Source organism: Oryzias latipes, chromosome 17, assembly GCF_053564925.1.
Source record: "Oryzias latipes strain Hd-rR chromosome 17, Olatipes_Hd-rR_3.1".
In the NCBI taxonomy this organism is placed as follows: domain Eukaryota; kingdom Metazoa; phylum Chordata; class Actinopteri; order Beloniformes; family Adrianichthyidae; genus Oryzias; species Oryzias latipes.
The window spans coordinates 24,767,790-24,839,878 of record NC_136253.1 but is presented as its reverse complement, the minus strand read 5'-3'; the positions used below and the strand labels follow the sequence as shown (position 1 = coordinate 24,839,878).

Below are 72,089 nucleotides of genomic sequence, written 5' to 3'. Positions count from 1 at the left end.
TTTTTCAATTCGTTTTTAAACTAAAAAAGCACTTTGAGAGTCTTTAACTCTCAAAGTTCTGGAATTTTTTTGCATGGTTTCTGTAGCTCAACCGGGCAGAAAGCATGCAGTGCTTTGCAGGACACAGATGTGGAAAAGAGAGTTTAGGGTAGAACTGGGATTTGGGGCGAAGCTGCACAGGGGGTGTCTGGGTTTATGGGCATGGAAAGGAAAATGGTGGCCAAACAGAGATTATGAGGCTGGAAACAAGAGGGATGAAGCAGGCCAAAGATGGATGATAGTCTGGGTTAAAGAGGAGTAATGCGCACAGTTGGCAATGCCTGTTTTATTTGTACAGCAGATGAACTTGAGCGTCAATCCTGTGTTCCTGAGCTGCTCACAGCAGCATCTGATTATGGATAAAAACCTAAACAGTTGCTCTGCTTTTAAAAAGCACACAATAGGTATAAGTACAACAGGTCTGACAATAATCTAGTAGCCTACAATAAGATATTACTAAAAATTTTAGTGATTAAAACTAAATTTTTGTCAAATCTGAGTTAGCAATAAATATGTATCAGTGAATGAACAATTTTGGCTGTAAATTCTCAATATTCTACATTGCATGTTTTTTGCTTTTACGAATGTTTGGTATCTTTCTGGATGTTCATCCATTTTATAATGAATCTTTTCCAGTTTAATTCCATAGAGACCCTGGATCTCTAACATGAGATTTTGTTTTGCGTTTACTATTAAGTACTTGATTGTTTTTATGTTTTTATACATGCATTTGATTGTTTAACATATTTTATTATATAACCTTTGAATTATACAGTGCTTTGCTCTACTTAGTTTGTGGTAATTCAGTTTTTAAATAAAGGTGATTGATTGATTGATTGATTGATTGATTGATTGATTGATTGATTGATTGATTGATTGATTGATTGATACATTTAGGTTTTTCTGGCAAAACATTTCTGTGAAGATATTTGAGTTGCATTGATGTTACTTGTATTTTAAACTTACTCAGACTAATAAAAGCTTGTTTAAAATTTTAAAAATGACATAAATTCACCTCCCCCAACCTTAAATCCTTTCCTCAGTCAGTTAAATTTATACATCTAGTTAACTTTAGCAAAACAAGGGGACTTTAGATTTTATCTATCTATCCGTCCATCTGCCGTTTCTATTTTCCATATCCCCAATTTATACAACTAATAATGACCTAACCATTTAAACCTTTTTTAGTAAGAGTTTAATAAAATGCTTGTTTTTGATGATTTTTTTCTTGCTCTTTCCAGTTTCTTCTTCTTTAATAATAATTAAAAAAAAAAAAAAAAGAAAAAAAAACCGGAAGAATCTGGAGCCAAGGCTTGGAAAAGGACAGGCGTACCACGCCATCCTGTGGACAAAAAAGGACTTGCAACTTTCAATCTATTGTTTTTTTTGTATTTAGAGCTGTTTTTTTGTTCCATCCTAATTTGACATTTTTGAACTTTCATAAGACACATCAGAACATTTTTTTGATTTTCACAAAAAGCTAAGATTAAAAACCTAAATTAAGTCCAAATAAATCTAATCTTCTTTCTCTTTCGGCTTTTCCCATCAGGGGTCGCCACAGCGAATCATCCTTTTCCACCTCACTCTATCATGATAAATTATTAATAAATTATTTTACACATCAAACCTTGTTATTTTCAGATATCTGTTTTCCATAAATGTGTTTACTTTGCCAGTATTTTCTATATTTAGTCCTTTTACCCAGATTTCTAACAGAGGAAACAGATGTTTATTTGATATTCAGTTGTTTGATTTGAGGAAAATAAAATTAATGAAAAAGTTGTTATATGTTCACCAACGTTTGATTCAATTCTTGGTGCCTGAATGTTCATGTTAAAGAATAATAAAAAAACATAATCAAAACTCCTAATGTCTTGTATTGCCTTCAGTAGTTTCTGAATCTGCTTCCCCAAACCACTCAGAACTCCCCCCACATCCCCTTCTGTGCGCTGTTTCTTTCATCAATCCATTCATTCTAGTTTCCTCCTTTGCTGTGTGTTTGCATGAGCCCGTCTCTGAGCAATGAGGACTTCATTGTTGAAGAAGTTGCAGTCCTCTGCTTTTCAGCACCTCTCCACTCTCTGATTTACTTTCTGTCAGATAAAAAACGACGACAATGTAAAGTTTCCTTCCAGAACGGGACCAGGAGAAGAAAAAAAAGCCAGGGCAGTCTGCCATTGTCTGAACTGACTTTGAGCGGAACAAGAGTCTTTTTCACTTTACTAGGGGAAAAAAAATTATGGAGTCTGAATCCAAGAGTCTGTCTGACTTTGTTTAAAAACATGCCCAGAAAATGGATTTCTTTGGTTTGCATGTGACTGTTAATAAAGAACAACTTGTCACACAAAGTGACAAAACCAAATCGAAATGAACGATCTAGATCTGAGAAGCATCTTTAAAAGAAATTGTTTGTCTTTATTTGTGTTACTAAGATTTTGAGTTGTGAATTGATTGTAGCTTGAGAACAATTGTCGATCATTTTTTATGTACGACACAAAATTACTTTTTTTATTTGTGCTGTTTTTTTATGCTTTGGATCTGTTGTATTTACAAAGCAAGCAAACATAAAATGACTTTTAACATCCTGAATTGATTGTTTCTTTTTAAATGAAAGTGTTAGCACAAACTGCAGTTGTTAGCGTGTTATGGATAAAGATCTTGTCAAAAATATAAGTAGTATTTTACAGTGGCATTCTCTGGTAACAAAATATTTGCAGTTTGCAGAATAACTATACACTCACAGGAGGTCATATTAATAACATAATTAAATATATATATACTGTTACTTTTAAGTAAAATGTTTAACCTTTTATTTTAAAACAATTGAAACAGGACGTATAACTACTATTAGAATGTAAGCTACAGGAAAATTGATTAAAATTTAGAGATTAAAATAACGTATTTGTGAAACAATACTTATAATTTCACAAAACAAAAAAAATACCAAACCAAACATTTAGCAAAGTAATGCCCTGTCCTGAGGGGGCATTACTGGCTCCTCTCTCTCTGTGTGGGGTAGGGCCTGGGGGGGTCGGCGCTTCGGGGGATGGGACCCCTGGGCTGAGGGGACCTGGGCCCTATGCTGGGGGGCTGGGGGGGGCTGTTTGATCATCAGGGGAAAGTCTACCAGCTGTCCCCGACTTACCCTCTTCCTCATAATTTCTTATTGTGGTAATGGGGGGGGGGGGGGGGTTCAGCCTGCGATGCACCTTGGGGGGAGGAGCTACTTGGCAGTGGTCCCCCTCCCATGGTTGCCGTATGGAATAGCAAACTTGAGCACAGGTGTTAGGTCACCTAGTTTGCGTGAATGAATGAAATATTTCACACTAGTTGGTTTGAAGGCATAAGTATGCGTGTGTGAACAATATTTATGTTTTGTACATGTTGACATGTGAACATTTTTGGAGCCAACAGGTGTTCTTATAACATTTAAGTGTGTGTGTGTGTGTGTGTGTGTGGACAGGCCCAGCCTTTATAGATTTGCATTACATCTGAACCTCACTGTAATGATTATAACCATCCAGAAACTTGTTGCTTTATGCTGCGTCATGGTTTTAACCCCCCCCCCCCCCCTTCTATAATCACACTACTGTCCCCCCCTCTCTAACATCCCTCTCTCTTCTTCCCTCCTTTGCTTTTCCGTCCGGTCCAACACAAAAGATTTTCAAATATGATTCAAATGAATAAAGTTTGGCCTCGATTACAAAAGGGGTTTATTCAGACATACCTCTGGTTTGTCAGAAGATTCATAACCCCTGTTGTTAAAGTAAAATATGTCCAACACAAGAGGCCTTCAGCTCTCATCTGTTTGCCCAGCTATTGGACAGAAAAAAAAGCAATGTCAAGTTTGATTTCACATCTTCATGGTTTTATGTTAAGTACTTTTCTTACAAACATAATTTATGTTCAGTAAGTACTGACGTGGAAGAGATTAGTACTAGTGTTGTGTGTGTTTTTTATTTACATATGATTATGTCAGTCTTAGGAAGGGTTTTATGAAGGTAATAATGTTCCAAAATGGACAACACAGATGCAGATTCTCACATTTGATTTTACAAGTTCTTACATCAAATCTACAAGTTAGTCCATTTTGGAACATTATCACCTTCATAGGTTTTTAGCAAATGAAATTTATGAAACATTGCATTTCCTATTGTCCAACTGTGTTAACACAGGTTTACTGCATTTTTAACCATTGAAGACAACTAATTTATGTAAAAAAAAAATTCTGAAAGTTTTTTTCCCCATGTATTTATTGTACTGCAACAACAGTTATATCAATAGAGCACTCCAACCACGACAATAGTTTAAAAAAATTGCAAGGTAAAAAATAAAGAAATAAAGAAATAACCTAAAAATACTCAGGTCCACATCTCATATCATGGGTCAGTGAGCAGGTCTGTTTAGAGGCACATGTAGAAAACAGATGCAAAGTCATCAGCAAAACAGCTGATTTCACAGTATTATAGTTATTACAGAAAAGGCTTTGTTCCTTCTGAGTGTTTATATGTGTTATTTTAGTAAAAACCTCAATATCAATGGGTATCCAAACTTTATTTTTTTTAATTACAATCATTTAAGTATAAGACCTTCTTGTGAAAAGTAAAAAGTGAAAAGAAATTGTCTACAGGTAAATGGGAAATGTCGCCATCTGGTGAACACTTAAAAACATTTACATTTGTAAATGATGTTCATTTGGTGAAGCAAAAACTTCTTAAAAATGAATATAAAGAATAATGAGGGCACAATGTATTGAAAATGTTTTGAAGTAAGTTCAACCTTTATCTTACAACAACACTCAGACTTGTATCAGAAATGAAAAAAAGAAAAGAAAATCAAACAAAGCAGTATTTTGTTGCACCTATAAGAAAAAAAAATAAGTGATAAACAATTTATAAAAATCACATTACAGTAAACTGATTTTTTGGATATAATCTGTTTTAATTTTAAATGAATACATTAAATAAACTAAGAGGATTAAAACCTGGAATGTGACAGAGCTGGACTAGAGGTGTGCCTCCCTCTCCTCAAGCTGCATCATCATTCTGTTGCTGCATATTTGTTCTACTGATAAAGTACTTGATGTCTGAAACGTTTGTGTGTTCAATCTGCAAAACTACAAAACCGCTTTTCCTGTCATTTCCATGTGACTCACTGAGACGTTACAATAAAAGAGGCTTAACAATGAGATGAAAGAAGCACATCAAAGATTTAGAGGTTTTCCTGCAGGCCAGTTTTGAAGAAAGTGGTGAGATACATCGATATCCTCCATGCGTCACCAGGAGATGATGGAGTTACTTCTTTTAACATATCCTGAGATAAAGATCTATCACAGATGGTATTTTTAAGTTGCTTCTTCCAGAAACTTAAACATCTACCTTCAAAAGTTCAGATTACTAAAATCTAAAGGAGGTCCTGTGCTGCTAAAATAAAACGCTGTTTAAACTCAAACAACAAGAAAAATACTCTTTAGTCTTTTAACCAACTTTACTGTTTTGCTTGATAAAAATAATTCAAAAGGTTAAAAAAACAACAACAAGGGCTAAATTTTATTCAAGTCCAACTCTGATCCTCTTTTGATGCATTTTAAAAGAGTTCCCGGTGCTCTTTTAAATATAATTGTGCTGTTTTCTAGCCAAAAAAACAAAATCAAAATATGATTGTATGAGTCTTGGGCAGGACCACTGGCCCAGAGCAGCCCCATCCCCTGTTCCCATCACCTATAACTGAGCTATTATTTAATATGCTTATTAAATGCGCTCTCCTGTTTGCTAAAACCCCCAAATAGCCCCAAACACACCGACAACCATACCAACCTCTAACTCTGACACATCAAACCAGAAACGTATAAATACTGAATGGTAAATATTGAATATTAAATACTGAATTGTATAATATTCTTTATGCAAGACTAAAGTCATGTTTGTGCAAAGTTCTGGTGTAGTACTTTCTGTGTATGGTATTGTTTGTGTAAGAATTTCTATGCTGTCTTGCAAGGCCTCATATGGAATCAAGTTACTGGCACATTTAAAATAAAACTGAATTTGACATCATTTATATTCAAATTTGCTCCTAATTTTTGTGGTTTTTATGTCATAAATGTGCTTATGATCACTGTTTGAAGGGTTTATTATAATTTGTGAGGGGCAGGGAGTGAAGCACCCCATGCTAAAATGAGCTGGTTGAGATGGCTGTGTAATCTGGTCAGCGTAGCCTCAGCTGACCTTGTAGTGAGCAGCAGTTTAGACTTGTCTCTGTGGGAAGAGACCTCAGGTTTGACCCAGTGCTTACTGGAGAGATTAAATCTCTTGGAGAGCCTGGAAACATCCCAGAGAAGCTGGAGAAGGTGTAACTTACCCCACTGGCTTAAAAAAAAAGACACGAAGAGTAAAATCCAAGCTTCATATTGACTGACTTAATAAATAAAGCAAATAGGAAGAAAAAAAAATTGTTCTCCTCTAACTCCCAATTTGGAATTTTTAAGCCTAAACATGGCTTAACCCATCAACGCCTTATTGCCTAAAAAACAGCTGTAATCACCAAAAAGACGAAAGGCACACACAGACAATAAAATAATTTATCAGAAAATTATTTATCTGGCTTCTCGCGAAATTCAGCGCCCAGACAGCAACCACTTCAGCTGACTGACTGATCCAACAAAGAGGTTTAACCTTTACCATGATCACTCATCACATGCACACACACAAAAGCACAACACACACACAAAAGTAATGATTTCATCATGTAGCAGGATATCCCACCACCACTATATAAACACTTCAAGGTCTCGGGTCTCCTTTTACTTCCTTGCTCCCTCTCTACCCTCAAGCTGCCTGCATCTCCTCCTCTTCCTCCACTCAAACTGGGGACATGAGATGATGTTTAAATGTGACAGAAACAGCCAACAGCGACGGCAAATTATGTTTGTGACCGTCAACCCCTCAACAAATCCAATATTCAGAGGTTCTTATTTTGACATGAAAAACTTCACTTCAATTGTGTTTATTAACCGCTTGACATCTTTTGATACAAATATGCATCAAACTACTGCAGTTTCAAATTACATTAATATAGCATCTACATGAAAACAAAAACAAACATCTTTATTTTACATTGCTGAAAAGAAATTCAAGCATCAAGTGGTTTAACAATTACGCCCTCGTTGTTTAAGGTAAATATTCTTTTTGTCGAATATTTAGTTTAAATTTCAAAACTATCATAATTATTACATGTATTGTATAATCTGTCTAAGTACAGGGTCACAATATCACTGAATCAGAGATGTACTCAAAAGGTTCAAGGTTTTATTGCCTTCTGCACGTGCAGTACATCGGAATTTTTCTTTGGCATATCTCACATCACGGTTAAATAAAGAAAGGACAAAGATTAAAAAAATAAATAGAATAAAGGAAAATTAGACAACAAAGAACAAGAATAAAAAATAAATAAATATGAGCAAATATGAATATTGCAGCATCCCAACTGTTCAGAAGAATTATTGCACGTGTGGAGTTAATTGTTAATTAATATAAACTGAAGTATATATAAAAAAAAATTAAATAAATAAAAGAGGGACAAACCTTTAGAATTTGAGACATGGAAATGTGTACCCTAACCCTTCCAGGTCAACAATGACAAATTCATTTGAGCCTAAATGTATTTAACTGAAGTCAAAAATTAGATTTGGGGATCTTATAAACTAGTTGACAAAATAATAAATTCTTCGTTGTGAAAAGATCAGATCAGAACAAGAAGAGTGCGTTTTCGGCTTCTAGCAATTCATCCACCAGTTGAATACTGAAAAATAAAATGATTACAAGATGCAGCATGTTAAGTTTTCTGGTCATTCACTAGAGGAACAGCTTTTCACCGACAGCAAAAGGAAGCTTTGCTCAATTTGAAATCACTGAATTCCAGTGACCCAATTAACATTTGTTTTTTCTTTTCCACTTTTGGCATTCAGACAGATCTCATATATTTTCATTATTTATGTGCTTTAGGTTGATCCGATACTAACTAAATACTTGTTTTTTTCAGAGTAACCATTAAAATACAATGATTACTCAGGTCAAAATACCCAATTAAATTTGATGAGTTTTAAAATCTTTTTCATTTGGAAGCCTTGTTTGCACAATTGGACAACTGATTGCAAATGATCTCATCTGAACAACATTCCTACATGAAGGAAAGAAAAAGAATCTCCGGCAACATTTTTTCAGCCCACACTTTCGTGTCTCATGTTGTCCCTAGCAGCTGAATCTCAAAAATCTTTAGTAACTTTTAATCACGGAGGGAATCCAGCCATAACAGAGATATGTTCAGTCATGTTTATTTGCGCTCTTTGGTGTGTGTGTGTGGGTTCTCATAACAAAAAAAACAAAATCAACCTTTTGCGCAGGCTTTTGAAGTAAAACAACTGGAGTTTCTTGAGGATGCAGGAGCTACTGTAACCAGCAGGAGATAAAGTCCTCTTGTCTTTAGTTGATGGTTAATGGCGTGTACTTGTATAGCGCTGTTTTACCTTTCTCAAAGCCCCAAAGCGCTTTACAGTCACAGTCCCGTTCACCCATGCAAACACACATTCATGCACTGGCGCCAACCTTCCACCAAAGGCAAGGTGGGGTTCAGTGTCTTGCCCAACGACACTTTGACACATGGGCAGGAAAGGTGGGAATCGAACCTGCAATCTTCCGATCATAGGTCGACCGCCCTACCGGTGCAGCAGGAAAAAACAAAACAAAAAAAACAACTCTAGGAATATTTACCATATTTGAGCAATACAATTGTACGTGTTTCTATAACCTTTCACCTTCTACCATTATCCTTTATTGTTTTTGATTTGAACCTCAACATGTCTTATGACATGGAGCATTACAAGTGGTTCTCTTTACAGAAGTTGCTTCTGCACTTCAGGGATTTTAATAATAATAATGGATTGGATTTATCTGCGCTTTTCAAGGCACCCAAAGCGCTTACATTGTGTCCATTATTCATTCACTCGTCATTAATACTTGGTGATGGTAAGCTACGGTTGTAGCCACAGCTGCCCTGGGGCAGACTGACAGAGGCGTGGCTGCCAGTTCGCGCCTACGGCCCCTCTGACCATCACCGGGATCATTCATACACATTCACACACCAGTGGAGCCACACTGGAGGCAAGGAGGGTGAAGTGTCTTGCCCAAGGACACAACGACATTTTGGCTGGTGGGAGTGGGGATCGAACCGCCAACCCTTCGATCATTGGACGACCCGCTCAACCACCTGAGCCACTGTCGCCCCTTTTGCCATTATTTATTGCAGAAAACTGATAAAAATGCGGATGGTGCACCCATGACACTCCATGGAGAATTCTGTTCGCACCTTCAGATCCTTTTCTTCAAAATTTGGGAACTTTGGAACAACTGGATCAAAGCTTTCATTAAGGCCATTCATGAATTATTATTTGCCTGCATGCTACAGTTAATCAGGTTCTGCAAAAAACCTTTGTTCATTGCCATTTTGAATCACTGAATCAGTTTTCCACTCACTTTAAAAAAAAAAAAAAGCAAAAAGAACAATCAAATCTATTTTTTAGGTCTCATGCTTGAAATTCTGTTAAGTTTTTAGTTTAGCTCAATTTGAAAGCTTAAAATACCTCATCACAACAGACAATGCACCATTGAATACCAACAATGCTTTTCTTATGTTAGGATTTAACCCTTTTACACCACACCTGTAGCTCCAGTGTTTACATTTTTTTGACTACCAGAACTTCAACTGTTTACGCAATGAATTTAATTCCAGCAGATTCAGCAGCGGTAAAAAGCAGCTTCGTAACTATATGCAAGCCTACGTTAGTAAAACATTGTAGGTTAGTGCAAATCTGAGATGAAAAGCCACTTTTCTCTGCGTCAATCAGCTGATTCACGTTGATCCTGCATTTGTCAAAGAGCGTGTTTTTTAAGGGTCGGCTGCTACATCAACAATAATATGTTCAGTATGTCTATTCTCACGAAGAGACTTGCCTCAGAGGAAGGCAGTTTTTGCAGATGTAGATTAGGGATTTTAAAACCCAGAAGTCAAGAGAGATAAATAGGTTTGTTCATTTTGCGCTGTGTTTATTTAAGTCTTTAAGCTCTTGGCGGATCATCTCCCTGTCCAGCCAGAACCTGCCGGTCCATTGTTGGGCCACCACTCAGCGGACCGAGCGGACGTACACCTCCATTACCTCTTCATGTTTACCTCCACCGCCAGCCCAGAATAGCCTGTCACTCAGCAACGGTTATTCACCCACTTCCTCGAAATAGCGTGACTCCGTCATACATGGAGAGGCGGGAACTTAACTAAAACAGGACAAAATGAGAAAAACAAGATGTGACAGAGAAGAGGGTTTCACAAAGGGCAGGAAACCCAGAGACATGTCAAAGAGAGCAGCAGGCAGAGATGGAGGAACAGATAGAAGGACCGACTGGGGGAGGAATGAGTACAGCCGAGGGATAATGGAGTTAGAAATGAATGAATACGGCTAAAGGAAAGAGTGAGCGGATGTTGCAATAACGAAGGAAAAAGAAACACAAGGAACAGAGAGACTCATTCTACACCTTTGAAGTCCACTTTGGGACACAAAGAGTTTGGTGTAATATGATTCAACAAACATTAGCGGTCCTGTGTGCGTGCCCCGGCGGATGAACCGACGAAAGCTTTTTATTAACACAAATGATTCGAAGCTTTTGATTTTTTTTTTCATAGCTGTGTTACTGAGCAGACTGACAGAAAGCTTTGATCTCCAGCTCTCATTCCACAGCCTCAGTGTCTGAGGAATATAGTTTTCAGCTCATTACTAAAAATAATAAGGGCACAAAAAGAAAATTCTTTATGTTAAATAGATATTAGTTTGCCAATTTGGGTTTGAGCCTCTTGTTCCTTCAAAAACAAGAGATACAGACAAAAAAAATGCAACAATATCCCAGGAAAACATTTGTTTTTAAAAATGTTGCATGGTCACTAAAACACTAAAATTTAAATTTTTATATTAGTTTAGAGTCAAGGATTTCTAATTAAAGTGTTTGAGCATTTTCTTCTGTTTTAGATAATTCTATAAATGAACCAACTGTTCCAAATCATGTTATTATTTCAGTTTAAAATTTTTGTTAAGATTAAAAAATTGGCCTCTTTAAATTGTGGTTAAAAAAAATTAAATTGAAATTTCTTGAATTGGACTTAGCGACCTGTGGTGTACCTCACCTTGGCCCAACTGTAGCTGGAATAGGCTCCAGCAACACAATAACTCTGAAATAGATGAAGCAAGTTTGGAAAATAGATGTTACAGTTTCTGAATATTTTCTGATAAATACCACTACTTGTCTTAAGCATGAAATGTGTGTTGAAGTCATTATGCACATGCATCATTTCTATTTGTCCCTCTATTTCCTTTCGTGTCCCACTTTTGTAATGTAACAGTTTAACCCTTAGTAGTATGCGGGCCTTTAAAGGCATTTTTTTTACAATTTACTACAATTTGCTGATCATTTACCTTTAAAACAGTTTTTGTTCCTGTCCATCTAAAGAAATCACAGCCTCTTTTTTTCAATGGTCATTTCTCTTTATGTTATACAAAAAAAAATAAATCCAAAATAAATCTAAAACTGATCAAAAAAAACCAACTTCCGTCCAGTAAATGCCATTTTTTACCGCAAAAATTTAGGTAAGACGGTTTTCATTTTATAACAAATATCAAAAGTTAAAGTTCACAACTGTTGACCGGTAAAAGGCAACATCGTTTTAGGTAAATACAGAAATGGAGCAACAGAGGAACTCAGAGCAACTTAAGAAAACCTCAAAACATTAAAGAAACGTTTTCACAGAAAAACATATATTCCTGTTTTTTTATTTTTATCGATAACCAATTCAAGATGTGCAGATGCGTAATAGAGAGCAATGATGGATGAGGATGTATCTGTTTTGGATCTTTCCACACAATGTTGTGGGTAATCCAACATAAATTCTTTAGTGCAGCATATCTGTGTATCCCAATAGAGAATCTAAGAACTGGGATGACAGTTCAACACAAGAAGGAGTCTTTCTTTGAGTCTGGAGTTTATTTAATAGTTATGTTAGCCAATCAGATGACCGACAGAGCTTTGAAGTTCAGGCCCAGAGAATGGCCTCACTATGGCAAGAGGACAGAGAATAAGAATATAATCTGGCTCTATAACTTCAGAAAAGTATTTCAAGAAATGAGCAAGACTGAGTTTTCAACAACTCAATTACAATGCACTAATCATGCTCAGAAAGCTTTTCTGAATGTGGTAAATTAGTAACCAACACACCCAAAGTGTAGAGAGGTTTGTTGCTGTCTTTTTCGATTCTTAACTATGGGGATCAAAAGTGTCTTCTTTCTTTTAATCTAAACGTAAACACCGGGCATTGGAAACGCGTGTAAGACTGTTTTAAAACTAAGTTCTTGAGCTCTCATTGAGCTCATGGTGTTCACATTGGACAAGCAGGTACGGGCTTCTTTTCCTTTTTCTACTGTTTGCTAGTGCATTTCCACCACATTTGGAAAAGGTTTGAGGTGAAATGTCAAAGCTTGCAAATCTTGTCAGTCTTGCACCAGGCTTTTTCTTTTTACAGCTCTGTTCCAAAACATGAAAGACTTGGTGTCATCATTCTGGCCTGATGGACAGCAATTGCTAATTTCTCTTCCATGAACAACGTTCAAACGGTTGGCATTTCCGTGAATTAGAAGGGACGCCATCCACACATCACTAAAAAAATCAGAGTCCCTGATTGGTCAAAGTACAACCTGGTTGATCTTGCAGTGCACGTTCAGTGCCTTTTGTTTTGAACACAGACCTGTTGTAGAAACTTCCATAGCTATTCGTGATTGTGAGAGTTTTTAACATGGTAACTGTAAGGCCTTGACGTAGATTTTTTTCATCAAAAGTGGTTGCTTGAACGCGTGTTGCAGAACGTAGCTTCAGAGTGCTTTCACACTGAGCTGTTTGGTCCACACCAGGCTGGCCCTTGGTAATCCCCTTTTCTGGATAATCCCTTTCATTTGGTGGGTGTGGGTAAGAAAAGCATATCTAAACTCTGGTGTGGCCCATATATGTGAACACACCTGAAGATGAAACTCTTGCAGCAAAATAAAAAATAGAGATGAACCAACTAGACCAAATGGGTCTGCAAACTCTAGCGTTCACACACACGTTACGCAAGTTTCTACACATGTTTCTATGACTGTTTTAAGGCTCTAAGTATAAAACGCATGGCCATTGAAAACCTGTTGAAAGGTAAACCAGGTCAACCTTTCATAAATCAGAAAAGTTGGATTTGAAAGTGATGAATGGATGGCATCCCCCTTTAATACACAAAAGTGCCAACCGTTTGAAAATTGATAATGGAGGAGAAATTCATGATTGGGGTTTGTGCCACAATTATATGACAGTTTTTTTATATAGAATCAAAACAAGGCTGTGAAGGAAAAAGCCTGGAACAAGACTCGAACTATTTTGACATTTCGCACCAAGCCTCTTCCAACTGTAGGTAGCAGACATCTGCTAGTATTACGTTGAGACGGTCTAATGTGAACGCCATGGGCTAAACTCATTCAAGATTGAGCATTTAGCGCATCACATACCTGATGTGAACATAGCGTAACACATAACTATTGGACACCAGCAGCAAAACCTTGAAGACCAAGGCCGAATCCGAATTCTTTCCCTACCCCGCTGGCTCCTTCCTATCCCTCCAATTATAGGGGCATTTGGAGGGAGAAGGGTGTCCAAACTAGTTTTTGTTTTTAAATGGGAAACCCATTTAAGGAGAAACGCATTCCTTTATGTGGAAGTAATGATATTTTGCTATAGCACATCTTTTTAAAGTTATAAAACTTTTATGCATTTTTTCAATGAGAATTTCTTAAACGTGCTTAAATTTGTTTGTTAGGGGGTTGCATTTTGATACGTTGGGTCAACATTAAATTTGTAAAAAGGGAAGAAGGTGGTGACTTGTGTGTGACAATAGAAGACTTAAGTGACCAATCAGAATTCAGCTTTCTTTTAACCATCACCATCTTTCCTACTTTAACCACCATTTGATCTTTACAACAAACCAAAAAAAAAAAAATTAAAGTTTTAATCAGATAAAAGAACTTGTGAGCTCAGAAGGAGGAAGGTCACAAGAAAAAAACAATATTTCATGAAATGAAATAATTATGCTTATTTCAATCATTTTTACATTCTTGCTTCTTGGAGACATTGTTCTTCCCTTTTTAACTTTGACCTATCTTGATAATCCAAAATGGTCCCTGAGGTCTAAAAAACACCAGTTACCCGGAAAGTTAGAACTTGCTTTTCTCAGAACGGCCTTCTTTTGAGGCTAATGTCACGTCAAAGAGCAGAACACAAGTCATCCTTCATCCGTCAGTGGTGCTAATGAAGCCCAGATGTTCCATGCAGGCCCGGCCACTTTTCCTTTGTTGTCACTGCAATACAGTACCCAGAATCCTACTGTTTGTTGTGGCTGTCCTGGTTATGGCTGAGTACTCGATACATAATGAAAAAGAAAGTGTGGATGTGTTCAAACATGATGGATCTTTGACTTTATCACGGTTAGTCATGCTTTGTTATTCAAGCCCCTAATCTGTATGTTTGTGCCAAATATGCATGCAAATGTCTCTTTGTGGGGGAATGGACAATTGAAAGTTTAATTTTTTCACTTTGATACAAATTAAAGAGGGCTGGAGAGTCACAGAGTCACTATTTGGATGTTTTAAGGCTCCAATTCTGCAATAAGTCAATTCCCTATATGGCCCCATTCTATTATTTAAAGATGATATCCAGTTTCATTTATTTATCCAAAAAATACACAAACATATGAAACAATGCAATTATATTGTGATTTGAGTGAAAGGACCACCACTTTGTTCCATGTGGTTCCAGCAGTTCTGTACACTTCCTGTCCGGGTCGGGTAACCAATGCAAACCCAGCAGCTGGCGAGGAAGGTGGTCTACTTTCTTCCGTCTCAGGTACAGATACCCACACACATTCATTGCAGAAAGCTTGCACTTAGATCGATCCCATCTTTCACCAAAGACTTTAACATCAAACTAAGTAATCTCAGATCCACTTGAGCACAAACAGATGGAGACACACCCGTACCGTCACACTTCCCAGGAGCGAGATAAGCCGCAGCATGTCACGATCAAACTAGAAGTAAATGCTGCTCTAAAATAAAAACAACTGTATGTTTATAGGATGCTGGGATGTTTTCGGCTAAGGAGGGAAACCAAGCCCACTAACAAACACTGCCAGCGCTCACGAAAGCTGACGTCAGGATGATGAACAACACAGAAGGCAGAAAACCACACAAACTTTGCCAAAAGTATTTTTTAAAATAATGTTTTTCCATAACCAAAAATAGACTTTAAGCTCCAGTGGCAGATCTTTGAAAAAAATTAACTTTACGTATGACAAATGGCTGTCTTACCCTGATAATCTTGCTGCCTTTGCTGGCCATGTGATAAAAGACTGGCTTAGTGGTAGAGCGTCTACCTTGAGATAAAAAGTTTAGGGGTTATTAAGAAGTAAATACAGGGATCAGTGAAGTTTTTTTTAGAGTTTAATAATCTGCAAATTACAATGACAACAATGCAAGTAAGAAACTAAACTTAAAAGAACAGCGAAGTTAAATATCTCAAATCAATTTGGGAGCAAATGGCATCAACCACATCTGTGCTGCAAACACCAAGAAAGTGCTGGATCCCAGAGGCAACAAGAGAAAAAAAAACATCAAATGAGAAAAACAACAACAAAACACTTCCAACTGTTTGAAGATGCACAACTTGAATTGGTTTAACAATTACAAAGATTCAGGAGTGTTAATCACACAGATATGGGTTCATTCATTCATCCTCTGCAGTTAATTCCCTATTGGGGTCTCGGGGCTGCTGGAGCCTATCCCGGCCTCTTGTGGGCGAAGGGAGGGTACACCCTGGACAGGTTGCCAGTCTGTAGCAGGGTAACACAGATATTAGTACAACTCCAAAACTGCTGCACAAAGACAGCTCAGACCAACCTCTAAAAAAAGTATAGAAGCGAAGAATCCAACCAAACACTGAAAAGTTGATTAAGGAATTTTTTTTTCCGTAAAGAAAACCTTTATTACTTTACTACTATACTACTCAACTCAGTTACTACTTTATCCCCAACTAAATGTAATTTTATATTTTTATTGCAGTATTTTTAACTTTACCTTTACTTGCCATTTGAAAATTACTTTAAAAAAGAGGCAATAGATAAGTGACTTCAGTGTGTAATTGTGTTTATGTTTCACTGATCAAAACCGTTCTCTATAGATTGACTGAAAGCATGTGTTTATACAGTGTGTCAGTTGAAATTCTTTGATCAAAAACAGAATTAGAAAAAATATTGCAGAAGATTTAAATGCAGGAATAAAAACTAAAAAAACTGGCTAGAATATAGGATAAATTAGGCACACTGTCCTGTCATTCAGAGCCATATTGTTTTCTTTTTAAAATATTTTTGTCAGTTAAATTACACCAGGCTTAGATTCAGATTGGTTCCCCAAAATCAGCCAGACATAATTAAATAATACAAAAATATCTTTAAAGCTACTTTTTTTTCATAGAAAAATATTGAACAGATCTCTTAAACAATTTAGGATCAGATTAAATATTTCAAATTAGAAGTGTCCTCTTTTGTTGTCAACATTTAATCTACATTTGGAGTCATTTGAAATAATTTGCAAAAGTTGATTCATAGTTTTGGCTTAGTTTCCTTCTTCTAGAGGGCAAACAAATGTCCCCCTGCCCCTAGCTAAGCTGCAAAATTCCACCTTAAAAACCCTGCTATAAAGAGCCAGGAGATCATGTTTCATACATGCACAGTTTAGGCCCACAGGGATTTTTTTTGGGCCAGCGTACCGCCTCTCCATTCACAAAGAGAATGGTTTCAATCATGACCCTATTACTTTCTCCGGTTTTCACAAGAGTTGGCAAATATTGATTGAAATATTTATTGATAAGAATTTAGAAAAAAAATCTCGATTTATAAGAATTGCAAAAAATGTCAAGAATAAGTAGTTTTGATCTTATTTCTCTGTTTCAGGTCATTTAAAGATTTTCCAAATGTGATGGTTGTAAGTTAGACAACAAACAACTTCTGATGTTGTTCACATGGTTTGAAGATCTAAATAATAATATAAATAATCCTAAAACACAGTCCAGATCTGTTTTTCTAAGATCCCAGAAGGCAAGAAAGGAAAAGATGACGCATGCTGATATGGTCAGAGTGGCTAAAATGGGCCTCTCACAGAAAGAAATTCTTTCAGAGTTCACTAACTTTTAATGCAGTATACATCAGCATTCAAAACAATTAAGAAAATGATATTAAAGGCATTTAAGGTTTTCATTTAAATGTGTATGATACACTTGGGGCAATCATCTCTTTGCATCTGTTGAAAGTTTGTTTTGTCGTCGTCCTCCTCAAAATATTTAAAGGGTTTAGATGGATAAAAGTTAAAAAACGAAAAATAAATTATGAAAGCAGTTACGATATAACTATATATAAATAAAATACACACAATAAGTTTTCTTATTAGACAGTTGTTTTTTCAGCCAGTCTGTAAAAATGTCAGATTAAGAATTTCAAAATAAGAAATAAAGAAAAAAAGAAAGAAAAGAAAACAGGGCGTTCCCAGACCACCGAAAAAGGGAGGCACGCCGGGCTTTTCTGAAATAAGACCAAACAATCTTGGCTCCAACAATAAGCGCAGAGTGGACGCGGGGTTTTCAAGTTAAAAGCATCAAATTCAAGTATAGCCAGAGGAATTACAACAGCTCTGAAGAAGCGAGCGTCTGCTCAGCTGGAACATCTGGCCGACCTGTGATGCTCTAAAAATGTTCAACTGCGTCTCCAACAGCGCCGTGAGTAAGAAAGCACAAACAAAAAATACTAAGTTATTTTCAGAAAGTAATTTCTTTTAAAATCGAGTTCAGAGAAAAACGGTCAAAGCAGGTAGAAGTTTTTGGCACAACTCTGAATTTACAGATGATCCCTCTATTGTTTTGAAGTCTCATTTTTGCTCCAAAATACATTTTATGATGCAGAATTTGGTCAGAACGTTATTTTTTTGTCATATATTTAACAATAAGGATCTATTTTAAAAACAAACGTCAAATTTTAACAAGAGACCATTTGATGCTTATGAAGCTACTCTCCAAAAATCTGCAAATTATTATGCTACTTAATAGTTAAATAATGCCTATTTGTTATTTTATTTAGCTTTTAAGTTTGAGTTTGGCAAGTTTGTTGGTGAAGCGAACCATGAAGGGAAAAAGCTCAAGTTTGCTTTGAGGGAGAAAAAAAAACTAAAAAAAAAGTCACCCCTGTCTTACGCCTTGGGCCTATTAAACGCACGTGCCCTAATTAGTACAATCAGAGAATGCTACTCACGTGTGCGCGTGCATGCTTTTTACTTCAGGTTGCCAAACAGAATGCCTCTCTTTACGGTGTTAAAGTCAAATATCAAACTGAAACACTTCTGACATACTTAAACACAGATTTTGTTTCACAGTGGTAATAATTGTCATTAAAATGATGATTTATTCTTTTCTAAAGAACGTTTATCGATGTGGTTGTCATGGAAATGGGAGGGGGTGGGGGGTGGTAAATGGGAACTATCTGCTGACTTTATTCATTCGCGTGTAAAGCTGCGGACCTCACACCATGGCGGAAGAACTGGCGGAGGCCGTTTTCACCAATACGCAGGATGGGGACCATTTTTACGACACAGTAGGTGTTTTCAGCGTCAAAGGAAAGCTTTTCTTAAGTTTAATTGAAGTTCTCAAGTTTCGAACAACTAAACTAAAGTCACTTGACTGTCATCTGTATTCAGTATAATTTTAAACTACTATTTAAAGACTCTGCTAATTTAGACAGGTTTAGATTTTCTCTACAATATAAAAATATAATTTAGTTACAGTAGTTACTTCTCTCCTGACTTTTTGCCAATTTACCAAAAAAAAAAAAGCCTGGTTTTATGAACCGTTTTTATGACTTTCACAGCCTGATTGGTTCAATAAAAAGGGTTTCCTTCGTGATTGAAGCAATTAAAAAAAAAGATCTTCATGTTTCCACCCTACAATTGTAAAAGTAGCAGTTTTTCATAAAGGCAATTTAAGTTCTAACTTTGTATCCCTATATAAATTTTCTTTAAAAAAAAAAAAAGTCGTCAGAAAACTCAAAATGTCATGGAATTTGAACCAGTCCTCTGGTGAAACCTAATCCAATATTTTTTTAAAGCATTCTGAGATTTCTAAAGCCCTTTTGAACAACTTTGGAATATTGTAATAAACATGCATGCTAAATAAAAGGTTTATATGCATTCCCTGCCTAATTCAGCTAATTTCAATATTAATTAGCACAACTGAATAGTTGGCACAATTTCTTTGCCAAAGTTTTTACAAAAATACTTTGAGTTTCTCAAAATTTAATACAAATTTGAGTTGAATCTCAGATGTATAAATCTTTGCCAAATGAAAATAAATAAATAAATAAGACTAGATTTAATCTCAAATAGCATTTTATTTGACAATACTTTGATATTTCACAGGGCTCCTCTGGGTCTGATGACATTTTTGAGGACGACTCCTACTCTCCATCCTCCCTCTCCTCATCCTCATTGTCTTCTGTTCCCATGGTGGGCTCGTTGCAGGGTAAAACTCTGTGCACCTCCTGCGGCCAGGAAATTGTGGACAGATACCTCCTTAAGGTCTGACAGACTGTCAAAGTTTAACATGAGCTAGAACATTAACAAAGAGGCAAACCTCAAGAGTAGCTTTTGCACTACTTCTTCTTAAGTCGTAAATAACCTGCAGCTACAGTTAGTCGGTGCTGAAAATGAAGGTCATGTTTTTAAAGCCATGTAATCCCCCCCCCCCCCCCCCCCCCTTTTCTTACAGGTAAATGACCTGTGCTGGCACGTGCGCTGCCTGTCATGCAGTGTCTGCAACACTTCACTGGGACGACATGTCAGCTGTTACGTGAAAGATAGTCAGGTTTTCTGCAAACTCGATTATTTTAGGTATGTCAACTCAACTCATGTTCAAAATGTTACACAAAAAAAAAAAAAAAAAAAAAATCACTTTATTATAATATATTAAAATTGGGAATGTATAAAGTTCTGGAGTTTTAACAGCTTTAAAATCTGATCCCATATCAACTTGATGCTGGTAATAATGCTCATTTGTTTACTTTTTACTTTGTTAAAAAATACCCAAAAAAAGCAAACATGTCATTTGATTAGAATTTATAGCTTTAAATACATTGTATGTAAAATGTTTAACTCCACATTTTACATCACACAAGTACAATTGCTAAATTTAATAATTCATACTTTGTAACTTTAATACATTTCTGAACAAATGCGGGCGACTTTTTTCACTATATAAATTAACCTGCAAAATTTTGAATTAAACAGTAATCTCAATGTCTTGTTAAACTCTGTAGAAATATAAGAGTGAATGTGGCTTTTATTTTCAAATGCAACAATTCATTTAGGTTACCTGTGATCCTTGTTAGGAGTGGGCTTCACATGCTATCTTCAAATGATATGGTCAAACTATCAGATTCTTAAAGCAGAAGAAACTGCATACAGTTCTCAAATGTCAGCCTTAAGCCAGTCCTTTACAAACTCCTTTTGTTTTCTTCAGGAGGTACGGTACTCGCTGCGCTCGGTGTGGTCGTAATATCCACTCTACTGACTGGGTGCGTCGGGCAAAAGGCAGCACCTTCCATCTAGCGTGTTTCTCCTGTGCCTCATGCAAGCGCCAGCTCTCCACTGGAGAGGAGTGTGGACTGTTTGAGAACAGGGTCTTCTGTCGGCCTCACTACGACGTCGCCATGGAGAATCTAAAGCGATCCAAGGAAAATGGTGAGTTTCTGCCTGAAACTTTTACTTTTTTTTTTTTATATACCTTTGAAACCTCAAACCATATATACCACAAAACCTTTATGGTATTAATCATGATGAACCAGTTCTTAAGGTTTTAAAAGAGGTTTCTTTGAATGGAGTAGATTTATTTATTTTCCTCGCTGCAGGACGACAAAAAAAGCAGGACAATGCTGGTCTTGATGTACATTTGATTTCACTTGAGCACAGGAGTGCAGTCAGTTTAAACTGGACCAGAGACTGGAGGAGATCCAATAATTAGAGCATGCAAAGAGCAAGTTTGCAGATAAAACAGATTAACAAAGCAAAATTGGACAAAACAAATCTGCCAAAGAAATCTCATTCATTTCCATATAGTAATATCTTAGCTCATTTTAATGAATAACTCACAAATATTGTTCAATATCGGTTCATCATGATCAGTTTGGGTAAGCTGTACAGAATTATTCATTGTTACTTGTCTATGTAAGTTGGAACTCAACAGATAATGCATTCTTTGCTATACCAGTATGGAAACCCTTCCTCTTCATATTCAATTTACTTCCCAGGAAATGAAATCACCTGAGACCTTTTTTCAGTTGTCAGAAATGTGATCAACATCACCTGACAGTGCTTGAAAACAATAAAAGTAACAAGTATACTAGCTAACAGATTCTGTAAATTCACCTTTTCCATTATGAGGTTTACTTCACCATCCAGGCAAACAATTAAAACCACATTTTAGCATAACTTAGAAATGTCATCTATTTTATGATGGATTGGGTCTTAAGACACCAACTTAAACCATCTAAAAAAAAGCGGCTGCACCCGCTAAACAAATCCAAACTTAACTAGAAATCTTCATATAAACCCAACAAATAAACAAAACTGTAGTCCGTGCAGCTTGCTGAGGTGGATCTGTGCAAAATCTGCTGCTTTATAATTCCTAACAGAGTTCAATCTTTTTCACAAAACAAGTGCTTGAGTTTTAAATACATTTCTGTTATTGTTCTAATAAAAGACTAATCTTTTTGGTTGGCAATAAAAACAAATGCATCTTAACATTTGAAATCCAGTAACTTACATTCTTGTGACGAGGCGTTCTTTGCCAGCCTGGCCTGCTTCCATGGCAAAACCATTTGGTGTGCCGAGTTTGATTCCAACTAAGAAACTGCTGCATCGATGCACCTGGTAATCTCAGCTGTCTCCAATAAATGCAATACCTTGTGAGGAGAGGGTTTGGCATGTGTGCTGATGGTAATACTCAAACCTTCAACAATCATGACTTTTAAAACATGGAATCACCAAAGTTACCATCTTATCCAGGTTTCAGTTATTTTATAACTTTTTGTTGTTGATCCAAACTGATCTGACAGATGATACCAGTAACAAAGTTCAGTGAAACAGCAGCCTGAAAACTGTTAACTTAGCATTTTAGTCTGGTGAGCATAAATCTGATCAGCTCCTGACTTGAAATGATGTGTGATGTTGTGGCAAGAGATTATTTATTTCTTCCTGCATAAGTTGTCTTCCTTTTTGTGCTAAAGATGAACACACTAATCAGATGCACAGCAGTTTGCACATGCCAAACGCAGCATGAAAAAAGTTTGGTTTGAGTCCCAATATTGTTTGCAAAGTTCAAACAAAAAAAAAATCAAGTCTGGAATCACTTTAAGCTTAACATAAATGCCACATAGAAAGTCTCTGAAATCCTTTTGTTTCTCTACTGATGTTCAGTTTGAGCATGTATAGGTTTTGATGACCATTTTTATATCCTGACATGGAGGAAACAAGACTTGAGATCTTTTCTTTTTTTTAATATAACCTTCCCATGTCCAATCATTTTTGTTAGAAAAAGTCTAAATTTAGAATAATGTCATACTAATGAGGTTTATGGACACAGTTTCTGAAAACAGAATCATTGTAAACATTTATCTATGTAAAAATAATCTTTCGTGGTTGAACAATGTATCTAAAGTGAGCATTAAGTCCATTAGTGCATCATTGTAAAATATAAAGAATAAATGTTTGCATTGTTGCCCGGACTTTGTTTACAGAAAAACTTGAACAATTTGTATTTTTAGGCAATGGATCACATAAAAGGGGTGGCAGACATTTTACTATGTTTATATTTTTACTACTGTTCTTTCAGAGCAACCACAACCAGAGGATCGGAGCGCAAACAAAGAGTCCAGTACTGTGGGACGGCCTGCTAAGAGGGCTAGAACTAGCTTCACTGTGGATCAGCTGCAGGTATTGCAAATGTTCATTCATGCATAAAATCTATTAACTATAAACTCTTGCTTAAGTATATCTAAATTACTTTCACTTGCTGTTTAATTGTCAATTTGTCTAAAGTACTTTGTTTCCTGTTAATGTTTATCTTTTGCATTTTTCACTAGAACAGATCTTAGAGTAAGGATTGGCAACATTTGTCCAAACAAACACAATTGTGAAAGATTTGTCCACACTGGATATATTAGAGATCAGTCAGCTAACGTTAATCAGACTTCTGTAAACATGGAATCTAAAGACAGACGGGGGATTTTGGATTATTCTACAGCTGAAATGGTCTCTGTATTTTCTCTGTGTGCAGGTGATGCAAACCCAGTTTGCTAAAGATAACAACCCAGATGCCCAGACCCTGCAAAAGCTGGCTGAAAAGACTGGACTCAGCCGCAGGGTAATTCAGGTAAAGCAGCTGCTGGGGTTGGAACTTTGTTAACAATTGATTTCAATTTTTTGTGTTCCAAAATGAACTATACCAGATTAAAACTTGGTTCTACAACCAAAGGTCTAAATTGATAGATGGATGGATATTTCTATAGCTTTCTAATTTCTGTTGAAAACTAAATGTATTTATCTCATAACTACTGACCAAAGAAAACAAACAAACTGTTAAACTTTCTTTAATAAACTAACTGAATGCTGTTTTTGTCTGGGGGAAAGAACAAAGAAGAATTCCTGCAAAGGAAAATATGAGACTGATGATAGTGATTATTTCTATTTTTTTTAACCCAGCTCTATTTACAGGTACACATGTTCATTAGGTGTTTGCACTCAAATCTAGGGTGGTCTCCATAGTGATACTACACCCATGCAAAACAAATAAAAAGCTACAACTTTGAGTTGGCCTCTCATTAAAATTACATTTAAATTTCTTGTGTTTGTTAGTACCAGAAAGTTTCTTGATGTGATTTTGAATAAGTTACAAACCATTTGATTTAAAATAGTTAAGAAATTCCTCATGATGCTTCTTTGTGCACAAACCAGAGGAAATAACACATTGGATATGTCATATGATCTCCTCTTACTCAGGTCTGGTTTCAAAATTGTCGTGCTCGTCAGAAGAAGCACATCAACCCAAATCTCGCCTCTTCAGGCATGATGACATCATTTGGTTCAGGCCAGCTGACTCCACCCTTGATGGACAATCTGCAATATACAACTTATATTAATCCTGACCCACCTCTCCTTACTACTCTCACTTATATGGATGGTAAGAATGCCAAACCCTCACTGAAACACAGAAAGTAAATCACTGAAAAATAGAACACTCATCTGACTGACTTTAAACATAGTTAACTACAGACATGGATAGAAAAAAGTCAGCCTTTTTAAAAAAAAAAAAAAAAAAGTAATTCAATATTCAAAATTGTAATAAAAATACTTTTTCGTCTGGTCATAATCGAAGGTTTTGTCGGATAACTCTTAAGTGTTTTTTCTCCAGAGGTAAAAAGGAATTCATCTTTTCCCTTCTGTTTCAGTCCAAACTCCTGACTCCCTGTTGCTCCAGCCTCTTCTGTCTCACCCATTGACACAACTGCCAGTCAGTCACACCTGAGTTTCAGACCACCTGCTGAGAAGTGAAGCTAATCGGTCCAAAGGACGAATGAAGATAGGGGGGCAGATAAAAGCACCACTGGTTTGAAAAACTTGGGGTTTGCATGAGTTGATTCATAAATGCCTTAAAAAAATGATTGCACTGAATTGTCTCTACTTCCTAATGTGTGCACATACTTGAAATAATAAAGGGGTTGAATCACTAGATTATTATTCTTAAAGGGATTCAAAGGTAAGTATATGTCAAAGGTGTATTTCTTTTTTGAAAAATAAACTTCTGTTAATGTGTCATGAATTTATGTACTTAATTTATTCTGAGAATTTGCTCAGATGAGGCACTTTGTTAGAAACTAGAATGAAATTAAAAAAAAAACTGCTTTGCTTTTGTTTTCAGAAAATGTTATTGGAATTTTCTTAAGCAAGGGGAAAAATGTCCTCAATAGCTAAAGATTAGTTTTCATTTAAGCATTGGTTGAAACAAATGAACTGCAAAAATTATTTGTGCAGTAAATGTACTCTTTGTGTTATCTTGGTGTAAAAACATGCACAGTAAGCTTGGCAACAAATATTGGCTGCCTTACTTTTTTTTTTTATTCTGTCACACCTTACATTTAGAATAGAAACATTTTCTGTTTAAATGATAAAAAAGGAAAAGCAATGAAGTGATGAAATGTATTTCAATTGACTATAATTGTGGTATTTCACCTGGGACAATGTGCGAAGTGAAAAAAAAGATATCATTTATGTTTGATTTAAAACTGGACAGCATGAGTTTTCTTTCACTTTTTTTTTTTTTTGAACTCTGACTTAAGTACAAACTAAAGCAAAAAAAAAAAAAAAAGCATGCAGAGATTTGTAATAGAAATGCATTTTTGTTTGGACCAAAGTAATGAATTTGTGGTAATGTTCTTTGTTTGATTTGTGTGTTCACAAAACCTAAAGTCACTTCATCTTATTTATTGAACTATACTGCTGTGGAAGCTTAAGTAACATTGGTTACTATTCAGGAAGACCCCTGGTGAATAAATGAAGCATTATTTTAAAACAATATCCAGTTTTCTGTTTTTCTTTTTAACCCCTTCATGCTGTATGGGGGGGGGGGGATGTTTTATCACAAAGAAGCGTTCTGGATTAGACATGATTTCTCAGCATGTTATAAAGGTTCTGTAACAGTTAATATCTTGGTGCTTATTGTACATTGTATATTTATAATGTACATTGTACATTACAAATGTTTAAAGCTTATACATGCAATTAGCCAACTTAAAAAAAATCTTCCATAAAATTGTCAAGTCTTGAAACCCTCTAATAGATTTATAAACCCTCCGTATTTCTTTTATCTTAACCAGACAAGGAAAGCGTAATACGGACATGTATTTTTGTTAACAGGAAAGACAACACTTGTAGACTAGACTGCCTTATGTTCATTGGAAAAAAATTAAGTTATTACTTTGATAATTCTAATTGTTACTAATACATCCTGGCATAGATGCATCTGAGAGCTGCTGAGAAATTATGGGTTAACAAATGGAACAGAGTATAATGAGAAATATTAAAAAAATCTTGTCGAACAAGAAATTACAGTGTCCCTACTTAAAGTACACTTTAGGAGTATGGATATTTTTTAAGAGTGTTATAAAATTGGCTCAATTCAGTAATAAATCCAAAAATTTAGGAGAAATCTTAATTACTCTGCATTTATGTATATATAATATTGTTTGAAAAGGTAATGACAGTACTTATTTTCTAGGTTTTTTCATCAACAAAAATAAGATAGGTAATTATATGTTTGAAATTTATGACAATAGTAATATACTATTTATTAATTGTCCCACCTTGATCTAGAGCTTAAAAGGAAATGGCTAAATCATGAAAAGGGTGAAGTACAGATTCAGGGGAGTTTTTGCAAAAACTATAGAGGTTATTAATATTTGAAACGTGGCAATGCACATATTTTTTAGATACTTAATATGTAAGTTTTGTGTGCATTTCTTTGACTTTATTATTAATGCCAATTTTTTAGGGTAATTATCAAACTTTATTACAATTAATATTACAAAGGACATTGTTCCAGAAAATTACACCTCCAGACATGTTGTTTCTTTTTTTTTTTTTTGTTATGCTTATGCTTATTATTGCATGTATTTTATTTAAGATAACAATTCCATAAATCATCTTAAAGGGTCTATTTTAATTGTAACTTGAGACTGAAACACATTTTATGATGATTCAGTCAGATTTAACGCTTTCGTTAATTACGTCATTGTACCCTTATTTTGAAAGCGTTGTGTCCCGGAAGAAGCTCTGCGCTTGCGACATGCGCATTTGAGAGGAAGAAGTCTAACATCTTTAAGCAACAAGAGAAAATTGTAAACACCGGGCAGCTGCGTGCCTTTCTATCAGTTTGGGATGGACATATAAGGTAAAACTATTCTCAAGCATTTTCTCTTCTTTTGTTGCGTAGCTTTTTTCTGTAGTTCGTTCGTGTAGTTTAATGCTATCATCAGAACAGACATTAGCATTATGTGCAGTGTATGTATGTTTCCTTAGCCGATGTATTATAGGCTTAGGTGGCTTGATGGGCGACGATGTCTCGATTAGTTAAACGAATCTATAACAAATGTATTATTAAATGTTCTGTGCCAACTCTGATGCTCCTATACTACTGATAGGACTTACTTACATACTGATATAGTAGGTAAACTTCCTTCCGCAGTAGTGTTACTGCTACTAGTAGTAGCACCAACGAGCATAAAGTGAAATAATCGTCCCCCCTTGATTTATTTCCCTGCAGTTAACTGGCTACTCTTTGACTACATGAAATATTTCCACCCTAACCACAAATATTTTTGGAGAAAAATCTTGAAAACCCTAAAGAATATTGGGCTAAATAGAAAACCCATCTTGCGATGCTAACAGTACTGCTAGCTTGAATGCTAAGCTCCATGCTTGTCAGCAGGGAAAGCAAAGCCAAGGACAAAAGAACGCAAAATTAACTGACACAGGCAGAAATAGTCAAATAAGTTATAGGTGACTGTCTTGCCAAAAGTTAATAAAGAAAACAAAAGCGCTGTGCTTAGTTAGTGTTCTCCAGATCATGATGAAGCCTGTCCTGCGAGGCTTTGGTCGCAGCCTTGGTTTATATTTTATGCAGTGGTCGTTTCCCCATCAAAGCTGTGAACTTCCCTTCATTCATCTCGGCAGCACCACAGTCTGTGTTAACTCCAGATTGCGTTCAGACTTAGGTAGGATTTTTGAAATGCCATCCATACTTTAGACCTTTTTCTTTTGTTGTTGTTGCCAAGCCCAGACTAAAGATTTCAACCTCAGCTACTATGAACATTATAATTAATAGTAAGGACAATCCACCCACGCTTAAAATAAGTGTTTCTTATAAAATCTTCAGTGTTAATATTGTATATTACAATGAATTGATCACGTTTTTGAATGCTGGAACAAGATGCTGAGTAACGATGATCTTATCAACACAAAGTCCAATAAATTCTGTGGCTAGTTTGTTTTTTATTATCTTGACTATCTACTTAAAGACGAGGAGACATTACAATGAGAAGGCAGCTGCACGTAAATTTATATTGTGCCTGTTGGCATGTTTACACCGTAGGGCCTTTAATTCAAATACGTGAATACACTTTGCAAGGTTCACATGGACAGAAGAAATTAATTATAATTTAGTTTTTTTTATCTTTACAGATTAACTTGAAGGTGTTGGACCAAAAGTTTTTCTTCTATCCATGGACGCAAAACCAATGCGCAGGTAGATGTGCCATTACTGTTCTAAGGACAGCTATACAGCATGTTGAATGGTGAACTTTGTGATGTGGGGAAAAATAGAAATAAAACTTTACACAGCTATGATTTTTCATAAACTTTATATTTGAAAAATAATAATTTCTTTTGTTTAAAGTGAAGCAAGTTCTTCATTTTGGAAGATAAAACAAATCATAGTAGTTTATCTAAAAAGCTGCTAATCTTATTCAGCCCACTTTGTCATAAAGGGAGACATGAATATTTTTGTTTTTCAACACTAAATTTGGACTCGATTAATAATAAAATTGTAATGTCATGTCATTTTTTTAATTAAAAAAAAAGTTTAAGTTTGCCTTTTTACATTTTAAAATTTCTTTCCTGGATGTTTTCAAAGTTATGGGGGAAAACAGGTTGATGTATTTGCCTAAACATCTTGGATCTGTTGTTTTAAACGTCTTTATCACTATTATAACTATGTAATGTGATGGTAATGTGTCATTTCCCCTTCATGGCTTCTTTGGTTTGCTCCGTACTGTCTGGTAAATATAGACTTTGTTCAGGAGTTTGACCGTCAGCTCTGCCCTTTTAGTAGCACAGCTGAGGTGGAGTCCATCTGCCAGACTTAGCTTAAGTGACATTACATCACACAATTCCTAATTATACACACCGTCATTAAAGTGCTACCGAAAAACGGAACTGCTTTGTAAAGATTTAGTTAAAATGGAAAAACTTGTAAAGGTCTTGCAGAAAAATGCCTGTGGGAGTTGTGAGCCTCCCTAGGGTGACAGCTGTTTAAGTGGACATGAGCGGGTGCCAGGAAGTCTTGGCTGGTTCCCGTGTCAACAGCTTTAAAAAGGTGGTAGTGATACACTGGGAGGAGTGACTTGTGTGGATACGGTTACACCTTATGCTACGTCTGAGGGGCACTGGCTCCAGTAGATTTCATTTTGTTCTCATCCTCAGGTTCTTAGAAAGAATCCAGGTTTATGTCATCACTGTAAAATGCAAAATATATTTTTTATCTTCATTTTTTTTTTAAATATTTGCTGAAAATTAAGTGTCCTTCTTTCTTAGCTTGTGTGATTGTGTAGTTTCTGCCAAAGGGTCCTTAGTTTCCAGATGTTTTCCTTGACATACGTAGGGTTTCTAGGACAGGACGGTGGTTGTTTATTTAGGTCAAAAGGTTTTATTAACATGTAAAAATAATAAGGGAAAAACAGGGTATGTGACAAAAAGTTAGACTTATTTTCTTATATGACCTTAACTTGAATGATGACCATAAAACATCTAATTTTGTTCCAAAAAAAGCTTTTTATCTAGATTGTTTGTGCAGAGGTTCAATGATTTCTTTTCAAGTTTCAGCCTATGGGTTAATGGGCCTTTAAATATTCATTTTATGCTTGCAGACTGATCAGCTGTTAAAAAAACCTCAAAAAGTGATTGAAGTGGGACCTAAACATTTCATTAAAAGTTGCCTTTTTGTGACACATACCACGTTCAAACCATGCATGTAGTTAATAATCGGCACGGTTTCTTCTCGTCAAGGGCCACTAGCGCACGTCAAGACACCACTGGAATGGACATCACCAGTCGCTGTACTCTGGGGGACCCCAACAAGCTCCCTGAAGGGGTCCCCCAGCCAGCACGCATGCCGTACGTCTCAGACAAACACCCGCGGCAGACTCTGGAAGTGATCAACCTGCTGAGGAAACACCGAGAACTCTGTGACGTGGTGCTGGTGGTGGGCGCCAAGAAGATTTATGCTCATCGTGTGATCCTGTCTGCCTGCAGCCCTTACTTCAGGTAGGAAAGAAGACTGTGGAGTCGCGCTGACCCTCCTTTAGATGAAACTTAAAGGCTTGTGCTTGAGTTTGTGTTTGACTGATGTTTTTAGGGCGATGTTTACTGGAGAGCTGGCAGAGAGCAGACAGACTGAAGTGGTGATCCGGGACATCGATGAGAGAGCCATGGAGCTGCTTATTGACTTTGCCTACACCTCTCAGGTAAGAGCTGTAAAAACGGCTCCAACCCTCATTTCAATGCAGGAACATGATGAAGCTAAAGGGGGAAAAATAGGATAATGCTTGTCGATATTTCTTCAATAAAACTTTTTGGACAAAATCCAAACCTGTATACAGTAGTTCCATTTGAGAAGTGACTTTAAAATGCTTTCAAATAAACCAAAAGACTTGCCACACATTTATCAAAACCAAGTAAATGTATAGTCATAGTTGGAGAAAAAATAGGGAACAGTCTCATTGTTTTGGCTTTATATCCTGGCTTTTTTTAAACTTTGACAAATTAGAAAATCTGATTAAGATTAACAACTAATCATTTATGCACATTTCTATATTTCAATAAATCTCCATGTACGGCTGCTCCTTTCCTGAAGAATCTGCAGACATTTTGATGATCATGCACCTAACAATCGTTTGTTCAGAGCAGAATAAGGTTCCCTCTTAAAATTGAAATAGATCTAGAAATCTAGAAATAGACATACACTGCATGAGTGATTTGTATTTTTTTCTTCATGCAGTCCTAAAACCTTTAAAAGGCGTCTCTTGTGTTCTCCCAGGTGATTGTAGAGGAGGGAAACGTCCAGACGCTGCTTCCCGCCGCCTGCCTTCTCCAGCTGGCTGAGATCCAGGAGGCCTGCTGTGAGTTCCTCAAAAGGCAGCTGGATCCATCCAACTGCCTGGGCATCAGGGCTTTCGCAGACACGCACTCCTGCAGGGAGCTGCTGCGCATCGCAGACAAGTTCACACAGCACAATTTTCAGGAGGTGAGAGCATTATTGTAGAGAGCCTCCTGTGAAGGCTGTATTAGAATTAATATTACTGATTGTCTTTTTGGAGCAATCCGTTAGTCTGTTCAGTTTCATCAGTTTAGTTCAGGGCGCTGTAACCTAAAGCTCTGTAGACTTATGTGGCTCTTTTACCCCTCTAGTGCAGCAGTTAAAGAAAAATATATAAAGTTTTTCATTTAAAATAGTAAAGATAACATACCACTCTGCGAGGTTCCTGACCACGGTGCCCATAATACTCCAACGATCCATCAAGCGGTACGTAGGGACGTAACAAAAAGCATTGACTGAGTACAGTTCATTGTTTTTACTGTTGCAGTTTTTTTAGCCGCAAAACGTATTTTCTATATCAGCTTCATAGAGCTGCAAATCAAAAGAGGAGGAAGAAGTAAAGTCTGTTTTGTTAAACCTGATTCTCTGGTGGAAGAGGAGAAACTTAAAGAAATTCTGCATTGCATTGTGATGCCGTAGGTAATGGAAAGTGAAGAGTTCATGCTGCTGCCTGCCAACCAGCTGATTGACATCATCTCCAGCGACGAGCTGAACGTGCGCAGCGAAGAGCAGGTCTTCAATGCTGTCATGGCCTGGGTCAAATACAGCATCCAGGAGCGCAGGCCTCAGCTGCCACAGGTTTGTTGAAGCCCATAGTGTTTCTGCTTATAAAGGGACACGGTTGGCTTCTGATGTGTGAGCGCCCTTTCACCTTTTGCATGCTCTGCAGGTCCTGCAGCATGTCCGTCTGCCGCTGCTCAGCCCCAAGTTTCTAGTTGGAACTGTGGGTTCAGACCCACTCATTAAAAGTGACGAGGAGTGCAGGTGGGTGGGGTTTTGTGGGATCTGCATCCAAGACTCCACTCAAGTTTCTGTAAATGATGTTTATTATGACAAATATTGAAGACGACACAAAAATGGACTCGACCGCTTTGTTTTCCTGCATTTTCTCAGAGATCTCGTAGACGAAGCCAAGAATTACTTGCTGCTGCCACAGGAGAGGCCGCTGATGCAGGGTCCCAGAACCCGGCCCAGGAAACCCATCCGATGTGGAGAGGTTCTTTTTGCAGGTTAGTACGGTGGCCCTGAAGTACAAACCACAAACAAATATAATAAAGATCACAACAACAATCAGAAAAACAAATGATTAAAAAACCCCACTAAACTTTAGAAAACCAAAGTCATTTCCAGACATCAAACTGAAATGGTCAAAAATGAAAGAAAATTAGAAACCGGAAATAGGGAATTTATCCGGGGACATCACTGATTGAAGGAGGATGTTTGAGTTTTGAAGAATAGGTGGCTTAAGGAAGGTTTGAAGAAATATCTTGTCAGCAGATATTGCCATGCTAAATAACCTCCAGTTGAAAAGGTGAACAAACGTCATGATCCAGTCACTGTCCCATGAAACCTACTGTTTTATGTTTCTTTTTTTCCGAAAAATTGCTTTTCATTTCCAAAACATTTCTCTTTTTTTTTTAAATTATGTTTTGGTTTCTGTAATTTTGTTGTGATAAAATGTAAATAGATTTTTTATTATTTTTTTTTTTCTGTTTTATTTTGTTGCTGTGATCTTTAATCTGGTTTAGAGTCGAGTGATTTGTTGATGTGTTTTGCCCTTCAAGGCCACCGTAGGTTGGAACAGAAAACCGTTTTTAGAAGAAGTCAGTCCATTAAACTTTTAGCTTTCTGCTATTTATTCTCATGCTATGTTCTCTGTACTCTTTGCTCTGCAGTCGGGGGCTGGTGCAGTGGAGATGCCATTTCCAGCGTGGAGCGCTACGACCCGCAGACTAACGAGTGGCGCATGGTGGCGTCCATGAGCAAACGGCGGTGTGGAGTTGGAGTTAGTGTCTTGGATGACTTACTTTACGCAGTGGGAGGTCACGACGGCTCGTCTTATCTCAACTCTGTGGAAAGGTTGTTACTTGAGTCCTGGCGGTTTTCTCTGATCAGTGCTTTTGACCGCTTTTCCTCTGTACATCATTAGTTACATTATTTGTCTCATTTTGTTTTTTATTTACTGCCAGATATGATCCAAAGACAAACCAGTGGAGCAGTGATGTGGCCCCTACCAGCACATGTCGCACCAGTGTGGGCGTCGCCGTGCTGGGTGGTTATCTGTATGCTGTGGGAGGACAGGATGGCGTGTCCTGCCTAAACATTGTTGAAAGGTAAATGACAGAACGCAGATAATCTTATTTCGTCTCATTTTGTTCTTGGATCTAATTAATCCAATAAATAGCAGCTTATTTTTCTGGACGCATTGGAATGGAGTGGAGCAAGTCTTTTTTAAACGGCCTTTTTCCTTCTGTTCCTGATTCACAACAATTTAAAAAGAGAAAACTGCAGAAATTAAATTTTTAGCAGAAAAATGCCAGAGGAACATGTTAAAAACGCCCAAAACACAATTATTTCTCCCATAATGGGTCTTTAACCTACATTTTAAAATGCATTTGTAAATGCACTTAATTACAGCCTCTTCACTTGTTTCTGATGCATTAGATCTTAACTGTGTTTCTCACTACACCTCATCCTGTAATATGAGCTAACACCATTATGCTGGCTGCTGTTTACTCCATCAACAAAATGCTGAGTCCTCATTTGCTGCAGAAAATAGATGTGGGGAATATTTCAGCGGGAATCCCAATTGTTGTTATTCACAGTTGATGTTGACCAGATGGGTGGAGGTGAGGCACATTGAAACTTTTGCAAAAAGTCTTCCAGACTGGGAACAATATTTAAAACAACTTTGAAGTGTCCTAAATGTTTAACCACAGATGTGTTTTTGGGGCAGTCACACGTTACCTGTGTGGTTTGTGTCTCCAGCATCCCGTGCTGCATGTTGCTGTCTTTTTCACCCGGAAGCTTCAAACATTTGTATTCAGAGTACAGTTCAGGATCCGTCAGTGGAGAATGTGAACGTCTGTTGACCTCCATCATATTCTGCTGATGCGAGAAGCTTTGTCTGTACTTTCTCACGGCTTTAGGTATGATCCAAAGGAGAACAAATGGACCCGAGTGGCCTCCATGAGCACCAGGAGACTGGGGGTTGCCGTTGCTGTCTTGGGAGGATTTCTTTATGCTGTTGGGGGGTCTGATGGGACATCTCCGTTAAATACAGGTGAAATACTTCCTTTCGTGTTTACGAATAGATGTATCTCTGAGGTGCAGCTACAGTTGAGCTAAAGATTTAAATTCTGGTTTGTCCTGGTTCTCAGTGGAGAGATACAACCCACAAGAGAACCGCTGGCACACCGTGTCTCCCATGGGAACCCGGAGGAAGCACCTCGGCTGTGCCGTCTACCAAGACATGATTTACTCCGTCGGTGGGAGAGACGACACCACGGAGCTGAGCAGCGCAGAGCGATACAACCCTCGGACAAACCAGTGGTCTCCTGTCGTTGCCATGACGTCCAGGCGGAGTGGGGTGAGTGTGCTTTCCGAACATGAAAGCCTGTTGTGGGAGGCAGACGTGTAATTGGCGCTTTGCGTAGGTGGGTTTGGCCGTGGTGAACGGGCAGCTGATGGCAGTCGGAGGCTTTGATGGGACGACGTATTTAAAAACCATAGAAGTCTACGACCCAGATGCCAACACATGGAGGTAATTGGGACTTTTTACAGTGGCACATGTAAAATAAACTGCTTTTCAAGCATTTTTGTAACCATTCTTAGATTTTTTTTTTCTAAGTTGGGATAGAATTAAACATGACCAAGATGGTAAACTTTGATTTCACTACCGTTTTCCAGGTTGTACGGAGGGATGAACTACCGCCGGTTAGGTGGAGGGGTTGGTGTCATCAAAATGACTCACTGTGAATCTCACATATGGTAACACCGCCGCCTCCTCCTCCCTCTGCTGGCACGTACACCTCTCATCATGTTGCAGCGGGACGCTTCCTTTCACCAACGCTCCGGCCTCCAAAAGAGACGACGGGATGCGGGCGGGAATGACAGAACGGTGGGGACGGTGGAGGTGGTGGCAAGGAAAAGAGCAAAACTGTTGGACTCAAGTTCATCCCCTCTCTCTACTCAAAGGTCATTAACTTTTCACCAAGTTTACAGTCCGGCACTACGCTTCCAGTTAAGAGAGAAAAACCTGTCCTGCAAGCTGGTTTTTCCAAGTATCTCTGCCTGGACGTTAATCTTTGAGGAGCAACACTTGGAGTTGGCTGTGACCGTTACTAGGGAAGACTGACCTTAACGTTTCAAAGCAGCACCCAGTTGCGTCTGCTGTTAAGGTTGATGTTTTTGCGGCCGATAAGACGAGTCACGTCTGATTGTACTGATTTCTGCCACCAAAGAAGGTCTCGCCGTTTGGTGGTGAACTGTCCTGCACGCCAGCTGGAGGAAACTGGCTCTGCGGCATCCCTCCAGAGGCTCCGAACTAGAGCGAAAAAAGATCAAGCCGAACTGCTGCAACAGCAAGGCAAACGGTTGCTTCATAGTTTTCCTTTGTGTTTGTGTGTAAACACTATAAACGTCTTCTTCTGTGATGATCAACGCAGTTTAACTTGAGGGTGAAATTAGTTTGGAAGGTTCTCTCAGAATTTATTGCACTACAGTTAAATGTGTATTTTTTAGATTTTATCCATTTTGTTTTGGTTAATTATCTTTTTAATGTGGGCGTTTTCACATCAATCGGTCAAGTTTGGAACCAGACATTTCAGATGCTCTTTGGAGGTATTTAAATAACCTGCAGGTCATCATGACTCAGCGCTTCATGTCGTCTCTGCAGGTTATCAGGGCTTAGACACAGAGATGAGCTAAGCATTATTTTTAATTAAAGGACCTAGCTTGAATGTCTGTATTAGTGATCATCTGTCACTTTTTAAGTTTGCTTGGGTTTAGCTGTTTCTGCGAGGATGTTTGTGCAGTGGAACGCTCACTTGAGTCTGTTTTGTATGAAAATCTCCTGTTTTTCTCTGGACGTTGACATGTTGTGCTGTCAGTTGATGGGGAAACGTGTGACTCTGCTCGGCCATCTGTGCACGCCTGCCTTTTCCCGTAGAGCTGTTTAAAACTCCACTCAGTTTATGACCGCTCGTTCTGGTACCACTTTTGGCAAGGGCAATCTATTTATGATCCAAAAAATTTATTATACCTTCTTTTTTTTCCTTCTTCATCCAAGTGAAAGAAATTCACTTAAAATGTTTAAAAACCAGGTTACTATGCTGTGATGGAAACTGAAGTACGCAGTATTCGGCACGCAAAAACGTTTCTTTTTAAAATTACATTTTGTTCAATCCCTCAACAGTTTAGTCCAGCATTTTCTTGTTTTTGTTTTGTACTTTAACCAAAACAGCAGTTCTGATCCTGAACTGAGTGGAATTTCTTTTGTAATCTCCTAACATTCTGTTCTGATTTTCGGTTGGTCCTAAGAAAGTGAAGAATATCCAGATGTCCTGTTGTTTAGCGTCTGGTCACTGATGTAAGCTTGTCATTTTGCTCATGAAATACAGAAAAATGCCCATCGTGAATCAAAGAGGACTTTGGCTCATTTTGTCCGATGGTAAAATTGAAACAGTGAAGGGATAACTGAAGATGTTTTGATAGTTCCCTCTACAGGAGTGGAATATTATGCCAAAGTATTCAGCATTTCCTTGCCTAACCTGCTTTTTCTCCAGACAGACACTCCAGGAATTTCAAAGGAACAATATCTTCATGTTGTTCTAATGTTTTTAGTAAAGTTTTAAATTGACTGTTACTTCCATTAAAATCTTTGCTTCACCCTCTTACACCAATGCAGATACAACTAAAGGGAAAAGGGATCAAACTACATGATTTATTTTTTCCAGTTTGTGAAACCGGATGTTCCGTCATTTATTTCATTGCCTGGTCAGATAATCGCCCCGCCAGCTGGGTATGTGTCTGACTCCATTATTTTTCTTTCTTCTATTTTGGTTCTGCTCACAAAATGGATCATCTGTTTTGTTCAGCAGCACGGAGTGACAGAAGGGAACTTTGATTTAGATGCAGATCAGCAGATCCCCCTTTTTTTTTTATTTCCAAAGTGCAGATGGGGAATTTAGTTCAGATGTCAGCAGGGAAGAAAGATGGATGTTCAGTCCAAGGCAGCAGACGACAACCGCAGATCCTTCTCTCCTCAGCAGAAGCCAGCAATGGATCTGTGCTTCGATTTCAATGGTTCAGCCTCCATTTGGTTTGCCATACATTATATTTGAACTTTTTCACAAAAGAGGGTGTGTGTGACAGAAAACACGCGGGGCGGGTCACAAAGCTCCCTGCGCCGCCACATTCCGATGCATCTGCTGTCGACGACTAGATCCTGGTACGTCTTTGTTTTTCTTGTCTGAGCTGGCATCTGGATCAAAACTGTACAGATGGCTCCATTATTGCTCGACATTTTGGTTGCACTGGTAACGTTAAGTTGGGGCTGTAAGCTAGCAGGAGAGCGTGCAAGCAAGGAGTTTTCAGCAACGGGGAGGGGAGGGGAAAAGGGGGGACGGAGTTGCTCTGTAAATTTCTAATTATCCACTGCCGCTCTGCAGAAACTATGTCCTAGAGAACAGCTAGGGGTTTTTGAAATTTGGGCTAAAAAGAGCAAAATCATAATTAAAAGACCACTAGGAACGCTTTAAAAATAGATCCAAAGATGATCAGAATGGGGGTTTAACCTTTGTGCTAACTTAGATGACCCCACCCTTATATGGACGTGTTCTCCCTACCATGACAAATGTGGATTAAAAGTGGAAAGATTTCATGTAATCCATGGAAAACGGTGAAGATCACAAATGGTTCAGCGCACTGTCTAGTGGGTCTAGAAGACCCAACTCCCAATGTTAAAGTCCCTAGGATAGCACAAGGGTTAATCTTTACCGTAATCCCCATAATTTAGGATTGTGTATAATCAGAAAAGGCAGACTTAGTTTTACAGAAAGTGTAATCTGGGCATTATGGACCAAAACAATTACCAAACCTTGCATCATGTTATTCTCCCAGCACTGTTGTCTTGCTGCTGTCATTATGCAGCTTCCGACTTAAACTTTGTTGAGAAAGTTGCACACTTTCATGTTTGAGGCAAAGCAACAGAACACTCTGCTCATGTTTGGCAGTACATCCTCTTTCCTCCCCACGGTTCATGTTCTTTTTTGACAGAATGAAGATAAAGAACAGCTGTGACACGTCTTTTCTATCTTATTTTAAGTAACCTGCCCAAGTTAAAGTCTCCTGCAGCTGAAATAGGTCACAGTGTGCTTTAGAATATCTTTTTTTTTTAAATCCACCACACACTGAAGTCATAATTTCAATAGCAAAGAGAAATAATAAAAAAAGAAGCTTTCTACATATTTAAAATGTCAGGTTCCTGTAGTTCAGCTGCATTCATGTTGGACAGTTTTTAAAAAAAGATCAGAGTTGATGCTGTGTCTTGTTTCCAATGTTGTTGAAATCTGGCATTACCCACAATGCAGCTCAAGTCTGACAGCTGAGTCAGTAGCAAACATAGCCTGAAGCCCTTCACACTGAGATGAAGAGAGGGATGTAGAAAGTTTTTTCCCCCTAACTCCACATGCCTGTTCTATTTAGTGTTGAGGAATTTAATCTTATATTTCAAATATAACTCAGCCAGAATTGAGCGGGCTCCATGCACTGCAGCAGTTCAGCTGAAAGCATGCACATCATGGATTTGAAGCCAACAGGAATGCAGTTCCTTAAATGACCACTAGAGGCTGGTTTTATATGGACTCTTCTAAAAAAAAAGAAAAGTTTTATAAACTGATTTCCAAATCAATATACATATATATTCTTTTGCCAGCTGTTTTAATTTAATTAGAGCCCATGATGAGTTCTGATTGGCAGGTGGGTGAACCCAACAAAATATTGGTAACCATGTTGACTTGGGTGGAATAAATTCATTAATATTGAATTACTAACATATACGTAAATGTTTAGGTCATAGTAGAAACCCTTTCTTATATCTGATTAGTGTACATATAATAAATGAACACTCTTTGGGCTTGTTTTTTTTAATTGTATATTATAAATTATATGCATCATCTTATTTACTCGGGAGGCTCCTGGATAATTTCCAATCGAAATATTACTTTAATTAAAATTTGCCTGGACTATGAGTTAGTCTAACGACTTTAGGTGCAATTACCGGTAATTAGATTTAAGTCCCCAGATAAAAGTTTTCAATACATAAAAACTGAAACTGAAGAAAAAGATGAAAGTAAGCATAAAAAAAATACACACAATTAATTTAAAGTATTTTAAAGTCCCACCAATTGATAACAGAAAGTAATTTGACTTGTAGAATAACAAATTATTCTTACTTACAGCCTGATATTTTCAGAAGTTATGTATTTGTTACAGAGGAATACTGCAGCTAAAATTTTAATTTATAATCTCAAAGACCCACTCTGGTCATCTTTTGTAAAAAAAATGTTCCCATTTTCTTGTAACCCTTGTGCTATCCAAGGCACTTTAACATTGGGAGTTGGGTCATCTTTTCTTCAATGATTTGTGATCTTCACTGGTTTCCATGGATTACATGAAATCTTTCCACCTTTATCCACCTTTGTCATGGTAGGGAGAACACGTCAATAGCACACGGGTTAAATATGTTGATGGCGTTTAAAAAAAACAACAAACAAACAGTGGTTTTCTAGGGCACTGTTTCTGCAGAGGGGCAGTTCATTAGAAATTTGAGGAGGGGACTGTTGGCGTGGAAACGTCCCCCCTTCCTCACCTGGTGGGCTGCTGTCCACGTCACAAATACAATCTTTTTCAAACAGCATTTTTTTGTCTGCTTCTGATTGACGATGATTTGAAGAAAGAAATACTCAGAAATACAATTTTAAGAGGCTAAGAGGAGACTTAAACGTTTAAGTTTTTTTAAGTTCATGATACTTGGTTATTTTACTGTTTTTATACTTTTATGGCATTGTTTTTTTGGTTTAATTTTTTAGCTCATAAAATGTTTTTTTTTCTTCAATAAGTCAACACCCACCAGAGAAGACTGTGTTTATCGACTGTGAGATGAAGGCTAAGGCAAAACTAATAATAGATTTTTTTTCTTTTCAAATGAAATGGTTCAGCCTGCCTCTGCACTCCAAACAGAGCAACACATCTTCCCCAATGTAGGGAAGCTTTTACACAAAGTGGCAATATGTTGTGTATGCTGGCTTCTGTTGTTCCCTGAAGGTGTAAAAGAACCTGTGCGCACACACTCGCCTGGCAAAAGATGGCCTCCCTCGTGCTTCAGCAGCACTTATTTCTTCATCCTATCTCTCTTCTTTTCCTGTCTCATGAATGCACACGGAGGTAAAGGCTGCAGGCTGTTCTTCCTTAAACAATCTCCTTCCTCCTGTGTCCGTCCCAGAGGACTCTCCTTTTGTCTGAAACACACAACCAAGTCATGAAACCTTTGCTTTGGGCTCATCTCTAATGTAAAATTAACTGATATTTTTCTTTTTTATTCCTCAGCTGGATCTTGCTGCAGCTCCAGCAGTTGAAAAACATATTTGTATCACTTTTTTCTGTATCAGCTCCAGATTTACAACCTCCCTGCTCCTGTTGGTTCCTCCTTTTTGAAGAAGTGAAGCCAAAGAGGAACTTATGTAACCCTTGTGTTATCCTAGGCACTTTAACAATGGGAGTTGGGTAATCTAGACCCACTAGACAGGGCTCTGAACCTTTTTTCTTCAGTGATTTGTGATCTTCACTGGTGTCCGTGGATTACATGAAATCTTTCCACCTTTATCCACCTTTGTCATGGTAGGGAGAACACGTCAATGTAAGGGTGGGGTCATCTAAGATAGCACAAGGGTTAAAAGTAGAAACACATTCTTTTATTTCCAATAAAACAAAACAACAAGGTTCAAATCTGGAGTCTGGAACATTCAACCCTAAAGAGTCATTTGGGGCGATTTCTCACTCGTTAGAAAAATAAGACACTAGTTTGTTCATATTAATGTTACTAATATGATAAATATAAATGAGCAATCTTTTTCCTAAATAAAGCATAAAGCGGAAATAGACTTTTTTTTTTCCAGAATATGAAATAGTTTATAGCTTTTGACAGAGGTTCACATGACTTCCTTTCAAAATAAAAGTCACCTTGGGCCACTCATCTCAATGCAGCAAATGTAGTCGTGCAAAGTCAGCAGTAATACTAAAAATAAAACAAGTTCATTTTATTACTTTTTAGGGGAATATCAGCCAGAAATTCATAAATCTAAGGAACTAAAATTAAATTGAAATGATTTCTCATTATATTTGTTCCACAAGTAAATGTCAAAAACTCAAAAAAAAAAGATTTTCATCAAAGGGGGACTTTAAACCGTACTGCTTTTATTTTTCTTCCAAATTTCCTTTTGCAGTTTGTCATTTGATGATTTGTTATTACACTTTTGGTGTGCCACTGGGCATGCTTGTGCATCTGAGCAGTTTTGACTTAGAAGACCCAGACTGGCTTTGCAATTGTGTTTTCATAACATACCAATGTATTTCTGTTTAAAATTCTTCCTGCCAGCTAACCGTTTCCATTTCCGCCACATATTGCAGGAGGAAAATTGAAAGATACCATCTTCTCTATATTCTCTTACAAACGTCGGAGGGGTTGCCAGCCTCTAAAGTTTCTCTTTAAAGATCAAGGTCTACGACTTTAACTACGGAATTAAGTAATAGGGAGGATATCCAAGAGCTGTGTTATTGCTGAGATCTGTGAATTCATCTTCACATAAAAGGATACTAAAGCTCCTCTGACTCACATTTGAAGGTACATAATCATAAATCCCATCAGCTTCCCCCTGAGCTCAATGATGATTGACGACATGTGCTTTTAAGCCTCCCTGTCAAAAGATTTATGTGAAAAGGCCTGCCAGAGGGTTCTGCAGGTAATTTCTTTATCAACATTTACCTCTGACATAAGTGGTAAAAAATAAGAAAAGGCCATTTGTGATAAATCCTGACATATTCTGAAAAAGGATCTTAGCATGCAGTCTGTTTTGGGCTCCCTTTACATCAGACCTGAATGAAGCCGACGATGAAGAACAGTAGAACCAGATCGGTTTTTCAGATAAGAAATGTGCATGTTGAAGCCTTGAAGCCATTCCACCGCTTTCATTTCCTTTTTAAAAAATTATTTAACACCCAAACTTATATATAATATAAAATGTTATGAGACAACAGGTGTGATAGATTATAAAGCACTGATTAGCATTGCAGCAGTGGAATTTTAAAATAACTTATTTGCGATAGTCTAACCGAGGACCGAGTCGGCTATGAACATGTAAGAAAAGAGAATTTGTTCACCTAAAGTTGTACAACATGCTCCATCAGGATTTGCTTTTAAAAAAATAGAATTTTAAAAGGGTTGCATTTATGTAAAAACTAATATAGCACTAAAATGAATGAGTTTCCAAAGAGTATTTATATAAATAGATAAATTGGTGTTAATTATAAGCAAACTGTTATAAGTCTAAATTTTCATGGGTAAAAAAATCATAGACATTATTTACTGTCAGTTGTAAGAAATTTAAAATCTTCAAGTCATGTAGAAAGAACCCTCTTATCCTAGCTTATCTTTGTTTAAACATTTATTTATTTACCTGATTCTTCAAACATATTTGTTATTGTAATGAATAATACATTAGCTTTGTGTTACAAAAAACTCTGCTAAAAGCTAAATGTAAATATTTCTGCTGAAAGTGACTATTTATTGGCGAGTAGCTGCCATCTTTGGCATCGCATTTGTTTTTTTTTGTTTTGTTTTTTTACAGAAGAGAGACAATCTCAAATTGTTCCCACTCACATGACAGTGTGTCACCACTTCTACACTCTGCCAGGCACACTCCTGAAAACTCCTGAGGAGAATTTTATTTCTCTATAGTCCCCACAGAACACTTTGACTGGGTTAGAGAACCATCCATCCCCAAACTGTTGACATGACTTTATAGAAGCAAGAGCAGGGCCACCCAACCCTGATCCTCAACATCTACCACCCGACCTTTTTACCTTGTTCAGTCCATCAGAATGAGGACACACCTGCATCAGCAAATCAGCAGAAACTAGCAGGAGGGTGGATGTGGAGGACCAGGGTTGGGCAGCCATGAACAGGAGAAACTCGAACTGAAACAAGATGGTGGTTTGAACCTAAACCTCCTTTTAATTCTCCTTTGGACAGCTTTTGGTTGACTGTTGCTGAAGAGTTCCCCGTTCACCACAACAAACTTTGTGTCCCATTTTTGTGTGAGATTTTCAAGCTTGACTGCAATACAAACTAGTAAGAGAGAGACTCAGAGCTGCCGAGGAAAAGTTTCATGTGTCTTCCTTCCATTCCTATCAGGATTTCAGTTTTCTGTTTATCCAAACAGGTCAGAGTTAGGGTAAATACATTTAGAAAACTAATATTTTATCTTATAGATAGTGCAAAGTTATAGAGTGTCATTTTGTGGGTTTTTTTGTGCCCCAGGATTTTGTTGATATGGAATATAAAGTTAGACACCACTAAATAATAAAACGTATCCCTGTTTTTATGAAATCCCAAATATTATATTTAGGTTAAAGTTGCGTTTAGGGTGAGCACAACCTTACATGAAAAGACACTCAAATTACAGGACCTACAAACATGACATGACTGTTCTGTAGATCTGTGGCAACAAGCATGTCCCAGAATCCTGTACTTTCACACGTATTCAGAAATAATTCAGGATGGCGTCACATTTGTGGCCACACTGCCTCTGCCAAATCAGAAGTGAAACACACAGAAACACTTCATGCCTGCTTTTCTTGTTGGCACTGTAAACTTCTCAAATGTGTTATGCTTGTATCACTGCCATCATCACAAATGTGCCAAAAGTCTGTTTTGTTTTCTCTGTTGGAGAAAAGCAAAGGGTAATGGGAAACTTTTTTTTTTGTCATGTGTCAGATGCAATAAGGGACAACAATGTCCCCATGAATGTTTCAGTACAACACCCAGTGCTTGTTTGTCTCTCTGTGACCCTGTGAGACAAAATCTTAATTTATTCATGAAACCCTCTCATTAATGCTTTATCAGAAGCTGCCAGACAAGGATCCCTTTAAAATTGTTTTCAGAATGAATATATTTTTTTCATAAACCCCCAAAAGACAAGGATATTATCAATGCAGGGCAGTGAGATACATTGGGGCAAAAAAGTATTTCTTACAGTATCTGGAAGTTTTCCCACTTAAAAAAATTAGGTGTATAATGTTCATGATCGGAACACCAGCTGTAAAAGACAAAAAACAAAGAATGATTTTTAAAGAATCCTGCAAACAAAGCCAGAAAGCTTGTGTAAAAGCTAACATCACTCAGTCCTCCCCATTCTTTCCTCCCATGGTTGTTGATACATAAAACTATAAAAAAGATTCTAGTAATAGAAAAGAAAAAGAAAACTAAAACGAACGATCATAGATTTTGACCTAAAGACCATGTTTGTTTTAAATATGGTAAGACTTTAACCCTTGTGCTATCCTAGGCACTTTAACATTGGGAGTTGGGTCATCTAGACCCACTAGACAGTGCTCTGAACCTTTTTTATTCAATGATTTGTGAACCTCACTGGTGTCCATGGATTACATGAAATCTTTCCACCTTTATCCACCTTTGTCATGGTAGGGAGAACACGGCAATGTAAGGGTGGGGTCATCTAAGATAGCACAAGGGTTAAGCTCAAAAAACATGAAACTATGATAGGTTTCAAAGGTAAAGAGAGCCAAGAAAACAAATTCACAGAGCTGGGTTGGTAACTCTCTCGTTATCCAGTACTAGGAATCATAATTCTAATGCATTGATTTAGGTTTTAATGAGTGTGAAAACCGTTTGATTTCAGTGTAAACAGTCATAAGAAAGATATTTAAAACTACAAAAATAATTTTGTTGAAGCTACATTACATTGGCCTGACTAGCCTAAAATGAAAGTAACTCAAATGACCATTAGTTGCAAAGAAGACATGCAGAATACCTACTTAGTGAGCCAACAGACAACAGAGGCCAATGTTTATATTCAATAGTAGCAGGTCATTTAAAATAGAGTACATGGAATCATACATATACATTTCATGGGGTTGTCAGATGTTGAAATAATTAGCAATTTCACAGTTTCTCACGTTAGTAACTGTCAGGCATTCTGTATTCCAAAATCTTATAATATATCTTTTTCATTTGATTTTTTTCAATATCATATGTTTTACTTTTATGCTTACTTTGTTGGATTTTTAGCAAAAAATTAGCAAGTAAAAGCTCCAAGAAGACTAATACAGTATTCCAAACACCAACACTAATGATTTCCTGGCTCCAGACTCTGGGTCCCTCCTTGATCTTAGTGTAGCCTTTGACTCAATCTCCCACAATCCTCTTGCACAGATTCATCACCGTTGGGATCCCCTTAGGATTGGTTCAACTCATATCCCTCAGGTCACACCTCATTTATCCAACTGAATGCTTTCTACCTCCCCCAGTCACTGCAGGTGTGCCCCAGGGCGCTGGCCTGGGGCCCCTTCTTCTCATTAACTATCTACTTCCCAAGAGAAATTATCTTTCACAAAGTCAAACTCCTCTTTCACTTCTACACTGACAACAACCAGCTGTCAATCAAAGCCAACTCATAATAATAAATGTTATTTATATGGAACCATTCTGGGCACCCAAGGTCACCTTACAGGTACAAAACAATTATAAAACAAAACATTAAATGAATAAAACAATAGCTAAATTCATACAATAATTTAAAAAAAACAATGGAATTATAGATTAATTAGGATGGATACCATAGTCTAAAAAAGCGGATTTTGAGATTTTTAACTGAGAGAGTCCATGTTGCATTAATCAGAAGGAAGTGAGTTCCAGAGCTGAGGGTCAGAGCGGCTGAATGCTCTGCCGCCCGTGGAGATGAGGTGAGCGGTGGACGCAACCAGGTCAGACAGATTTGGAGGGGCGAGGTTATGGTGTGCTTTGAAGGTCAGAATAAGGGTTTTGTTATTATTCTAAACAACCAGCTGTCAATCAAACCCGACTCATTAGTTCCCTCTCTTCCTCATTAGTTTTTTCTTGGAAGTAAGAGCCTGGTTTTCCTCCCTTTAACTCAACAGTAACAACAAAGAACATTAAGTGTCACGTTAAGCACACGACACTTAAATAAAATCAAAATCATTGCAGTTTGTTCCCAGCAAGAATTATAAGGCAACAAGTCTTTCATTTACTGGAATAGAGCTGTGAAAGAAAAAAAAAAGCTGCAAGATTAACAAGATTTGCAACTTCAACATTTTGCACCAAGCCCCTTTCAACTGTAGGTGGCAGACATGCGCTAGCATCAGTCTTTTGTGAACACCTTGAGCTAAACGCATTTAGTGCATTCTTGCCTGGTGTGAATGTAGCTTCACTGTTTCTCACTACAGCTGGTCTACTGTGACTTTAACATGAAATATTTATATCATTGTTATTAGCAGCATCTTCCTCCAGTTCTTCCACCAAAATGATCACATTCTCCATATCTGATAAAAATGTCAAATTTAAGTTTGATCTTAATTTTAAATTTACCTTCACACTCAGCTCCCTTGTTAATATTTAGCTTTTTCCCCCTTCAGAGACTCTTAACACTTTGTTTAAAAATAAGTTGTGGGAAGTGTGAGATGTCACCATGTGTTACTCAGTAAGTGAACATTCATGCACACATTCTATAGTAAGTTGGATGTGAGAAACACTCTTATCCCTTCTTACAGTCAACTTCAATTACCACATGCGTTTTGACACAAGTTTAGTGCAATAGCAGTTATGAAAAATAACATATGGTTTGTCAAATCCTTTAGCAGTTTGAATTTGTTAAAGACCTTGTTCAGGACTTACGCTTGCAGGCTTTGGATGTGTGTTGCTCGATTTTAGCTCTCCAGTCTGTGTCATGCTGTGCCACGGTTCTTTTCTTTGGTAAAAGAAATGTAATAAGAATAGATTCTTCTTTCCTTAACAACAGTCTTTCATCAGTTCAAAAGCCTTGAGCATTGGAATCTCTTTCCAAGTTTAATGTGGAGCAAGTTCTTTTTCACTTTAAATGCAGCACTTTGAATAAATAAAAAAAAAACAACATTATTCTCAAGTAAATCTGAGTATTGTTGAAAATAAATTAACTCTATTTTATGTTTTTTAACCCTTGTGCTATCTTAGATGACCCCATCCTTATGTTGACGTGTTCTCCCTACCATGACAAAGGTGGATAAAGGTGGAAAGATTTAATGAAATCCATGGACACCAGTGAAGATCACAAATCATTGAAGAAAAAAGGTATAACGCACTGTCTAGTGGGTCTAGATGACCCAACTCCCAATGTTAAAGTGCCTAGGATAGCACAAGGGTTACAGAAGATCAAATAGAAGGCAAAATAAATCCCTAAAAATGGGAGGTTTGTCTAAAATTGAGAGACAACATGTAAAAAGAAGTTAATCGATTTTTACTGTACTGAAACTAGGTTAAAGAATATTCAGAGGAGCTTAGATGTATAGTAAAAAATGAAAGAAAGGTAAGTGTAATGCCATGGTCACAGCGGACATGTGACGCGTGTTCAAGAACGCGGTAAAAGCAGGATCTTGAATGCGCATTTAACCCTTGGTGTTCAGATTAGGCAAGCAGGAAGGTGCTTCTATTTTTTTTTTTTGTTACAGTTAACTAGCGCATGCCCATCACCTACAGTGGAATAGGCTTGGTGCAAAATGTCAACGCCGTGCAAATCTTGTGAATTTTCCTCCTGTCTTTCTTTCATAGCTCTATTCCGATATGTGAAAGACTTAGTGTCATATCATATTGGTCAGGTACAAACTGTAGCTATTAATTTCTCCTTTATGATCAATTTTCAAATGATTGGTACTTCCGTGGATTTAAAGGGACGTCATTAAATTGTCACAACTCAATCTGTAATAGGTTGAAGTTAACTTTCAGTAGAGCGTTTTCCGAAGTAGAGTACGATAACAGTCACTTGAGTAGCTTCGTGTGAACATGAGAGTTTTAAACGCAGGATCCGGAAATGCACGTTTTCATAGGAAGTGTCTACTTCAAGACACATTGCCGAGGGTGGTGTGAACGTAGCTTTAAATATATCAAATATTATGTGTATAAAATCTTCTTCAAGTTTTGCTCCAAGAGGATAAGGAGCTTGAGGGTCCTTTACAGTATTTTGTCTACTCCTAGCATTGCGTTCTTCTGGACAGATGTCTCAGATGTTAATCTTGGAATTTGCTGGAGTAAATCCCTGAGTTTAGGGGTCACAGCCGCAAGAGTCCAATCACCTCAGTGAACAATGTTCACCTTTCACATTTTTTCCAGCTCTTTTTCAGACTTTGGTATTTCTAGGGCTTCATGAGATTTTGAGATGTTCCCATTATTTGGGATTACTACTTTTATTGTATAATTTATTTATCTTAATTTTCTCCTTTTTGTCCAATTTTTGTCGATTTATTTCAATATGAAACTATTTCTTTAATGCTATAGGTCGATTCCATTTGATAAACAACTTGCCTCGGCCAGATTGAACTGGTTGGATTGTAGGAATTGAAATTGATTCATCGATTAATTGTTACACCCCTACCTCCAAAGCATGGATGTTCAAAGCCCAGGCTTTTTTCTTGCTTTTCAGCTGACTTCTTAGGTCTTTCCTTACTTACTCTGTGGGTATTTGGCAGTGGCCGGTTTCTGTTCTCCCTTGCTTTTATTCCTTTCTTGAACATTCACCACTGTGATGGTTACTGGTTCCTGTTCCAGGAAGTCTTTATGTTCCGCTCGCAAGTCCACCATGGTGACTGAGCATTGCTGACATGCAATGATTCTGTATCCCATATGCTTCTTCGGTGTTGTTCAGCTTCCAGCCTTGGTGGGGTCGGTCTTCATGTTGTTACACTGCCATTGAGAGTTCACCTTTGATGGTTCAGTGGACCTAGCTTCTACCTCTGGTGTAGCTTTTCAGGCACTCGGCCAAGTCTTTTATCCAATGCCTCAGGTAAGGACAGTTCCTCGGTATGCCTTTGTTCATCACATCCTCCTGCAGTTGTAATAAAAGGCTGGCTTCTTTGTATGCTGCCTCTGTTTCCATGGAGGATTCTGCTTCATATGAAGGGTTTTATCTTGTAGCATCTGACGTTTGTGTTTTTCAGCTCTCTGATGGTTGAAGTAAGGATTACAGCTACTTTCAGGAGGCACTTTATTTTATTTTGTTTACTTAAGAAATTAAGTACAAAAAAAATGAGTTATATTAAATCAAACTCTTATTTTTATAGATCAATTGGAAGTCCAAACATGGTCTTTTCAAATAAAGAAATCTGAGAAGGTTGATGAAATGCACATGCAATAACTTCTCCAATCTGAGTTTAATTCAAAGTTATGGTGAAAAGTGTTCACCATCAAATGTTTTTTTATTGTATTTTTTGGCATTGCACAACTGTTTCTACAATGAATGCACAACATTCCATTGAAATCCAGTTTTATCAGTCCATTTGAAGCCCACTTGGAAATTACAATTAATACATCCTACCAAAATATACATTAAAAAAAGAAAATCCCATTTGAATAAAATTGTTCCTTTTCTTAGTTTGCACATGGTTAATGTCAATGCAGATTGGCCAATTAAAATAAAGTCCCAATCGAGAGCATTACAGAAAAGGTCTTAGGGCTAATTAGTGATAAACGAAGCTGGAAGCAGAGATAAGACACGTACAATCTTAAGTCTCAAAAATACTTTAATTATAAAACAAATTAAGTAAATGCTAGAATTTAACCGTAGAAATGTATTATGCTGTTCTTTAATGAAATGGGTTTTTAAATAATTGTGTTTTTGTAATTTTTCATTGCCAAATCTTGTTATTTTTGATGCTTGGAAATCAAATCAAATTATTTTCAGTAAAACTATCAAACATTTTTGCTCCCCCTTCATTTTTCAGTTCTTCTTTCCATCCAAACGGGGGCATCATTGCTTCACAGTCATTTATGGCTCACACTTTCTGCTTTGCTGGGGCCGTTATCTGGGACAGAGTGACATTAAGGGAAGCAGGTAAAGGTTAAATACTTCTCTCTTGGGCTCTCTCAGTACCTCGATGTAAAACCCTTATGGAGGAAGATGCAACCGGCAGCTCCCCGTTTTTCATGTCATTGGGCGGCCGGGTGTTCAGTCTGCTGCAGTTCAGTTCTAGGATTGGACGCTAATTGTCAGTTCAGATTTATTAAATTATATTTTACCAATCAAGATAAAATTTGATATTTTAGTTTTTCTCTGGGGTTTACATTTGGGATTTCTCAACACGGTGAGACACCATGACTTGATTTCCCTAACTTCTAATGTTATTGCTATTTGACAAAAGCTCCAGCACCATCTAATAAAAATCCGTGAATAGACAGGATTTTTAATCTTCATGATCGTGAAAGGATGGGATTCCAGTTTGTATTTTAGTCTTCAAGTTGAAAGAAAACCCTCAGAAGTTCTTCAAAACCTCTTTTGACCTTTGCAATTACAATTTGACAGATGACATTTATTCTGAAATTGATTTTCTTGTTGATTTCAAGCTCAAGTGACTATTGGGAATTCTTCCCTTTTAAACCCTCCTAAGCCATTTCCTGCCACTTTTAGTAAATATAAAGTCAACCTCAACAAACAAAAAACTTTCTTCATTCATTTATGTGTCGCTAAAGACATTGGAATTAAGAAGCTGAGAAAACTGTAGGTCATAATAACGTTGTGTTCTTTAACATAATTGATTGCACCCTTGATTGGTGGAACTGATGCATTTTTCTTGGTCAAAAAGTTTGCTTCTTTCTGTATTTAATCATGGAGCACCTCACAAACATGAGACAGAATGGCCACGTTCAGCATACAGAGAGGTTTTAGATAAGATGAATTGTAAAAAGAAACAGATACAGTGCAATAATTAAACACATCCCCTCAACTTTGAGTAAAATTTTGCTGCATGAACTCTCCCCTTATAAGTATTTCTTTTGGATGTGTACCTGGATATTTAGTCTGAAGCCATATTTGCTTTAATTAAACATAAATAAGAATCATTTTTGACCACCCCTGATGTTTTGAATCATTTTTATGTTATCTTTGCATGATCTTTTATGTATTTTTATTGTGTTCTAAGCATAGTTATGTCAAATAATATTTTTGAAATGCCAGTGTTGACCAAACTATTGTCAGGGAAAAGGGCTTTTATAGTTTAAAATGAAATTTTCAAATGTTAGAAAATGAAACATTTTTGAATAAAATCCAATAAGAAAAAAATTGGGGTTACAAAACATCTTTTTAAAACCGTTTGAGTCAAATCATGACTAACCTTGTCAATTTTTGTTTTGACATTATAAATTTCCTCAAAAAGCAATGTCATCTTCTAACTGACAGCTGAATGTCACATCCGAAGCTCCATGACGGTTGTTTTGACAATTTGAACAACCATCAGGAATGTTTTAATGAGCAAGACAGCAATTTAAAAAACAGAAAAGAACACACAGCAGTAGGTCATAATAACCCCCTTTTCCCACCTTTTAATTCTAAATTCTGTTATTTGATTAAAATAAAATGGCTTTAGAGGCAAGCCATTACAGCTACATCATTTTAAGATTTGTGTTTTTGGGTCAACAATAACAAACAAAGATTTTCTAAACCCTGCCTAAAACTTTTTCAATTTTAAAATCAGCACTACTATGTAATGAAACTTCATGTTTTTTAGGCATTTCTTTGGCTAAACACTAGTAGTTCTATCTATGCTGAGCTTCTTTTATTACAAATGATCCAAGTTAGTAGTATTGTCCTTTCAGCATCTCTGATACAACCCCATATTTGCTGCTAATTTTCCCTGCAGCCCAAATGCATGCAATGCATAATCTTGTCACAGCAGAGAAAGAGGAAGATGAGATTCAAATCTAATTTAATCTGTGAGCTCATTTCTGCACAAAACTTGTATTTTCCACGAAATTATTTAAAAATACCACTTTGTTTCTTTTTTTAAAATAGTCTATAAATGTTAAAGCAGTAGAACCTCTTTTTTTGGTTTGTTTAAAAAGGAAAAAGCAGCATCAGCTGCAGAACAGAGACTCTCAGGGTCGATCACCACAATGTTTTGTTTCGTCAAATTTAATTTCTATTTCTACACTTTAAACAAATTTAGGTTAAAAGTTGTTCAGTAAAAAAACTTTATAGAACTTGTTTGTTCTTCATAAATATAGAAATAAATGATGGTCTTAAGAGCCGGAGAGGATTACATTAAAGAAAATAACTTTATTATAATTAAAATAAAGGACAAAGATTCAGCAGAACTACACATGAAGAGTATAGGAACTTGAACAGTAATCTGACTTTCTGACTCAAGCGAAATGTCGACATTATATATTTATGCTGATAGACTGAAGTGTTTACCTGCTTTCTCTGACTATTGGTCATGTTTCACAGCAGAAGTGTTTTTCTTTAACTGCAGCAGAGGCCAGCCTCTAAATTAGTTGTAATGTTCCGTCCTGGTGATCTGCAACACTCAATCATTTTTAGTACACAAAGACAAGTTCAAATCATATTCAATGGAATTCAGGATCCTCCTGCCTGGTCAAGCAGACATTTCCCTCAGAAGTACCAGATAACCCTCTGGGGAAGGTCTTTTCGGGTTGAGCCCACTAGCTGAATACATTTAAATATCTCTTGAGTTTAAAGTCTAAGATGGCTCTAAATGTTGAAATTCTCATCCTTCACTTTGCTCCTTTAATGTCTCCACCTGACCTGCAGTCGGCAAAAAACACACTTTTAGAAAACTATTCTTCAAATGTATTTGTAAAAGTTACAATAAAGTTTGACAGGTTCTTTTATAATGTATCTTCAGATTTTTGTTTTATAAAGCTACAGTGACACCAAAAGCTATAACTGACAACAAACCTATTGATATTAATAAAAATATTTTCTCCTGGGTGGTGATGGGGTGCTCGTCTGGGGCTGTGGGTGCCCTTCTGGGGTGGGGCCCTGCGTTGGGCTCTTCCGGTGCGGCGGGGGGGCTGCTCTCCTGGTTGGGCTGGGGCGCCGCTCTTTTTCCCCCGTGCTTCCCTGTTCTCTGGCTCTGGGGACCTCGCGGCGGTCCTGCTGGCCCTGGCCTGGGTGGCGGATTTGGTTGCCCGGGGGGCGGTTGTCCCCTGCCAGCTGCCGTGTGGCGTTGGGGGGTTCCGGCTGCCGCTGCTGCTGTGGCGGGGTCTGGGTGTGGGGGTGGCTGGGCGCTCCTCCTCCTTCTTTTCACATTCCACCATCCATTTTAGAAGAACATAAACACTCACCTGAGCACAGGTGTTAGCTCACCTTTGCACTTATAGTTTGCATGATTGAATGAATGAAAGATCTCAAACTAGTTGGTTTAAAGGCATAGGTATGCGTGTGTGAACACTATCTGTTTTGTGTACATGTTGACATGTGGACATTTTTACAGCTAGCAGGTGTGTTGATAAGATTTCAGTGTGTGTGTGGACAGGCCCCGCCCTTTTTGTACTACATTTGAACCGTACCGTAATGATAAACAACCAGTAAACTTGTCTTCTCTATGCTGCTTCATGGTTTTATCCCCCCCCTCCCACTATCACTCCCCCCCCCCCCCCCCCTCTCTAACATCCCTCTCTCTTCTTCCCTTCTTTCCTTTTCCGTCCGGTCCAACACCAAAGATTTTCAAACATGATTGAAATTAATAAAGTTTGGCCTCAATTACAAAAGGGGTTTATTCAGTCATGCCTTTGGTTTGTCAGAAGATTCATAACCCCTGTTGTTAAAGTAAAATATGTCCAACACAAGAGGCCCTCAGCTCTCATCTGTCTGCCCAGCTGTTGGACAGGACAAGTTAAAAAAAAAAAAAAATGTTTCATTTAAATGAAGATCGAAGACTTCTTGTCACCCACAAAGAAAAAAAAAAAATTTCCCCTATGAACTTTCATTCTCAAATGTGTTTAAACTGAACAACAATAAAACTTTAAACCAAAGATCAAATCAGAACACTGAGCCATGCCACTTTTAACTCTTACAATTTCAAGTATTCCTACAAAAGATGGAATAAGAGTGAAATGTAGGCCTGGTGTTGTCTGATAAAAACCTGGACAACAGATAAAGATGTTCTTGTATCTGGGCCAAGTCCATCACCTAGAATCAGTATCTGACCCAGATTTTGGCCAAAGCCAAACTGGGATGAGGAGAGCTATTATGATAACAGTGGCCAGGTGTGCTGAAAGTAGCCCACTTGCGTTTGCCAAACCTGGACTACATCTAATAGGAGGTTTTGGTGGTCATTTTTTTTTACCCCTGATATGATTTTAGTCTACATCAGGAACAAATTCCATAAGAGAAAAAAGATTTATGAATTCTAAGGTGTTCAACAGTTAAAGTGCCACTCTGATCAGCATTATTAGTATAAGTATTTTCAAAGGGCTCCCAATGAGCTTTAAAAAAATTATGCCGTTTGTGGCAAAAAATCGAAAAAACCGTTTTGTTTTCTAGGACATATAGTGGGGCAAAAAAGTATTTAGTCATGAAGCATGAAGTATGCATGAAGTATGCTCATCCCCCTTCCCATCATCCATCTTTTTATGTGACCTGCTAGCGTTCAGTCCCTCACACCCCCGACCTAACATTACTGGTGCAACAAAAATGGCAAACAATATTGAAGCTGTCAAGCCGAACCGTTTTGATCCAGATCGCAGCTCAGACGAGGAAAACCGAGACATACATGAATCTAGTCGTCTAGATGCATCAGAGTGGAGCGGAGCAGGGAGTTTCTATGTCACACCTACAAACCTTTTCCAACAGCGTTTTTTCAGCTGCTCCTGCTTCACAATGATTTGAAAAAAAAAATACTGTCAATTTGAGCTCAATTTTCTTTAGAAATGCCCTACATTGTTTTAAAAATATGTCACATGAACATGTCAAACACCAAAAACACAATTTTACAATAGAGTGGGTATATGAATGTATTATGTCTTGGGGTTATTTTTATTAGAATGGTAATAAAACAACTTTATTGGAAAAAAAAAAAAAAGAAAATGCAAGAAAAAAGAAAGCCTCCCTGTTTTGCTCCAGTGTCCTGCTTTTGCAATTAGACTTAGTTTTAAGATCTTTTTTTATGACGTCTTCAAATGCTAACCCATGACATAGAATTTGTTTGGCATTAAATTATTACATCACTGTAGAAGCACAATGTCGGAATGTAAAATGTCAGCGTTTCAGCCTGGCAGTCAAGCTCGTTAGGAATAAATGAGTTATTAATGTAATTTCCTCCAGTAATTGAATCCAACAATGGTGAAGGCTGTAATTTGGGAGCTTCCCTCCCATCTTGGTTCAGTGGTGATTATTCCAAGCCCCACGGACTAAACCTCCTTTAAAAAGGTATTAATAAAAGGTAAACAAAGAAGTACATCTGAAATATTAGAAGATTTATTTAATTTTGAGTCTGCACGTACTCAACCTTCCTGCAATATTTCCAATACTTGAGTTTACTTTGCCTCTTTTTCTATGGTTTTTAAAACAGCAGCTCAATACTGGTCTGGTGCATCACAGCTGCAGAACACGCCACTTGCATTTAGGCTGTAGAGGTGAAATCCTGACAACTTGGGCTTGCTCAAACTCTTTATCTAATCTTTTTAATCATTAATGCTGAAACACTGACACACACACACACACACAGCTATGGAGGTTAAATGTTAGGAAGAGACCCCACAAGTTAATAAGCTATGATGAAATAACGTCTCTGAAGCTAAACTCTGCGATATAATCTTTTCTGAAAAGGTTGTGTCACACTCATTAATATGTAAATGCCTGCATGTTATACCTGTACGTTAAATTAAAAGGATTTACTCAGAGTTCTTGTCTTAAGGAAGGCCCGGAGAAATGCCAGTCTAACAAGAGAATTTAAAAAGCTGTGGAGGGGCTTTTATTTTACACTTAGTGATAGATCCAGGAGTGTTTTTTCTTTTTTTTTTTTTCTTAGCACAGGGGTTGAAGCGGCTCATTATTCCAGGCTTGCAACTGAGACAGCATTGAGGCTGCCAACTTTACTGAGCAGCCACACTTTTTGATAGCAACTGTTGGGCTCACATGCATCCCCTTTGTAGCACTCCCTTTGTCCGCTTCTCCCAAGAAGGTTCCTATTAAAGGGAAAAAGCAGCCCCTAAAGCAGCAAAACCAGCCTTTTCCTCTGCTTTCAACTGTGGCTGCCAGTTGGGTAAGGTGCACGCAGCCGTTTTCATCAGTTGGAAAGTTCCATCTGAACTTTGTGGTTGTTTTAATGTGAAAAGAAGAGTGGGGCTGGAGCTCAATTGGTAGAGGTTGGAAACAAATTGGCTGGATGTGTTCTTCACATTGGCTGCAGTAGTTTCAAAAATACATCGTACAGGTGAGTCTTAGTCTCACATTTACTGCTTGGGATGTGTTTAGCAACAACTTTCAGATCAGCAGCACAACTGAAGGTTTTTATGGAGGTTAAAAGAACTAAAATTCAGGACTAAAAATCAAAGCCACAGCAGTAAGCCACAGGCGTGCAAATAAACATGACAAACCAAAGAAAAAGTTAAAATAATCAAAATGCCAAACTGATTTATACGAAAGACAGGTTATATGAGAACAGCCCACACACATACTGGTGCTGAATCACGACTCAGGATGAAGCCACTCACTGCTTTTCAATCTCTGCTCTGAGGGGGAGGCACAATGTCAATATCCATGTGCATATGAACTATATATAGTATATGATTGTGTATGTGTATGTGGCAAAAGAAAATTGAATTTAACGGTTTACTGCAGGCACTTTTTCCTTCATTTGCACATTTTAAAAAGTTGCCCTTATGTCCTGATGTCCAGAGATCACTGCCCTTTTGTATAAAATGCAAAAATACTGCAGGTAGAGACAGTTGGATGTCTACTAAAGGAACATATTCCACCACCATTAGTGGAGGAGATTTCCTGTTTTACCCAGGGCTGACTCTGAGAAATCAGTTGACTTACCATCTAAATTAAGACATAGCAATAAAAAAGTGAATACTATTCAAAAGAGATGTGCAATCAAAGAGAAGCTGCAAGAAATGTGTGTGGAAACCAGAAGCTGCTCTTTATTAAGCCCAGAGCCCATATTTCTAAAAAGAAAGCATGTCTCATGTTACTCTGTGTGAGTGTTACATGTGTTCAATTATGTTTTCTCCGCTGAAAAACAGCATTGTGCTCAAGAACACTTTTAGGACTGGTCTAATAAGCAGTCACCTCCGGCTACCTGGTTAGGACTGAACTGAAGGAGATTTGAAGAGGTGCAAAAGAGAAAAAAAAGAAAGAAAACACTGGAGTTGAGAAAATACTGATTTTATGTCAATAAATCAAAACTACACACACACCATAAGAAAATCAAACATCTATGTTAAGCAGGCTGCATAGAAACTTAAAGTCAAAGTCGTATCACTGCTTAATGTAAAAATAAATAAACAGATTTCATTTTGGTTTTCGCCTTAGCCCTCTCTCTGTATACCAACTGGATTCTGTTAGCATTGGTCAAAGTTGCTAGTAGCAAGATATGGAAAAAAAACCATTCAAAATAATGTATTATGCAACAACATAACTTCTAATCTTGCATATTAGAAGTGGAACAAGTTTTAATCATGCTGCTGGACGTATGTTTTACTGGTCTTTTTCCGAGTCTAAAATACCGGAGCTGTCAGAGGAGAAAGATGATGCTCTTCAAACTACCGTAACTCTTTGACTTTTTACTCAATTATCATAACTCCGATACATTTCAACACAAAGACAAGTGGTTCCATAAGAATCAATTGGTTAGCTTCACACTTAATATCATAATCACAATTATATACACACACATATATATATATATATATATATATATATATATATATATAAAAAAAAAAAAAAAAAACGCCCCTCTCACCCTCCGCGGGTGGTTTCTCCTCCAAGCTCGGGTCCTCTACCAGAGGCCTGGGAGCTTGAGGGTCCTGCGCAGTATCTTAGCTGTTCCTAGCACTGTGCTTTTCTGGACTGAGAGGTCTGAGGTCTTTCCAGGTATCTGTTGTAGCCACTCCTCCAGCTTGGGGGTTACTGCCCCGAGTGCTCCAATTACCACAGGCACCACTGTCACCTTCACTTTCCAGGCTTTCTCCAGTTCTTCTCTGAGTCCCTTTTTGTATTATTGTTATACTATTGATGTTATAGCTATTGTTATTGGTATCCTAAAGTTTGCATCCTATTGATTGTACTCTAATTATAAACATGTTTGAAACAAATTTAATAAAAATAATAAAAAAGAACCCCGCAAGAAATACATAGCATTTATGAAATTCTTGATGAAACAGGGATTGATTCAAATTCATTATTTGAAGCTTTGTTGTATACTTGATCATTTCCAGGCAGTTTTGCAGTTCTACCAGAGAGGGAAACACGGTGAAGTAACTCAGCAGAGGTTGACAGAATTATAAACAAAAGCAGGTTAGGAGGCAGAAAATTAAACTTTTCAGTGTTTTGTGATCATTTTTTTTTTTTTTTTTGCATTTTGCCAAGTTATCAAACCACATCAGAACTGACAAAAAGAGCCAAACTGAGAATTAAACATTTTGAGAGATGCAGCAGTTTTCTTCATCTTTGTTGTCATCTTTATTAGCAATTATTTTCTTTCAGCAGTTCTGAAGCTTCTCAAATGAAATGGCTACATGGCATCTCATATTTGCAAGACAAATAATTTTCAGTTTCAATTTTTTAAAAGTCATTAGAGTGTGACAGCTGTGCATCTGCCTTTGTGTGTCTGGCTTGACATGATTAGTTGTCTGTCTGGTCTGTCGGTATTTAATCAGTTGGCTTAAAAATAAAAGGGAAGCTGTGCATAGTGGTCAAGTCACATTGGCATATACACACAGTCTGTGGATGAAACACAAGACCTGCACTGGTTAAAATTGTATTAGTACTGTCTCTCACCTGATAAAAGAAGAAGAAATTAAAATTAATAAATCTTTATATACAATAAAAGTGCTGGCTAAACCTTAAAGTCTATATTACCTTTAATTTGGTCCAACCTTCTAGTTCAAGCACATAAAGGACAAACAGAAAATGATCACAAACGCAGGTCCTTCCATTGAAAAACATCGGATGAAACAAGTATTTTAAAGACTAATGCATAGGATAAAAATGATCCTTGTAGAAAATATTTTAGACTTTGAAGACTTCAGAAGAACAACAAAAAGGAAAAGATGCATTATATTACAAGTAAGAGCAGGGGATAAAAGCAAGGTCACACTCAGATTTACGTGATCATCGGGTTGGAGTGACATTTTTCTTCAGCTGGACAAAAAGGTATGGTCATGGTCATGAACTTGCCACTTGTTTGTTGTACTGTCTGCTTGGTAAACAACAGACGTTCAGATGGTAGAGTCAGACTATGGCGTCAACAACATGAAAGCATGGATCCATCCTGCCTTGTATTAACGGTTCAGGCTAGCGTTGATGTTGATTTTTTTGCACACTGTGGTTATTTTCATGACCACAGTATCCCCATCTGCTAAAGGCTACTTCCAGCAGGATAAGGTGCCATGTGATAAAGCTGGAATCATCTCAGACTGGTTTCTTGAACATGACAGTGAGTTCACTGGACTCAAATGGCCTCTACAGTCACCAGATCTCAACCCAATAGATCAGGTTTGGGATGTGGTGGAACAGGAGATCGGCATTACGGATGTGCAGCCTTGAAATCCACAACAACTGCGTGATGCTGTCATGTCAATATGGAGCAAACTCTCTGAGGAATGTTTCCAGTACCTTGTTGAATCTATGCCATGAAGGCAAAAGGGGGTCCAACCTGATCCTAGCAATGTGTACCTAATAAGCTTTGTAAACTTTTCTACTTTATATTGCATTTTCTTTTCTGCATCCCTACATTCTACCCCATCATCATTTTTTGTTATATTTTTTTTAATGGGGTTAAATGAAAGTTAACTTACGACTAAGTTTTAAAGAAAGCATTAAATTCAAAATCAAATTTTATAATTTCCTTGCTTGATTTAGTGAACAAGAGTCAGTAATGGCCTTGAGCCATTGAGTACACTCTTTTAAAGCCACTTTCTAAGCTTTCACCCAAAACTCTGGAGTCACTGCTAATGGTCTCCTGAATGGGCCTGTGTATTTCTCTGGGATTTATGAAAATCATAGCTCTCTGTGTATTGATTTGTCTCAGCCTTGACGGGCTTGGTTCTACTTTGGCATCGACTGATGCCTGCACTCCAAACTGCACCGCAAAGTACTTCTTTCACCCCCTGAACTTTCTCCTTGAAGCCATGTTAAATAACTTAAAGTAAATCTCAAGCATATCTATACATTTCTGCTCCAGGCACAGTGTAAATCTTTACAATCCCTGGATCAGTTTTAGATCACATTGTGTCCACATCTCTATTAATTCATGGTCACTTTTTAAACCATTTTATTTGTGAACAAACTTATTTTTTTCCGTGTACCATGAAAAAAAGAAAAACATGCTCCAATTAGAATCGCCAGTTATAAAACTTGAATGAGTGTCGCCGTCTATTAAAATATTAAATATTGATAGGTGGATCACTTCAATCTGTATGTTTAGAAAGCTTTTGAGTTCAATTCCCTATTAATTCAAAAGACTCCCTCCCTAAAAATCTGTTTTTAAGCAAAACCTTTAAGGGAAAACTGCATGTGAAAGTACAGATGCCATGGTTACACAGCAGGACAGCGTGTAAAGGTAAAGTGTATGGAAAAAGCTTCAGTGTGCATGCAGAGGCAAAAGTGCTTTGTGTGGCTTCAGCGCTGGATTTTTTTACAAATTGGGAACAGATTGTTATCTGAAAGAACCTGGAGTGTGGCTGTTAACATAAATGCTGTGTGTTCTTCTGCAGAACAACTTCCTTGTAAATTCCATTGTTTTGTATAATTAAAAGAACATAGACAAAGGGCCAAACGTTGTTAAACTGTTGTATATTTATCCCCTATCTGATTAATTCCTACAATGTCTGAAAGTTTCAGACATTCTTTTAAGTTTTGGCTGAATAAAATCCTTATATTCAATAATAAGTTTTGTCTTTTTTGTTCTACACATTTGATAATTGAATTAAAAAAAATAGAATATGAATAAAAAAATACTTGCAAATTAATGTGGTGGCATGTTTTTGTTGTTGTTTTCTTAGTGGATGAAAGATTTCTATTCTGGTCAGGTTTTACACAATTTTAAATAAAAAACCAATAACATATCCTCTATTCATTCAAATTTTTCTTGAATCTGTAGTTGATACAACATGGAGTTCTTTCCTGGGCTTCATTCCTAAAAAAAGACCAGTGCAAGACATTGTTGTGAGAAATAAAAGAAAGAAACTTGACTTGCGGTGACACATGACTGAGCCTCACAATGTGTAACAGAAACAATGGAATCGTCCCCTGGCATGCAGCCTGACCCATTGACTCGGATCATGCAACCGCAGGGTTCCCCATTAATCATGAGGTCCTGGGACCTGTTTCTGGAAAGATGAATTGTGCTGGTAAGTTGTGTTGTGCATAAAGTGCAAAGAAGACCATGATGAGGTAACCCCTTTCTGTGGCGTTCAATGGCTGAAAGACCCTTTGTGGAGGATCTCTTTCAATCCTAAAACGTCCTGCTATAATTTCTGATCGTACCTGTTCATTTTCCTTTAACCCTTGTGCTATCCTAGGCACTTTAACGTTGGGTCATCTAGACCCACTAGACAGTGCGCTGAACCTTTTGTCTTCAATAATTTGTAATCTTCACTGGTGTCCATAGATTACATGAAATCTTTCCACCTTTATCCACCTTTGTCATGGTAGGAAGAACACGTCAATGTAAGGGTGGGGTCATCTAAGATAGCACAAGGGTTAATGAGACAGCAAGCTGGACAATGCAAACTGAACTTCCGGCGCTGAGAAAAACAGTGTGGTTTTTAAATTAAAATCGCATGTTTCTACATTGTAAAGACATTTTTTAGTAAAACCCTCTAGTGAGGACACTTAAGAATCCTCAAGTTAAGGACTTTGTTTCACCGCTAATGTTAGGGTGGGGTTGTGAGGAGGCTGTAAGCTTGCGGAAAAGCACATATGACAGACGGGTAATGGGAAGGGGGTGGGTTTACTTTGCGCAAACAACTAAAAGCGAATTTCTTGTTTTTAACTTAAAATATAAAGTTTAATTTTACAAATAAAAACCTAAAACAAAAGAAAAACAATAGAGACATGAGGCAAAAACAGAAAAAAATAAATAAAAAGGTGTCAGATTTTGACTGAGCTTCTTGTCAGGAGCTGGAACACTCAAAATGCAGGAGACCAGGCTCGGTGACAAAAAATGGAACATTTCATAAAGAAAAAACTGAAAAAGCCAAAACCCATGGAGAAACAAAAAGGTGACACAACAGAGCAAATGACCTGAAAAGCAGACACTTAAATAGGCTGAGGGCAATTAACTAAAATGATGACAGCTGTGGATCATGATGGACCGGGAAACCGTGTGACTGAGGGAAACTCAGAACATGACCAAAAACCACGAAAACCAAACAAAACCACAGAACCCTTACACTTCTGTCTTTCATTCATTTATTTTCTGATGTCCACAAATATATGCATACAGTTTTTAGTGAGTTTTGTATTTGGTTCTTCATTAAACAACCTCAAACTTAAAAATTTAAATATCTATCTATCTCAATAAGAAGGGAGGAGGTCACTGTTTCTATTAAGCTTGTTTTAGTTTGTTTTCCATTCTCTTATTGTTGGTGTTTTTTTTTTTAACATTTTGGCTAAAAACAGCATCATCATAATTACAAGACTACTGGGAACACTTTTAGAATAGATCCAAAGATGATCAGAGCGGGACTTTAAGGTACACTTTAAAAAAAAATGTCACATTCCAGAGATTAGACTTGATCTAATTTCTTCCTACTATTCTCATATTAATTTTCACCTTTTTTTGCCTTGGCTGCATGAAATTATAGTCATCTGCCTTTCTTTTTTTACTTTCAGTTTAGTTCATACTATTATTTTACTATAAAAAACCTCAAAATCCTGAAATACACCACTACCCTTTAATTTTAATGTTCTGTATAATAACCAGGAGACCCTGCTCCAGTCTGTTCTCGGCTCCTTTTAATATACTCTAAAGAAAATTTCAGATGCAGTCACCCAGAATGTCATTAGTAACTGTGCATGCTCTCCTGAAAAGAATTTCAAATCTCTCATAAATCTGGCACTGGAATTTTTCTCCTCCCTTTTACTGCCCGGAATGAGATGGCGTTCTGCATGCATTCTGCTTCCTCCCTTGCTCGCACAGAAAGACCACGACTGATGAATTCTTTTTTAGGCTTTCTCTTGCTCATGTCATTTTGTGGCATCCCTGAAAAGCCAGAAAATGAAAAGAAAAAAAACTAATCAATCTTTTCTCCCAAATTTAGTCAGTAATATAATTGTCATGCATTACAAATGCCCCCCCGGTCACAGCCTAGCTCTCCTTAAAGAATGTCCGTATTCGTGTTTAAAAGTAGGTTAAATGACAAAAGTATAGAGTCGACTCTGGGGAGTTTACAACACACAGTGTTTTATTTGAAAAATAGGATTCATTAACGGTATTCCGAGCCACAGCTGTTTCTTATTGCTTGGCAGTTCTGCACTGATCACATGGAAACACAAAAGAAAACACATTTTGGATCAGTTGCATTACAACGTTATTATACATCACTTTTATCAGAAGAAAAATGGGTGAAGCCTCCAAAATTCAGGTTTTATATTTTGTAATAATTAAAAAAATATATTTAAAAGTCTCCAAATTCCAAAGAAAATCTTTTAATTTTGGACTTCAAGCACTACAGAAAAAAATGAAGTTAAGTTTAAACACAAGTTATAACAAATTAAAAGTAACATGATTGAGTTTAAGTGACCAACAGACATTTAACTAAAACTGAATTGAAATAATTGTTTTCTTTTTTATTAAAGTTACATTTTTATATAAGACAACAATTTGAAGCTCAGCGTGCAAACTTCCTTCTATTGACCATATAAACATGCATATAATGTTGATCTCATTTTGTGTAAAATGTATCAAGCATGTTGTGATTATATAATTGTTCAAAATTTACAATTACTCTTGCACAAACATGAAAAGAAAAACATTTAAGAAATAAATTACAGTGTAAAAAAATAAATAAATAAAAATTACAAGAAATATATTTGAGATCCTGGAGGGACTGTTGTTGACCTGTTGGCTTATCCCATCAGGGGTCGCCACAGTGAATCACACAGGTGGTTTGGCAGAGTTTTAACAACCGATGCCCTTCCTGACACAAGCACAGGGAGATCCAGATAGGCAGTATCGTGAACTCTGGATTTTTAGCTCATTGTGCCCCTGCAGCGAACCCAGGTTTTCTGTGTGCCAGTCCTAAACCCAGCCGAGTTCTTGGAGGGACAGGAACGCCATTAATGCAGACTACAGAAGGAGGGTCTAAGGGCAGGGATGCCCAGTTTAGTTTAGTCTGTTTAGTTTAGTTTAGCAATCAGCTATTGAATTCTATGAATTTATGTTCTTTATGATATATGTTTCTTACCCAATTACCGGTATGAAGCCCATTGAGATGACTATTGTTGTAAATATTGGGCTATATAAATAAAATTGAATTGAATTGAATTCCGACTTTCAGGTATTTTTTACATTTTCGGCTGCTGGTCAGAAAAGCTTGAAAAACAATGACGTAGATAATAGCAGGGTGGGCCACCACCTCCCTGCTCTTTGCTCTCAGCCCACAATTCAGAGGCGAATTTCTGATGACAACAACAGCTACTCTGCAAAAAATATGTCCTAGAAAAAGGACAGGTTTATAGATTTAGGCTAGAAACAGCATCACCATATTTAAAAGACCGTTGAGAATGCTTTTCCAATAGATCAACAAATGATTGGAGACGTCATTCTACAAATGAGGAATTGAAACAGGCTAACTTTGCAGCCACAAGGAGCACAAACATTTTCAAATGACGATTTTTGTTTGAACTATAGAGGAACTTTCATGTTAAGTGAAGTCTCTCTGACACTAAGTGATCCGTTAGAGTTTAATATTGTCAAAAGTTTATACAGGTAATGACAGAATCTTCTTGATAACAATGCTTTCATGATGGTGCCTTTCAGTGAATCTTTCATTTCCATATCAAAGATGTATGAATTCCTATGCTTAATCTTTCCCAACCGCCAACTCTTTGTGTTGGCAGACTACTGAATGCAGTACTTAAGTTTGTTATAATCAATATCACACCAGAGGCCTTTTAACACAGCACTTAACCCCATTTAACCTGCTTCATGCACCACTTTCTCATTTTACAAATGCTACAAAAAAAAGCCAGACTTATTGCCATTGAGTCAACAGGGCTATAATGTGTTTTGGAAGTTTCAGCCCATGAATACTGAGATGCATTTAGATTCAACTTTACTTGACAATTGAGTAAATTATGAGTAACTACCTGTCTTTTTACATGCAGACTTCTTTCATCTGACACTAAATGAGGCTATGAACACAATTTACAGCATGTTCTATCTAGCTTAATGCCTTATTTTTTTAGAAATTCAAATCATGTTGAGCTGGTATAACCTGAAGCAATTTTTGTCTCTGGTCATCATGGACAGAATATATGAACTTCTAAAATGGAGGAAAACTAACTTCAGAAGAAAATCTGGCAAAAAAAAGAGTTTCTGTAAGTACAAATTAGCTGTAGTAAAACTGCCTTTCTATGTTATTTAAACAATAAAAGACTTGAAGCATTTCTAAATTTAATATGCCTTTAATTTCCTTTGTCCATCCATCCAGATTCCAAACCTCTACTGAGACCAATCTTAGTTTTCTAGTAGATTTTTTTCATGGGGCAAAACATTTTGACACCTCTCCCCCTTGAATTACAAATTAAAAGCATTATTTAGATTTTTGATGATTTTAAATCTTGTTTTAAGATCTGAAAGATTTAACAGGCAAGAAAAAAACCAATCAATCTTTTCTCCCAAATTTAGTCAGTGATATATTTGTCATGCATTACAAATGACCCCGCCCTGGTCACAGGCAAGCTCTCCTTAAAGACTGTCCATATTCGTCTTTAAAAGTAGGTTAAAAGACAAAATTATAGAGTCGACTCTGGGGAGTTTACAACACACAGTGTTTTATTTGAAAAATAGGATTCATTAACGGTATTCCGAGCTAAAGCTGTTACTTATTGCTTAGGTTTAAGTGACCAACAGACATATTTAACTAAAACTAAATTGAAACAGTTGTTTTCTTTGAACGTTTTTTATTAAAATTACATTTTTATATAAGACAACTAATTAAAGATCAGCGTGTAAACTTGTTCAATTGACCATATAATTTTTTTCTACTTAATATATTCTGTTATATTAATAACTAGACATATAATTAAAAGCATCATTTAAATTTCTGATGATTGAAAATAATGTTTTTAGCTCTGAAATATTTAGATGGTGAATATTTCTTTTTTGTTATTTGTTTTACATGTATTTACATAGATGAAACTCAAAAATCAATGCTGAACAAGTCTGGTATTAATTAAACTTTAAAAAACTAACAGGCACAAATTTGCATTACATTATTTTAAAGCAAGTTTACCATTTATTTGCAAATGTTTTGTAATCCAAGCAAACAGCTTTTGACACACTTCGAGGATTTACTTCAGTTTAGCACACGTGTCAAACTCAGGCCCGCGGGCCAAATTTGGCACGCAGAGTAATTATAAATGGTCCGCGAGATCATTTCAAATGTGCATTAGAGCTGGCCCGCGGAATAGGCTGTATCACTAATCCCACAAATCCCACAATGCTTTGCTAGTATGTTGGCGTGCAGTCAAAACTGGCAAGCGCTCCTTTTTTCTGTTGAAAATCATTGACAGCCATGCTTTAGTCACATCGGACAAATTAATATCACCTTTCTACAAAAATGGCCAAACCAAAGATGGACGACAGGAGCTTTATAGATGAATGGGAGGCAGACTGTCTGTTCACAAATATAAAGACAGACCTCTTTGTCTTGTGTGCGGAGCTACTGTGGCTGTAACAAAAGAATACAACATAAAAAGACACTATATGAAAAGGTTAAACATTACATATCAGTTGCAGTTAATTTTTCAATAAAAGTTAAGTTTGGCCCGTGCCTGTACTTCACTGCTTAATTTTGGCCCACTTAAATTTGAGTTTGACACCCCTGGTCTAACAGACATGCAAAATGCATGTGGAGTCCAGCGATGATTGGCCGGGTTAACATTTAAATAAAATGTGTGGGAATCAGCCTTTACCACAGAGCGATCCACAAAGGATGCAACGATTAAGTGTTATTAAAAAGAAGCTTTTGGGGATTTTATATGGTTAACCAAATCGTTTCCTCACTAGAGTTCTAAAGTGTGAGACAAGTATTTAAGCATATTTTTCAAGGGTTGATAGAAAGCTTTTGGCCCTTACGTAGGGACACGCGCAATTTAGAATTTGGGACAAACCAATGCAGAGATAAATGGACATGCTCTGTTGGGAAAGCAGTAAATCAGAACAGACAGTGGCTGCAGCTCTGCTGATATACAGAAACAATGACAGGGCTTCCGAGTGACTCAGGAACTAAAATTTGTACTAGTTTATTACACATTATGTTTGAGACTGACGTTAAAAGTGTGTGTAAAATGTTAACATTTGGTCAGTTTGCAGTGGGTGTATTTAGACCTTTGTTCGACATTTTCTCATGGATCAGATTGTAGTTTGCAGAGAAGATTGTAGACAAGATTAAAGTATCAGATTATGGATCAAACACCATCTGTTCACAATAAACCTTCATCCCCTTTATAAATCGTCAATGGCACATGCTTTAGTTCATTTTTTTTTGTCTGAAAAAACATAAAATGATAGTAATGTTGCAATGCTCCTCTTTTGTGATCACTGTTGAAAAATAAGATTGTTTCTTTAGGATAAAGGAATTTGGGTAAAATTCTATTACATTTTTAAGTAATTAAGAAAATTGTATCACCCGTTTATATGAAACATAAAAACACAGCGACAAACTAAATTTAATAAATTAATTATGCATTAACTAAATGCCCCACAATCTTTTCAAACTGTCCCAATTTTTCACATTTATCCTTTTAACTTTTTTGTTTGGATTCTGGAGACTTAATGGAGGTTATTCAGCAAAGGTTGTGTATTGGTAAGAGTCTGGCAATACATATCACGATATTCACGTCACGATATAAAATATATTCCAAGACTGTACCAGAAAAAGTTTGTCTAAATATTGATGTGCCTTACACATGAATAACATTTAAAAATATATTTTATTTAATGATGGGAAAACGTAAGCACAGCAAGTGTTTCTCATATACAAGTTGCTTTTACCAAAGCAACTTTGTGATGCTTTTTTTTGGGTGAAGTGATTAGCACAGTTTGGTAAAGCCTTGCTTGTCACTCAGCACAGGGCACAGTATAGCAATGCACATTAAAACACACAGATTCTATCACAATTGCAAAAAATCTTTCTTTAAAATTTAAATAAACACCAAATTTATGTTATTGTTAATTTAAGTCTGAAAAGTTGTTGGATTTTTCTTGCATTTTCTGTGTGTTGTTGTAAGAAAAAACACATTTTAAATTGTGTTAATACATCAAATTGATGACAGGTCTGTCTGAATATCTAACTAGAAAATAATTTATTGCTTGTTGGTTATTATTTTGAACCTTCACAGTGCAAAGAACACGTTTCCAAGCAAAGTTGCTGCTCAGACAATACTTGGAATTGTCTTTGAGCATAATTGAAGAACCACGTCTATGCTGTCATTTATTATCAGTTATAAATGTTTGCTTTTTAAGTGTGGCAGCCAGGGTTTGCAAAGATCTATGTCTCTAAAATCCATTTGAGATGATCTGGTTTAGAAATAAAATTCCCACCTCTACCTAAATCTTTCTCTGCAATAATGTTCCAGGTGATTAATATGGAAAACTCTTTTTTTTTTTTTTCCAAACCAAATTTGGAAAACCTTAAGCTTTAGGGTGGCACGTTTGAGCAGGATGCTGCGGATGGGAGCAGACCGAGATGAGCTCTTGCAGAGTGCAAAAGCCCAGCCATGATTGTGAGATGATGGATGAAAGATGAGGGAATTGGTTATGAGTTCACCTCTCAGCTGGAGGGTATCTGAGTGATTTAGATACTGAACTCAGCTTTACACCATTTATCAAATGAATAAAAGATATACTCCACTTAAAGTACTAGTAAGTACTAATAATGCAAAACAATGCTGTTTTTTTCCCTCTTTATTGATGGGTAATTTATGAGTATAAATCCAATTTAGGAAACACATTAGATTCAGTTTAAAATTTAGGAACAAATTAAAGACGTTTGTTTCCTGACGTTTTCATGTAGATGATCTGCAGCCAAACAAAACTTGTGTTCCTTTTCACAAGACTGCAGCATAATACCTTAAACAAAACTAAAAATCAATCTGTGTGAAATTGAAATTTTTAGGCCTATAGCATCAATTAAATTGGATTACAAAAATCTTTGAGGCAAAGATTTTAAATCAAGGACTTTTAATCCTTTGAGTCATGATCACTTCAAGCTCTTCATCTGATGCTCTCCATCAATCTGGAACAATGTTTTTAGGATTTTATGAGAACACAGATTTGTCTGTTGTTCAGGATTTTTAAAATAATTTACAGCTTTTTAATATATATATATATATATATATATATATATATATATATATATATATATATATATATATATATATATACCCAAATAAAAGGTAATTCAACAACAATTTCAAATGATAAAAAAAAGAGTGTTGAGATTTTAAACTAAAAGAGAAAACAAGAAGAAACGCATAATATTTTTTTATGAGTGCATGGTAAAGTCAAAGGTTTGTTCATGCTTTCACTTTGAGCAAAGGGTAAAATTCCTAATAATAAATATTCCAGGCCAGTTGGGAGGAACTGCAAGCAGCTGATCTTAATTATTCAGTCATTTTATTATCAGTGTCTCAGTGGGCACCATTAGAGGGGCTGTTGAACTAAGTCCATCGCTGGCATATCTAAAAAGCTTATTTCTCACTGTTGGATGCATTCTTGGAGGAAGAGCAGCATCTCTCTGCAGCTTGGATATTAGCGGAAATTTTTCGCTATGTTAGGATGGTTAACCCAAGTAGTACATTACAAGTACGCTTTTGATTATCATCTCTACTACCAAGAACACAGTTATGAAATACCTTCCACATTGCATTACTGTAATAGTCATGCATTGTTAATTGATCACACAACAAAACGGGAACCATTAGACATGAAAAAATATGTGTCCTTTACTTTCCCAGTTGGGGGTTCATGGCCCGAATCTTTCCATTACCACAAGGACAACTTACCTTAATCTTTCATAGGTTTTTAGATCTCTTTCAACTATATATTTTTCTTATTCTTCTTTATGTTCCTTTTCTCTGATGTTCCCATCATTTGGGATTGCTTTATTTATCGCTGCGACTTTCTTTTCCTTCTTGCCCAGCACTTCTGTGTAAACCATTTGCATTGTGTTCGTCAGTATCTTAGGGTCTTAGAAAATCTCGGCATGATCCTTCTCCACTACCTTTTGAGGTATTTCACATCTTGACCTTGCATCTCTAGCATTTTACACCCTGCTGTTATGGGCTTCTTGTCCAAAGTGTGTCCTTTCATAATCCTGCCTGGTGTGGTAGATCTTGGTCTCTATTTAAGTTCTGGAGTCCGCTTCTGAGTTGCCAAGATCACTGCTGCCGTCTTTCAATCCAGCTTTGTCCAGCCACTGCTTGGATTTCCTGATATCAGCCACTGCTTTTATTTGCTGGTGGTACATACCGTGCAGGGGTTTGTCCTTGTGTGATACTTCCTGTTCTTTCCTCTCTTTTGCAACAGGGTTATGCTGCTTGAGGTATTTACATGTCATGACTTGAAGCCATTTTCCTTATAGATTCTTGGATATTTGTTGTTTTAGAAGCTCTTGGACTTACAAGTCCTTGACCTTCCTCCTTTGCTTAGTATAACACTTTGTGTTATACTTTTATATGAAAAGTGCTTTATAAATAAAGTTTGATTGATTGATTTGATAGTGTACACTGCCAGAGTGCCTGATCTTGGGTGGAAACCCCTATGCATCAGGAGTTTCCTTGTCTTAATGTGTTTTAACCAGCTTATCATGGCAGCAGGGTAGCTGATGATCTACAGGATACTGATGTTGATAGGCCGGACTTTGTTCTGATTGTTAGGTTGACTTCTCAGGACTTGCCTTGCTCTGAGTAGGGATTTGGCAGTTATTGCTTTCTACTAGATTCCGCCATTAATGTCGATTTTATCCATGTGCTCATTGATGTCTGATATTAACCTTGTTGTGCAGAGGCAGGTGATGGAGTGGTGGTTGGTTGGGCAGATACCATGTGGGGGTTCTTCCGTTAACCTTTCAGGGCCAGTCCCATCAAAAGTAGCAGTTCAGTTGTGCAGCCATGTGCTTATGTAGCGCAGTTAGCCTCCATAGCCGGTAGGTATGGACCATGTAGGGCAGGGGGGTCAAAACTTTTTAAAAAGAGGGACGGATTTGGTGAGGTGAAAATGTTTGACGGTCAACCAATTGGCCAGCATTCTTTGAACCTTAATAATAATGTTTAAGAATTATTTTGTTATTCTTCACATAAAACAGAAACACCTCTGAATGTATTTTGT

The 72,089-nt window shown here is 37.1% G+C and overlaps 2 protein-coding genes and 1 long non-coding RNA gene across 6 annotated transcripts; 2 read left to right on the top strand and 1 right to left on the bottom strand.

Annotated features, from left to right (window-relative positions):
* Positions 1-17,802: 17,802 nt before the first annotated feature.
* On the top strand, positions 17,803-25,865 carry lhx8a (LIM homeobox 8a). 2 transcript variants are annotated; one of them, XM_078934124.1, is made up of 8 exons: positions 17,803-17,969; positions 19,658-19,816; positions 20,007-20,128; positions 20,757-20,977; positions 23,127-23,227; positions 23,571-23,666; positions 24,293-24,473; positions 24,742-25,865. In XM_078934124.1, the coding sequence occupies exons 1-8, from the start codon at positions 17,943-17,945 to the stop codon at positions 24,816-24,818; spliced, it is 984 nt and encodes a 327-aa protein (XP_078790250.1). In that variant the 5' UTR covers positions 17,803-17,942; the 3' UTR covers positions 24,819-25,865. The 2 variants fall into 2 exon arrangements, with proteins under 2 accessions (XP_078790250.1, XP_023821299.1); XM_023965531.2 differs by lacking the exon at positions 17,803-17,969 and adding an exon at positions 18,682-18,837.
* LOC105356215 (uncharacterized) lies at positions 19,610-22,198 on the bottom strand. The gene is made up of 3 exons (XR_910435.4): positions 22,059-22,198; positions 20,610-20,955; positions 19,610-19,779 (listed from the first exon to the last, which is right to left on the bottom strand). It is a non-coding gene; the product is annotated as an uncharacterized LOC105356215 (long non-coding RNA).
* A 1,219-nt stretch (positions 25,866-27,084) lies between the features above and the next one.
* klhl20 (kelch-like family member 20) lies at positions 27,085-36,864 on the top strand. 3 transcript variants are annotated; one of them, XM_023965137.2, is made up of 14 exons: positions 27,085-27,239; positions 28,529-28,592; positions 30,131-30,388; positions 30,480-30,588; positions 31,161-31,367; positions 31,860-32,018; positions 32,110-32,204; positions 32,334-32,449; positions 33,116-33,299; positions 33,410-33,553; positions 34,370-34,503; positions 34,601-34,809; positions 34,877-34,983; positions 35,130-36,864. In XM_023965137.2, the coding sequence occupies exons 2-14, from the start codon at positions 28,570-28,572 to the stop codon at positions 35,212-35,214; spliced, it is 1,830 nt and encodes a 609-aa protein (XP_023820905.1). In that variant the 5' UTR covers positions 27,085-27,239; positions 28,529-28,569; the 3' UTR covers positions 35,215-36,864. The 3 variants fall into 3 exon arrangements, with proteins under 3 accessions (XP_023820905.1, XP_078791581.1, XP_078791580.1); XM_078935454.1 differs by having other exon boundaries at positions 27,124-27,239; positions 28,511-28,592; XM_078935455.1 differs by lacking the exon at positions 28,529-28,592 and having other exon boundaries at positions 27,118-27,239.
* Positions 36,865-72,089: the final 35,225 nt, after the last annotated feature.

Excerpts from the sequence above, each read along its gene's own strand:
- lhx8a (XM_023965531.2), top strand. The coding sequence starts at position 18,772 with ATGGCGGAAGAACTGGCGGAGGCCGTTTTCACCAATACGCAGGATGGG. Across the intron at positions 23,228-23,570 it reads TCACTGTGGATCAGCTGCAG|GTGATGCAAACCCAGTTTGC; the intron begins GTATTGCAAATG and ends CTCTGTGTGCAG. Across the intron at positions 24,474-24,741 it reads TACTCTCACTTATATGGATG|TCCAAACTCCTGACTCCCTG; the intron begins GTAAGAATGCCA and ends CTTCTGTTTCAG.
- klhl20 (XM_023965137.2), top strand. The coding sequence starts at position 28,570 with ATGGACGCAAAACCAATGCGCAG. Across the intron at positions 28,593-30,130 it reads GACGCAAAACCAATGCGCAG|GGCCACTAGCGCACGTCAAG; the intron begins GTAGATGTGCCA and ends CTTCTCGTCAAG. Across the intron at positions 30,389-30,479 it reads GCCTGCAGCCCTTACTTCAG|GGCGATGTTTACTGGAGAGC; the intron begins GTAGGAAAGAAG and ends TGATGTTTTTAG.